This window comes from Triticum dicoccoides, chromosome 7B (assembly GCF_002162155.2).
Source record: "Triticum dicoccoides isolate Atlit2015 ecotype Zavitan chromosome 7B, WEW_v2.0, whole genome shotgun sequence".
NCBI lineage: Eukaryota > Viridiplantae > Streptophyta > Magnoliopsida > Poales > Poaceae > Triticum > Triticum dicoccoides.
Window position 1 is genome coordinate 189565347 of NC_041393.1, and position 72089 is coordinate 189637435.

Below are 72089 nucleotides of genomic sequence, written 5' to 3' on the forward strand. Positions count from 1 at the left end.
TATGTTATCCAGAAATTCTATATCATTTCCAATCAACAATATGTCATCCACATATAATATTAGAAATGCTATAGACACTACTGGAATCAGCTTCTTTGTCGTCCGCCATGGCAGACGGCAAAGGCACAGATCCCGGACGGCAAAGTCCTTTGCCATCAGCCAACAAACGGCAACAGGTTCGGCTGAATAAGCTACAGCAAAGGGCACTTTGCCGTCTGCTGGCGGACGACAAAGATGAAATCGTCTTTGCCGTCCGCCAGCGGACAGCAAAGATGTCCTCCCTTTGTCGTCTGCCAAACGCAATCTTTGTTGTCAGCCTCGTAAAATCACGGACGGCAAAGAACTTAGTAAATATTAAAAAAAAATGTTCGGCGAGCAGCCTGTCTGGTGTCCTGTGTTTGGCGTGTCCGGTGCCCGACGAGCAGCACTCCAACAATACAAACCGACAAGGAACAAACGGACGATGATAAACACTACAGTACCATCAACACTTGCTCCAAGAATAGACGGATGAATTTCACAATACATTACCCACAAACACTACAGTATACACGAAAAAATTACAAGAGATTTGATTTAATGAGGAGCTCCAATCCGCCCGCGACTGCGCCGGAGCTCACCCCGCTCATCCGGGCGCTGGATCCAGTCGCGACCCCACCCTTCGATGAGGGCCAGCACCCTTTGTTGCGGGCAGAGCTACCGCAGGCCACCGCTGCTCGAGGTGGGAGGTGGTGCGGCATCGAGGTATCGGGCCGGCGGGGGCAAACGGGGACCGGTCCGGGCACGGCAGCATCGATGGCGAAGAGAGAAGGGGCCGGCGCCAGCGGACAAGGTGGTGGCTGGGGCCGGCGGGGGCAAACGGGGACGGGGCCGGGCACGGCGGCGTCGGGGGCGAAGAGAGAAAGGGTCTGCGCCGGCGGGCGAGGTGGTTGCTGCTATGTCTTGAGCTTGCGTTGGTTTTACTTGAAGAGGAAAGGGTGATGCAGCACAGTAGCGTAAGTATTTGTCTCAGTTTTTTCAACCAAGGTATCAATCCAGTAGGAGGCTCCTCATAAGTCCCACGCACCTACACAAACAAACAAGAACTCGCAACCAACACAATAAAGGGGTTGTCAATCCCTTCACGACCAATTGCGAATGTGAGATCTGATAGATATAATATGATAAGATAAATATATTTTTGGTATTTTATTATATAGATTGGAAAAGTAAAGATGCAAATAAAAGTAGATTGAAAGCTTATATGATAAGAGATAGACCCGGGGGCCATAGGTTTCACTAGTGGCTTCTCTCAAGATAGCATGAGTATTACGGTGGGTGAACAAATTACTCTCAAGCAATTGATAGAAAAGCGAATAATTATGAGATTATCTTGGCATGATCATGTATATAGGCATCACGTCTGTGACAAGTAGACCGAAACGATTCTGCATCTACTACTATTACTCCACACATCGACCGCTATCCAGCATGCATCTAGAGTATTAAGTTCATAAGAACAGAGTAACACATTAAGAAAGATGACATGATGTAGAGGGATAAACTCATGCAATATGATATAAACCCCATCTTTTTATCCTCGATGGAAACAATACAATACGTGCCTTGCTGCCCCTGCTGTCACTGGGAAAGGACACCGCAAGATTGAACCCAAACCTAAGCACTTCTCCCATTGCAAGAAAGATCAATCTAGTAGGCCAAACCAAACTGATAATTCGAAGAGACTTGCAAAGATAACTTAATCACACATAAAAGAATTCAGAGGAGATTCAAATATTTCTCACAGATAAACTTGATCATAAACCCACAATTCATCGGATCTCGACAAACACACCACAAAAAGAGTTACATCGAATAGATCTCCAAGAAGATCAAGGAGAACTTTGTATTGAGATTCAAAAAGAGAGAAGAAGCCATCTACCTAATAACTATGGACCCGAAGGTCTGTGGTAAACTACTCACAACTCATCAGAGAGGCCTTGGAGATGATGTAGAGGCCCTCCGTGATCGATTCCCCCTCCGGTGGAGCGCCGGTGAAGGCTCCAAGATGGGATCTCGCGGATACAGAAGGTTACGATGGTGGAAATAGTTTTTCATGGTCGCTTCTGATGTTTTCAGGGTTGGGTATATGTAGGAGGAAGAAGTAGGTCGGTGGACGCTTGAGGGGCCCAAGAGGGTGGGGGCGCGGCCACCTGTACGGGGCGGGTCGGGCACACTTGTGGCCGCCTCCTTCGTTTCTTGACTTCCACTCCAAGTCCTCTGGATCACGTTTGTTCCAAAAAGATCGCTCCCGAAGGTTTCATTCCGTTTGGACTCCATTTGATATTCCTTTTCCTCGAAACACTAAAATAGGCAAAAAACAACAGCAATTCGGGTTGGGCCTCCGGTTAGTAGGTTAGTCCCAAAAATGATATAAAAGTGTAAAGTAAAGCCCATAAACATCCAAAACGGGTAATATTATAGCATGGAACAACCAAAAATTATAGATACGTTGGAGACGTATCAGTGGCCGGAAGGGGGCGATGGGGTCGGGGCCGGCGGGGGCAAAAGGGGATGAGGCCGGGCACGGCGTCGTCGGGGGAGAAGAGAGAAGGGGTCGCGCTGGAGGGCGAGGTGGTGGCCGAAAGGGGGCGACGGGGGTCGGGGACGGCAGCCGGCTGGGGCGACGAGAGGCGGGGAGCAAAGGCGTACGAGAGAGAAGGGAGAGAGGTAATGGTGGGGGTGGCTCTCAGGAGGATAAGGGAGATAGAGACTAGGTGTTGGGGCGTGGGATGGGCCGCATCAATTTTGCGTCGTGGAGATGTATGTGTGGAGCAGATCATGCCATGTCATCGATCCGTGTGATCGATCCGCGTGGTGTGCTTTCTCTTTGCCGTCTGCTGGCAGACATCAAAGAATTTTTGCCGTCTGCCAGCAAATAGCAAAGAAACTGGCCATTAGGTTGTCCTCGTAAACCCGCCACCCACCCTATTTGCCGTCAGCTAGTAGACGGCAAAGCTTCTTTGCCGTCCGCTAGCAGACGGCAAAGATATGGCTGATGGCAAAGCCTATCTTTGCCGTCCGTTGCCTCTTTTCCATCCGCTTTCTAGTGGCTGATGGCAAAGCCTTCCTTGGTCGTTTGCTGGCTGACGGTAAAGAGTTGGCAGACGACAAATCTGCTGATTCCAGTAGTGAGAGCTCCCACTCACTTTCTTGTAAATACATGCTTTTCCAAAAGTCTGTATAAAACCATATGCTTTGATCACACTATCAAAGCGTTTATTCCAACTCCGAGAGGCTTGCACCAGTCCATAAATGGATTGCTAGAGCTTGCACACTTTGTTAGCACCCTTTGGATCAACAAAACCTCCTGGTTGCAACATATACAACTCTTCTTCCAGAAATCCATTAAGGAACGCAGTTTTGACATCCATCTACCAAATTTCACAATCATAAAATGCAGCAATTGCTAACATGATTTGGACAGAGTTAAGCATGGCTACGGGTGAGAAAGTCTCATCGTAGTCAACTCCTTGAACTTGTCAAAAACCGCGACAAGTCGAGCTTTGTAGATAGTAATACTACTATCAGCATTCGTCTTCCTCTTGACGATCCATTTATTTTCTATGGCTTGACGATCATCGGAAAAGTCCACCAAAGTCCACACTTTGTTCTCATACATGGATCCCATCTCAGATTTCATGGCCTCAAGCCATTTCACAGAATCTGAGTTGATCATTGCTTCCTTGTAGTTCGTAGGTTCATCATGATCTAGTAACATGACTTCTAGAATAGAATTACCATACCACCCTGGTGCAGACCGTACTTTGGAAGACCTAAGAGGTTCTGTAGTAACTTGATATGAAGTTTCATGATCATCATCATTAGCTTCCTCACTAATTGGTGTAGGAATCACCGGAACTGATTTCTGTGATGAACTACTTCCCAATTCGGGAGAAGGTACAATTACCTCATCAAGTTCTACTTTCCTCCCACTCACTTCTTTCGAGAGAAACTCCTTCTCTAGAAAGGATCCATTTTTAGCAGCGAATATCTTGCCTTCGGATCTGTGATAGAAGGTGTACCCAACAGTTTCCTTTGGGTATCCTATGAAGAAGCACTTCTCCGATTTGGGTTCGAGCTTATCATGTTGAAGCTTTTTCACATAAGCATCGCAGAACCAAACTTTAAGAAACGACAACTTTGGTTTCTTGCCAAACCATAGTTCATAAGGCGTCATCTCAACGGATTTTGACAGTGCCCTGTTTAAAGTAAATGCAGTTGTCTCTAATGCATAACCCCAAAACGATAGTGGTAAATCGGTAAGAGACATCATAGAGCGCACCATAACCAATAAAGTGCGGTTACGACGTTCGGACACACCATTATGTTGTGGTGTTCCAGGTGGCGTGAGCTGTGAAACTATTCCACATTGTTTTAAATGAAGGCCAAACTCATAACTCAAATATTCTCCTCCATGATCAGATCATAGAAACTTTTATTTTCTTGTTACGATGATTCTCTACTTCACTCTGAAATTCTTTGAACTTCCCTAATATTCCATACTTGTGTTTCATTAAGTAGATATACCCATATTTGCTTAAATCGTCTGTGAAGGTCAGAAAATAACGATACCCGCCACGAGCATCAACACTCATTGGACCGCATACATCGGTACATATTATTTCCAATAAGTCACTATCTCGTTCCATTGTTCCAGAGAACGGAGTTTTAGTCATCTTGCCCATAAGGCACCGTTCGCAAGTATCAAATGATTCATAATCAAGTGATTCCAAAAGTCCATCTTTATGGAGTTTCTTCATGCGCTTTACACCGATATGACCCAAATGGCAGTGCCACAAATAAGTTGCACTATCATTATAAACTTTGCATCTTTTGGTGTCAATATTATGAATATGTGTATTACGGTGATCGAGATTCAATAAACCATCAACATTGGGTGTATGACCATAGAAGGTTTTATTCATGTAAACAAAATAACAATTATTCTATGTCTTAAATGAATAATCGTATTGCAATAAACATGATCTAATCATATTCATGCTCAATGCAAACACCAAATAACATTTATTTAGTTTCAACACTAATCCCGTGTGACAGCCTGGTTTTTGCCCTCTCTTCTTTGCCTAATTTTTCAGTTGGTTTGAATTTGGAAATTTGGAGTTTTGAATCTTTTCGTATGTACTTAGCCACTTGGTTACCCCTTGGCTTTCACCCAAGTGCCTCATTTCTCTCTCTAACCATCATTCCCTCTCTGGTTCATCCCAAAATAATATTTGGAATATATTCCTTTAATGAAAAATATTCATTTCCCCCTCTTAAACCCTAGCAAGCTCAATGTGCTCCAAAGCAACCCCAATTTTTCTTGCCCATAAAATTTTGAGAAAAATCCCAATTATTCTTTGCACCCTAGGGCACCTTTCTGAGAAAAAATATTTCATCACTTCTTGGAATATTTTTGCTACAGAAAATATTTGCTGTTCTGGACAGAAATGGTAGTTTCTACAACAACTACCATTTTACTTGCTCTTATGTGGCTGGTTTTCTTTTGCTTCATCACCTTAGTAGATGATTAATAACCTCCAAAGCCCAGCCCCCAACTCCCAGTAGTTTGACCACAGTAAGCTCTCAAAGTTACTGTCCAGAAACTTACCTGGGGTGTGAAATCATTTCTACTGCACCAGAAACCAAACCCAAGCGTGGTAACGTTCAAAATTACCACGAACAACACGCCAGACATGAAGTTTGGGCTTAGGTCGGCCTGAGGTCATAGTTCACGCAGTGATCGCGTTCGTCCAGGCATGCTGGCATGCAACCGACGCGCTTTGAGTGCCGCCGAGTGCTCTGTTGCGCGCGTGCTCGCAGCCGCGCCTGCCTGAGCGTGCCAAACCGCGCCACAATCATCGTCTGAACCCCCTTAACTCCGCCCTGGCATTCACCGACGCCAGAGCTCGCTGCAGTGAGCACGGGCACGGTCCGTTCAATGCAACAGTGTGCGGCGCATTGTGCTCGTCACCTTCCTCTCGCCCCTATGCTCGTCCACATTCGCCAACAGTTCCCGCGTAAGCTGCGTATTCTTCCCCCCTCTAACCGACGTCGTTCGTCGCCGGGCACCGTGTCAAGGTGTCCACCGGTGGAGCCCGAACCCTCCTCGACGCTCGGCTATAAATAGCGCCTTCCCCAGCCTCCTCGAGCACCATCCAACACTCCCAGACACTCCACGATCGCGTAGATAGCCGTAGCCCAGCCGGGCAGGCCACGGGCCGCCGTCCCCGAGCTTGAGCTCACCAGCGATCCCCTCGGGTCGTCTCCGCGGTTCCAGCCTCTCTCAGGCCAAGGCAACCCTTCCAGGGCCTCCGCCACTCTCCAGTGGTGTCGTTCCGCCTGGTTGGAGCCCCCGGAGTCGCCTCCGTTCACCGTTGTCTTCGTCTCCGGCGACATCTGCCCTTTTCTTCCGCTTGAGAGGTTGAATCCGACGCTGTCCGACCACCCCTAGCTACTCTACGGGTACGGGCAGGTGTGCCTCTGTCTCCTGTCTCGATCCCTCCCTCTCGTTTTGGCCAAGGAGCCGTCGTCGCTAGCATGCGCTCCAGCGAAGCCACGCCATCCTCTGTTTCCCTCGCTCTCTCCCCCTCACCTGACTAGTGGGGCCCGCTAGTCAACCACTTAGTATGCGCGCGAAGCGGTACGAGTGGTGGTGCCCCGAGGCTTTATGCCTTCGACATCACCCCCCCAGTCTGTTTTATTTAAATTCAAAATTTAGTTTATCCAGAGAGCTTCAAACAGACAAAACTCTTTAACCATAAGTCCAAATGAATTGATCCTTTTTGCATTGTGTTCTTTGTTCAGAAATCTAGCAGCTCACCAGAGATGGGATTTTTCCCTACTGTCTAGATTTTCTGGTGAATTTCAGAAGGTATCTTGATATTTTCTTTTTGTGTTTTTAATTATTTTCAGAGGGTTAGGCTTGTCTTGAGGATCACCAGGAGGCTTGTGAACCCCATCTACACTAAGGCAAGCCACAACAACATTTTCATGGTGCCATTACAATATTTGTGATTTTCTTACTTGAACAAATGATTTAATCCATCCATTTAAATCATTATTATGTTATTTATATTTTGTTAATTTCTTGTTATAGTTAATATGCTTGGGTCACAGGAAGTTTGAAGTGAACTTAGTTGGTAAAGAAACTAGGATTTATTTTTGGTGATGAAAGCATAATAGGGTTATGTATATAAATAATTAGTGGAGTTATTTTCTTGCATGAGTAAAAATGGTAAAATTTGCTAGAAAAGATTCTGTTAAAGTGAGGTTTAATCTTAACCAGAGAAGTGTCATGAGTTGTTGATGTTTATGCTTAGTGTGGATATAGTTGACTCAGTAATTTCCGTTGGTATGTGACGCATATGTTAGTGTTTCATGTCATGGCATTATGACACCGGTTATGTTCATGTTAAGTTGAACCTGATAATAACTCAACTTGAATATATTGTTGACCAGGTCATGGTGCCGCTGAATCGAGTTTTTCCCAGTGCAACCACATTTTCCTGTATGGGAAGGCCTTTATTCGGTCCGTTGTCATGCCTATGGTCGATGCATCCAACTAGGGAAGGTTATGGGCGTGCATTACCCTGGCTCGGTAAGCAGACATAACCTTGTGTGTCCGTTGTTGAGTTTATGGTACCGGGTCCCCGAGTGGGATCGTTTATGTTTTGGCCACGACGGTGGTCGTTGTGTCTTTGGTAGACACGGGACCACCCAGGACTAGCCTAGTGGGGAGTGAGTCGGAGTGGCCGGGAGAGTGTCATGGCAATGGAGGGGTTTCATCGGAATGCCGTTGGTCCACCCGAATGGGAGTGCGAGGCCATGGGTTCCGTGGTGTGGGTACAGTGGCGCTACCTCTGCAGAGTGTATTAATCTATCGATAGCCGAGTCCATGGTTATGGACACGCTCGAAAGTAGGTCACACCATGGGTCAACATTTAATAAATTTTGCACACTAAGTTATGAACTTTGCACTGTTGATGATGATGGAAAGGTCGTCATGTTGTTTTAGACCAAGTGTTGGTCGTGGTTGTGATCGCCGGAAGGATCACTGTTTAAGAACAAATATTGGTCATGGTTGTGATCGCCAGAAAGATCATGAGATATATCTAGTCAAGATCACGAGGGTGGTACATTTGTGATCCAAGAGTGATCACAGTTGGTAAGCTAGTCCAAGGGACTTTTATCACAAGAGCATGATCACAGCATGTTGGATCTATTGTTGCATTATTGGTTGATTATTATGATATTGTTTGTCATTATGTTTATTCTTGTTGTGAGCTTGCAAGTACATTCAATATACTGACCTGGCGTGTCATGCCAGATTTCAGGAAAGTCTCGTTGGAAAGGAGTGATGTCCGTATCTAGATCGTGTCCACATCGGTGTCCCTGTGCTATGGAGTTTCCACTATGACGTTGTTCCGCTGCCGCGTAGTTGTTATGATCGAGGCCCTTTATGTTCACTAAATAATGTACATATTGTTCAGCCGCGCCGCGTGTGCCGCTTGGCCTTGCCACCTATTGTAATGTAAACTTGGATCCGCTAGCATCAATAAAGCGGTTGTTTTTCTGTACCAAGTTGTTGTGTGTTGTCAGAAGACATGGTCTCTGGGCTGGCAATGCATGGTAAACCGGTTGCTCTGAGCCGGGGTGCCACAATGCTTGGTATCAGAGTCGCGCTGACTGTAGGCCACGCTAGACTACGACGTGTTAACTGGACATTAGATACGAGTTAAGTTGAGTGCCGGCAACATTTGTAGCTGGTTGATGCATTGCATGCACTTGTTTTATTTTTATGCTAACCTGCTAATGGTTGTGAGTGTAGATGGCTCCGGTGTCGTATCCATGCCAGTTGCAGCTGATGCCGTACACGTCGTCACATCTCCTTCGTAATGTGTGGCGTCGGCTGTACCCCCTCGGTGACAACCCAACCTATCATGTGTACCGGGAGCGTCTAGCTGACTCAGTGTATGAGTATCACGCGGTAGTTACTCTTCCCACCAAATCTGATTCCAGCACTTACACTTGTACCTCTCGGAGCGGTTACGCTTCTACCGCTTCTCAGGTTGTCCAGTTTGCTGCATTCGAGGTCCTTATCAAGGTTCGTTACAACAAGGTCTGGATGCAGAACCACCCATGTTTCTACTACTATCCTTCTCTGCACGATAAAGGCGTGTCCGTTTCCCTATCATTGATCCGGAGTCTGATAGTGTTGGTAGCCACCTTTCTCGTTATATCACTGCTAGCTATCTTATGATCCTTGAGTTGGCTCGAGAGCTGACTCGTGCTTGTACTGCTTTAGCCTCTACTAGATTTGTCACTGCTCTAGCATCTGTGGGATTTACTCCTTATATTCCGGCTAGTTCTAGTTCCCCTGTTTCACCAGTTACTCCTCCGAGTAGATCGGGCACCTCGACCGTGACCCCTATCAGTGCTCCTGCTGAGTGGGTTTCACTTCTCACTACCCCTGCAGCCCCGATGCTTCAGCCTACACCTGCCCTGGAGGGAGAGCCCTCGAGGCAGCATCGTCGTGTTACCTTTAACCCGGAGGTCTCAGTTAACCATGTCAGTTCAGGATCCGAGTCTGCTTCAGGAGACGACCCCGCAGCACCAGCAGAGCAGTAGAGCTTCTGAGTATTCGCAGTCGTCAAGATGGTGTACGAGTGTAGTCATACGAGTCATAAGGTTTTGTTTCATGTATGAGAGTAGTTGAACCTGGCATGTTGTCTATCTTTCATGTATGAGTCTATGTATAATTATGTTGGAACTCTATTTTATTCGCCATATTTCCTTCGTCTTTTCGGTTTTCTCGGGATTTTGTTGCTGGCTTTCCCCAATTTATTTTGAATCTTTCTCATATCGGTTGCATTGTATTGGGAAAAATCACAATAGGATGACGCGGGGAGGCAGCAGTAGCAATGTTCGTGAGGGTTCTCCTGTTTGTCGTTCTGCATGATAGGCAGGACACTCGCCCGAGCCGTACGTTCCACCATCGCCTCCTCCGCCAAATCCTCCCTCCACTAAGCAAATTCTGTGTATGTTTGAGGAAAGACGGAATAATGATCTGATTGAAATATTAAGAAGTGTTCAAGTTGTGGTTGGACAGAATGGAAATCAGAACAATCATCATTCTAAGAAGTCAGATTTTCAAAGGACCAAGCCTCCCAGTTTCAGTCAGATTATTGACCCCTTGGATGCATACGATTGGTTGCAAACTATTGAGAAGAAACTTGAGATTGCTTGTAATGTAGAAGGTGATAAGGTTTCATTTGCAACTCATTATCTTGAAGGCGCTGCTGCCATATGGTGGGAAAATGCAAAAGCCATGTGGCCTGCTGATGACGAAATCACCTGGTCAAAATTCAAGGAACAATTCCAGAAATATCACATCCCTACTGGAATTATGAAGACTAAGCAGCATGAATTTCTCGCGCTCCTCCAAGGAAATCAATCTGTGGGTGAATATTTGCAAAAATTCAATCATCTATCAGGTTACTCCCTATATGACGTGGCCACTCAAGAAAGAAAGATTGACAGATTTCTTGGTGGATTAAACCCGCAACTCCAGTGTAACCTCAGTATGTTTGATTTTCTAGATTTCCAAACTCTGGTGAACAAGGCTTTCATTGCTGAAAGGGAGCACAAGCTTATATCGGAAAATAAGCCTACTAATAACAATCATAAGCGCAAGTGTGAGCCAAGAAAGGAAGGGAAACCAGTGCAAAAGGCTCGTACCTGGCAACAGACTCGGGTGGAATACAAGCCCAATTGGCAACAGAATGTTAACAAGACCACCACTCAAGTCAAGAATGTCGTGACCAACCCAGTGCACAAGGAGCGTCAGCGCAACAATTCTTGCTTTAGTTGTGGGCAAACCAGACATTATGCCAGACAGTGTCCCAAGAATAGCAAGGCGAATGCTCTATTGAGGCCACAAGTCAATTTTATGGAGTCATGCCCGAACCAATAAACCATCATGGGGCACGTACATCACCTCTCCGCCGATGAAGCCCAAGAGAACCCCGAAGTTGTAATTGGTATGTTTTCTGTTAATAACATACCTGCAGTGATTTTATTTGATTCTGGGGCTTCCCACTCTTTTATTTCTCGGAGTTTTGTTGCCCAAAACAAATTTCCTTGTTCGCTTTTGGGCAAGAATATGCTGGTACAAACCCCGAGATCCTTAATCAGAAGCAATCTGGTCTGCCGTAATCTGGAGGTCAATATCAACGGGGTCTATTTTCCAACTTCTTTGATAATCATTGAGTCTGCTAAGTTGGATGTTATCTTGGGTATGAATTGGCTGACTCAATATAAAGTATGCATAAATTGTGCAACCCGAGAAGTTACTTTGACTAGTTAGAAGGGGCAGACTTCAAATTCTATGCTCGTAGAAGCATACCCAAGAAAGAGTTGGTCTTCACCACTGTGGCTGAATTGGAATTAATTCCTGTGGTCAGTGAGTTTCCTGACGTATTTCCAGAAGAACTGCCAGGCATGCCACCCGATTGAGAGCTTGAGTTTGCAATAGATCTTGTGCCCGGAACCACACCATTACACAAGAAGTATTATCGGACGCCCTCATCAAAATTGGTGGAGCTAAAGTAACAGCTTGATGAAATGCTCCAGAAAGGATATTTCCGTCCCACCTCTTCACCATGGGGATCACCTGCTATCTTCGTGGACAAAAAGGATGGCAGCCTCCGCATGTGTGTGGATTACCGTCAGCTGAATGATGTCACCATCAAAAACAAATATCCACTGCCAAGGATTGATGACTTGTTTGATCAACTCAGTGGGGCCAAGGTATTCTCCAGGATTGATTTACGGACTGGATACCATTAGCTCAAGATTAAAAAGGAAGATATTCCTTAGACCGCATTCACCACTCGATACGGTCTTTATGAATATAAAGTTATGTCCTTTGGTCTCACCAACGCCCCTGCCTTCTTCATGCATATGATGAACAAAGTATTAATGGACTTCCTTGATAAGTTCATGGTAGTCTTCATAGATGACATACTTATTTACTCAAGAAGTGAAGAAGAGCACAAAGAACACCTTCGAGCAGTGTTACAACGACTCCGTGAACATCAGCTATACGTCAAGTTCAGTAAATGTGAGTTTTGGCTCAATCAAGTTGGATTTCTTGGACATGTGTTATCTGCTGAAGGTATAGCCGTGGACCCGAGCAAAGTGAAGGATGTGCTCAATTGGTTGCCACCCACAACCGTATCACAGATCCGGAGTTTTCTTGGATTAGCCGGATACTACCGTCGTTTCATTGAAGGCTTTTCCAAGATGGCTAAACCCATGACGGAGCTGCTAAAAAGGATAACAAGTTTGAATGGACTGAAGACTGCGAGAAGAGTTTCAATGAGCTAAAGATACGGCTGACGACCGCACCTGTGTTGACTCTTCCAGATATCTACCACAATTTTGATGTGTACTGTGACGCTTCCAGACAAGGACTTGGATGCGTACGTATGCAAGACGGCAAGGTAGTAGCCTATGCCTCACGACAGCTACGACCCCACGAGGGAAATTATCCTACTCATGATTTGGAATTGGCCGCGGTGGTTCATGCTCTGAAAATTTGGAGACACTATCTCATCGGGAAGAGGTGCCAAATTTTTACCGATCACAAAAGTCTCAAGTATATATTTACTCAGCCAGATTTAAATCTCCGTCAATGAAGATGGCTTGAGTTAGTCAAGATTCTGACCTTGGAATAAATTACCACCCGCGTAAGGCCAACGTGGTTGCCGATGCACTCAGTGAAAGCCTGTCAGCCTAAATATCATATTAGAATCCTTGCATCCTGAACTTCAAGAGGAGATTGCTCAGCTCAACCTGGTCATAGTGGATGCGGGCCTTGCTAATATTTTGGAAGTTAGCCACACACTTGGGCAAGAGATCCGCAAGGCCCAGCCAGATGACACCGTTCTGCAGAAATGTGCCAAGAATGTGGTAGCAGGACAGACTCCATATTTCTCAAAGGACCAATTCTGTACCCTCCAATTCCACGGAAGGATTTGTGTACCCGATCAAGCAGATTTGAAACAGAAAATCCTGTCAGAAGCACATGAATCCTCATATTCTATTCACCCTGGAGGTACGAAAATGTATGAAGACCTTAGACAAATATTCTGGTGGGATGGAATGAAAAAAGACATTGCCTATTTTGTGGCCTGTTGCGACATATGGAACAAAGTGAAGGCAAAGCATCAGAAGCCAGCCGGACTTCTCCAACCGCTACCGATTTCACAATGGGAATGGGATGATGTCTATATGGATTTCATCACAAGACTACCTAAGACTCGGCGAGGCAATGATGCAATCTGGGTCATAGTGGACACCTTAACCAAGGTAGATCACTTTATCCCGATCATAACCACATACCGAGTAGATGAACTTGCACAACAGTATGTATCCAGAATAGTCAGTCTGCATGGAGTACCCCGAACCATCACTTCTGAACGAGGTTCACTTTTTACCTCTGCTTTTTGGTCACGTCTCCATCAAGCCTTGGGAACAACACTGAAATATAGTACCTCTTATCATCCTCAGACTGATGGACAGAAAGAACGGGTAAACCAAATACTTGAAGATATGCTACGAGCCTGTGCTTTGGCCCAAGGCCCTAAATGGGAAGACTACTTGCCATATGCCGAGTTCTCTTATAACAACAGCTTCTAGACTAGCCTAAATATGTCATCATATGAGGCTTTGTATGTCCGTAAGTGCCGCACTCCTTTAAATTGGTCGCAAACGGGAGATAGCCATATTTTCGAAACGGATCTCATGATGGAAGCCGAGAAGCAAGTCAAGGAAATCAGAGACAGATTGAAGTTGGCCAAATCTCGACAAAAGAGTTATTATGATGCAAAGCACCGACAGATCAGTTTTCAACCCGGAGAAAACGTATACCTCCAAGTCACGCCTATGAAAGGAATCAACAGATTCCAGACTCGTGGAAAGTTGGCACCCAGATTTATTGGTCCATTTCCCGTTATGTCACGAGTGGGTACTGTTGCATATCAGTTGGAACTACCCCTTGAATTGTCGGACGTGCACACCGTGTTTCATGTTTCACAGTTGACGCGATGCATATCTCCGCCTGAGAAAAACACTGCTATGACTCAAATAGAGTTGGCAAAGGATTTAGCATACAAAGAAAGGCCGGTTAAAATTTTGGATCAGATGGAAAGTGAGGGAGTCCTGGACTAGGGGGTGTCCGGATAGCCGAACTATCATCATCGGCCGGACTCCAAGACTATGAAGATACAAGATTGAAGACTTCGTCCCGTGTCCGGATGGGACTTTCCTTGGCGTAGAAGGCAAGCTTGGCGATACGGATATGTAGATCTCCTACCATTGTAACCGACTCTGTGTAACCCTAGCCCTCTCCGGTGTCTATATAAACCGGATGGCTTTAGTCCGTAGGACGAACAACAATCATACCATAGGCTAGCTTCTAGGGTTTAGCCTCCTTGATCTTGTGGTAGATCTACTCTTGTAATACCCACATCATCAATATCAATCAAGCAGGACGTAGGGTTTTACCTCCATCAAGAGGGCCCGAACCTGGGTAAAACATCGTGTCCCTTGTCTCCTGTTACCATCTGCCTAGACGCACAGTTCGGGACCCCCTACCGAGATCCGCCGGTTTTGACACCGACATTGGTGCTTTCATTGAGATTTCCTCTGTGTCGTCACCGATAGGCTCGATGGCTTGTTCGATCATCAACAAAATCGCAGTCCAGGGTGAGACCTTCCTCCCTGGACAGATCTTCGTATTCGGCGGCTTTGCACTGCGGGCCAATTTGCTTGGCCATCGAGAGCAGATCGAAAGCTACGCCCCTGGCCGTCAGGTCAGATTTGGAAGTTTGAACTTCACGGCTGACATCCGCGGGGACTTGATCTTCGATGGATTCGAGCCACAGCCGAGCACGCCGCACTGTCACGACGGGCATGACTTAGCTCTGCAGCCGGACAGTAACCTGGAGGCTGCACACGAGTCCGCTCTGATCTTCAATTCGGAGCCGGCTGCGTAGATCGAGGACGGGTGGCTAGACACCGCCTCGGGGGCTGCAACCTCTACGGCGATAGAGTCGAACACTGACCTTGTCCCTCATGAAGCTCATGACTCCGAGGTGCCGGACTCCTCGCCGAACTCCGAACCTCCCGCGCCCCCTCCAATCGAATTCGATTGGGCGCCGGTCATGGAGTTCACCGCCGCAGACATCTTTCAACACTCACCTTTCGGCGACATCTTGAGTTCGCTAAAGTATCTCTCGTTATCAGGAGAGCCCTAGCCGGACTGCGGTCAGGACGGTTGGGATGCGGACGACGAAGAAATTCAAAGCCCACCCACCACCCACTTAGTAGCCACTGTCGACGATCTAACCGACATGCTAGACTTCGACTCCGAAGACATCGACGGTATGGACGACGATGCCGGAGACGACCAAGAACCAGCGCCTACTGGGCACTGGAAAGCCACCTCATCATATGACATATACATGGTGGATATCCCAAAGGATGGGAATGGCGAAGGAACAGCGGAGGATGACCCCTCCAAGAAACAGCCCAAGCGTCGGCGTCAGCGGCGCCGCTCTAAATCCCGCCACAGCAAGAATGGAGATTCCGGCACCGGAGATAATAACACCCCAGACAGTGCCGAAGACAACCCCCTCCAGCAAGATTCAGCGCAGGAGGACGGAGACGCCAGCCCTCATGAGAAAGCAGCAGACAAAGAAGTAGAGGATTACATGCCTCCCTCCGGAGACGAGGCAAGCCTCGACGACGACGAATTCGTCGTGCCTGAGGATCCCGTCGAACAAGAGCGTTTTAAACGCAGGCTTATGGCCATGGCAAACAACCTCAAGAAAAAGCAGCAGCAGCTTAGAGCTGATCAAGATCTGCTAGCCGATAGATGGACTGAAGTCCTTACGGCCGAAGAGCATGAGCTCGACCGCCCCTCCAAAAGCTACCCTAAACGCAAGCTGCTCCCCCGATTAGAGGAGGAGGCATATGAACCTGCATCACCAGCAGACAATACGGCTGACCGACCACCCCGTGGCCGCGACAGAGAGGCCTCTAGGCCCTCCACCAGAACCGTACCCCGGCATCGCTCGAAAAGCACAAGGCCACAGGGGAATGCTCCGGACTTGCAAGATATATTGGAGGATAAGGCAAGACAATCAAGATAGATCTATGGATCGCGTGGGCGCCCCATGATACGCGACAACAACCGTCGCGCCGGACACAGTAAGTCCGGCTGGGCCGAACAAAATATAGAAAGCTCTTTTGAACTCCGTCGTGATATCACCCAATACAGAGGCGCCGCACACCCGCTATGCTTCACAGATGAAGTAATGGATCATCAAATCCCCGAAGGGTTTAAACCCATGAACATTGAATCTTATGATGGCACAACAGACCCCGCGGTTTGGATCGAGGACTATCTCCTTCATATCCACATGGCCCGCGGTGATGATCTCCACACCATCAAATATCTCCCACTCAAGCTTAAAGGACCAGCCCGGCATTGGCTTAACAGCTTGCCAACAGAGTCAATTGGGAGTTGGGAAGACCTGGAAGCCGCATTCCTCGATAACTTCCAAGGCACGTATGTGCGACCACCAGACGCTGACGACCTAAGCCATATAATTCAGTAGCCAGACGAATCGGCCAGACAATTCTGGACACGGTTCTTAACCAAGAAAAATCAAATCGTCGATTGCCCGGATGCGGAGGCCCTCGCAGCTTTCAAACATAACATCCGCGACGAGTGGCTTGCCCGGCACCTGGGACAGGAAAAGCCGAAATCCATGGCAGCCCTCACAACACTCATGACCCGCTTCTGCGCGGGTGAGGACAGCTGGCTAGCACGCAGCAACAACCTCAGTAAAAATTATGGCAGTCCGGATATCAAGGACCGCAATGGCAGGCCGCGTCGCAACAAAAACAAATGCCACATTAACGGCGACAATAGTGAGGATACGACAGTCAATGACGGATTCAGAGGCTCTAAACCCGGTCAACGGAAAAAGCCATTCAAAAGAACTACTCCGGGTCCGTCCAATTTGGACCGAATACTCGACCGCTCGTGCCAGATACACGACACCCCCAAAAAGCCAGCTAACTACACCAACAGGGACTGTTGGGTATTCAAGCAGGCAGGCAAGTTAATTGCCGAAAATAATGACAAGGGGCTGCATAGCGATGACGAGGAAGAGACCCGACCGCCGAACAATAGAGGACAGAAGGGTTTCCCCCCACAAGTGCGGACGGTGAACATGATATACGCAACCCACATACCCAAAAGGGAGCGGAAGCGTGCACTCAGGGATGTATACGCGATGGAGCCAGTTGCCCCGAAGTTCAATCCATGGTCCTCCTGCCCAATCACTTTTGACCGAAGGGACGACCCCACCAGCATCCGCCACGGCGGATTTGCCGCATTGGTTTTAGACCCAATCGTTGATGGATTTCACCTCACCAGAGTCCTGATGGACGGTGGCAGTAGCCTGAACCTGCTTTATCAGGATACAGTGCGCAAAATGGGCATAGACCCCTCAAGGATTAAACCTACAAAGACAACCTTTAAAGGCGTCATACCAGGTGTAGAGGCCAATTGTACAGGCTCAGTTACACTGGAAGTGGTATTTGGATCCCCGGATAACTTCCGAAGCGAAGAGTTAATCTTTGACATAGTTCCGTTCCGCAGCGGCTATCATGCTCTGCTCGGACGCATCGCGTTTGCAAAGTTCAACGCGGTACCGCACTATGCATACCTTAAGCTCAAGATGCCAGGCCCTCGAGGAGTCATCACGGTCAACGGAAACACTGAACGCTCTCTCCAAACGGAGGAACATACAGCGGCCCTCGCTGTACAGTGCAGCCTCTTAAGGCAATTCTCGAGTCCGGCCGCCAAGCGACCGGACACGGCTAAACGCGCCCGGAGTAACCTACAACAAGACCACCTGGCACGTTCTGAGCACGCATAGCAATGCGGCCCCAACCCCAGCCCCTACAAAATTTCAAGACGGGTCCTTCACGTACATCATTTCGCTCTGAAGATACCATGGGCATAGGGGGAGGGGCACGACCACGATAGGCCCAGAATGCGGCTTAACCACACCAGGGGCTCTCAAGTGTGTCGTTCTTTTTTCTTTTCTTTTTCTACCCACAGGACCCTGGTCATCAGAGGCCCTGTCCGGCAGTAGACCCGCTGAACTCACGATGCAACAGCCAGGGAAGGAGAAAGGCGACGACGAATATCCAGGTGGTCTCCATTATGAGCATTAAATCTGTTTTATACACCATTCCACAGCCTACCCCTGGAGGGGGACATGTTTAATAGTCCCATCCTTGCTTATCGCACCATTTGTATCGTTCTGCATTCGCAGCAGTATTTCTTGAATAAACAATGCACCTTTTTGCTTACAATTGCATTCCTTTCTTATACATATGTTCATTTATGACATGTTGCATCCGTACACTTTGGTATGGCTAAATACACTAGGGGCTTATGTTTCCCGCATCATGGTGCGATAAGTCCGAACACTTTCACAAGTGCGGCACCCCGAACTTATAGCATTATATGCATCGGCTCCGAATCATGTCTTGGGTCAATAGTTGGGTTTGCCCGGCTCCGATGTTTTGGTACCTTATGTTCTGTTGTATCGGCTAAGGTAGCACTGGGAGAACCACTACGATTGCGCCCTAGTTGAGCTGGGCGAGCACCTCAGTGGAGAAAGCTAAAACTGACCGTCATGATGAGGCGAGAGCCGGTCGCTGTTCGAGAGGTTTTTTCAAGTCCCTAAAGACTTATGCTGCTTAGAGCGAGGAACCGGCTTTGTCCGGCCCAGGCGTGGATAGCGCCCCAAATTCGGCCTTCCGAACACTAGGGGCTTCACCGAAATTTAAAATTATAGAATTCTATGGCTAAGTGAGAGTTTTCAAGCATTATAAGTCTGGTTGCCTTGTTCGTTGTGTTGAGCGCCTCCCTAGATGGACCCAAAAATGGGAACAAGAGTGCTCAAATTTATCCCGAACACCCCAGCACTCATGGCATGGGGGCCGAAGCCGACGACTTGCCATCTCTCAGATTTGATAAACGACCGCACAGAAGGTAATATTTTAAATTAACAAGCGTTGCTTAGCGCATATGAACAAAGTTTTCAGCGCACAGGATAACAAAATGCGAGTCTACTCAAATATTACATCTTTGGAGCACTCACCCGCAATAGTGCGGGCACCCTTCAGAACAGTCTTATAATACATCTCGGGAGTACGATACTCCTTGCCCCAGTGCGTCCGTCACAAGCTTCTCAGCATCCATCTTGCCCCAGTGCACCTTTGCGCGAGCAAGGGCCCGACGGGCACCTTCAATACAGGCGGAGGGCTTGATGACTTCAACCCATGGACACGCATCCACCAGCCGCCGCACCAGGCCGAAGTAGCTCCCAGGCACGGCCTCCTTAGGCCACAGCCGAACTATGAGGCCCCTCATGGCCTGTTCGGCCACCTTGTGGAGCTCGACCGGCTGCTTCAGCTGGTCGCTAAGGGGCACCGGATGTCCGGCCTCAGCATACTGAGACCAGAAGACCTTCTCCGTCGAGCTCCCCTCCTCGGTCGGGTAGAAAGCGGCAACATCGGACACGCTGCCAGGAAGATCTGCGAATGCTCCTGGAGAGCTCCGAATTCAGGTAAGTGATAGGTAATTCACACTCACATGCTTAATTTGCATGAAAAATGCCTTACCCGCTGCTATTTTCTTCAACGCCTCGATTTCTTGGAGGGCCTTGTAGGCTTCGGCCTTAGCGGCTTTGGCACTCTCAAGAGCCGATGCAAGCTCAGACTCTTGAGTCTTCGAGTCACGCTCCAGGCTCTCATGTTTTTCCACGAGATCCTGGAGCTCTTGCTGTACCTCCGCCACCCGCGCCTCCTGCTTCTTTCGCTCGGTGCGCTCCGCGGCCGCATTACGTTCGGCCGCGGACACCGCCTCCTTTAGGGTCGCCACCTCGGTTGTGGCACCTGCAATACCCATGTTATCCTTGTCAATTTTCTCGCAACCAAATCCTTTTCTATAAGGTACAATCTTAATACGGTGTTATTCACCTTCCTTGTCCTCGAGCTGTTTCTTGGCACGGCCGAGCTCGTTCTCGGACCGCTCGAGGCTTTGCTTCAAAGTATTGACCTCCGCAGTCAGTGTGGCAGAGGTCAGCAGCACAGCCTGCAACCCCATATTGACATATTCCATGACTCCTGCGTATATCTTTTTAGATCCTCAGTCTGGCTTTTCTTTCCGAATACCGAACCGAGCATCAGGGGCTACTGTCTATGCGGTACTATTCTACATATATCAAAATTCTTACCTCAAAGCCTGTTAGAAGGCTGCTACATGCTTCGGTCAGCCCGCTCTTGGTGAGCTAAACCTTCTGAATCACCGCACTCATGAAGGTGCGGTGTTCCTCTTTGATGGAGGCGCCGTTGAGCGCCTCCAGCAAGCTATCCGGTGCCTCCGGTTGGACGGAGGCCGCTGGTGTCGCGGTCTTGCCCTTCTTATGAAGGGGCCGCCCGTCGGACTCCGGAGCCACTTCAGGTTCCGGTGCGGAGTCCGGCGCAAAGTCCGGGAGGTTGCCCTGCGGCACCTCCGGGGCCTCCCCCTCCTGGCGGGTCCCTTCCCGGGATCCCACCTCGGCATCGTCCGCATCACGGGGGGTGGAAGCGGTCGAAAGGGAATCCATATCCGACGCACCCAAGGGCCCGCTCGACGAAGCGGGAAAATCATCCTTGGGCGGACTGCAGGATTGTATGCGGCATTAGAAAGACACTATGTGGCGAAAAGAAAAACCATGAAGTTATTCGGGAGTCCGGATACTTACGATCTCGCCAGGGGCTTGGCCCTTGGAGGCCAATCCTCGTCGTCATCACTGGCGTTGGCGGAGCAGTCTGGGGGAAGAGTCTTTCCCTTCTTGGACCCTTCGGCCTTCCTCGTTGGGGAAGCCTTCCTTTTCTTCCTTCTCCCCACTGGGGGAGAGGCCTTCTTCTTCTCCTCCTCGCCTTTGTGGGAGGAGTCTGCCTCGGAGTCATCGTCCGATGACACCTGAAAACGGGAACTCTTCCGAGTGCCCGTGGCCTTCTTCTTGGCCTTCTTCTCCGGCACCATGTGGGGTGCCGGAGCCAGCAGCCCCGTTAAGCGGGCGTCCGCTGGGTCCTCTAGCAATGGGGCCGGACAGATAGTCTGTTCAGCCTTCTTCAGCCAGTCCTGTCAAAGGAGAGGGAGTTTAGATCCCTATGGAAAACAAGTGTCCCGTAAAGGGCAAAATCGCTTACCTCGCTAGCCGGACGCTGCGAGTTGAATCTGCGATCTTCGGTAGCGGATGCGGGGGCCTCGGCACCTTTAAACAACACCCTCCAGACATCTTCGTATGTAGTGTCGAAGAGCCCGCTCAAAGTCTGGTGCTGCGCCGAATCGAACTCCCACATACTGAAGCCCCGTCGTTGGCACGGGAGAATCCGGCGGATAAGCATGACCTAGACTATGTTGACAAGCTTGAGCTTCTTGTTCACTAGCTTTTTGATGCAGGCTTGGAGTCCAGTCAGCTCCTCCGAATCACCCCATGCCCGTCCGCTCTCTTTCCAGGAGGTGAGCCGTATGGGGATGCCGGATCTGAATTCGGGGGCCGCTGCCCATTCAGGGTCACGCGGCTCGGTGATGTAGAACCACCCCGATTGCCACCCCTTAATGGTTTCCATGAAAGTGCCCTCAAGCCAAGTAACGTTGGGCATCTTGCCCACCATGGCGCCTCCGCACTCCGCTCGGCTGCCCTTTACCACCTTCGGCTTGATACTGAAGGTCTTGAGCCACAAGCCGAAGTGGGGATGGATGCAGAGGAAGGCCTCACACACGACGATAAACACTGAGATATTGAGGATAAAATTCGGGGCCAGATCATGGAAATCCAGGACGTAGTAGAACATGAGCCCCCGGACAAAGGGATGGAGTGGGAAGCCCAGTCCGCGGAGGAAATGGGGAAGAAATACTACCCTCTCGTGGGGCCTGGGGGTGGGGATGAGCTCTCCCTCGTCGGGGAGTCGGTGCGCGATGTCGCTGGGCAGATATCCGGCGTTGCGCAGCTTCTGGATGTGCCCCTTCGTAACGAAAGAGGCCATCCACTTGCCTCCCGCTCCGGACATAGTTGGAGAAGGTTGAGGTGAGATGTGCGGACTTGGGCACTAGAGCTCGAGTTCGCGGAGATGGATAAGCCAAGGAGGAAGAAGGTGCAGGTAAAAGGGTTGGATCTTTATCCCCTTATATGGGCGGACGGAAACATGCGTCCCCACTGGCCTGATAAAACTCGCTTATCTCCCAAGCGCCGCAATCAATGGCGCGGTTGGGTTACCCACGTCCGTATTGATGGGAATCCTGGAATAAGGGGAACACGATCTCTGCTTCGACAAGACGTGTCAAGGAAACCGCTTCGCTAAAACACGCTGAGGTGGTACAATAAAAACGATTCGCTTAAAGGCTTGGTAGTGGTGTGACGTCACGCCACCAAATACGTCAGCAAGTTGAACTTGTGTAAATATTATTCTCTCTACGGTGGTATGTGGAATTTATTTTGCAGAGCCGGACACTATCCTGGTGTTCACAATTTTCTATAAATTATTCGGAGAAGGAACCCGCCTTGCAATGCCGAAGACAACATGCGCGCCGGACTCATCGTCATTGAAGCCTGGTTCAGGGGCTACTGAGGGAGTCCTGGACTAGGGGGTGTCCGGATAGCCGAACTATCATCATCGGCCGGACTCCAAGACTATGAAGATACAAGATTGAAGACTTCGTCCCGTGTCCGGATGGGACTTTCCTTGGCGTAGAAGGCAAGCTTGGCGATACGGATATGTAGATCTCCTACCATTGTAACCGACTCTGTGTAACCCTAGCCCTCTCCGGTGTCTATATAAACCGGATGGCTTTAGTCCGTAGGACGAACAACAATCATACCATAGGCTAGCTTCTAGGGTTTAGCCTCCTTGATCTCATGGTAGATCTACTCTTGTAATACCCACATCATCAATATCAATCAAGCAGGACATAGGGTTTTACCTCCATCAAGAGGGCCCGAACCTGGGTAAAACATCATGTCCCTTGTCTCCTGTTACCATCTGCCTAGACGCACAGTTCGGGACCCCCTACCCGAGATCCGTCGGTTTTGACACCGACAGAAAGGATCACTCGTAGTAAGGCAAGGAAGTTCTACAAAGTCTAGTGGGAGCATCACACAGAGTTAGAATCAACTTGTGAACGGGAAGAATTTCTAAAGGCACATTACCCAGAATGGTTTTCCCAAGCAACCGAATCTCGAGGATGAGATTTGTCGGGGATATACCCCGCGGTATGACCTGGCTGGGACTTGGTAAACCGGATGATGGTAAATCGGCAGACAGTTAAGACAGGTGTTAAGACATACAGTAAAGCGGCGAGTAGTAAACCGGCAGGTGTTAAGACAGACGATAAACCGGCGAGTGGTAAACCGGCAGGTGTTAAGACAGATGGTAACACCGGCAGGAGTTAAGTCAGATGATAACCCAGCAGGTGTTAAGTCAATCATAAACCGGCAGACCATGTTAAACTGGCAGACCATGTTAAACTGGCAGACGTTAGGAAGCCCACGAAGGGAAGTCAAAATAGTTTAAGTCTTAGTCCGAGATGGACTCTACATGTAACCCGCCCCTTCAACTTATATAAGGAGGGGCAGGGCTCCGCAAAGAGGGACAAGCAACAAGAAACAATTTCTAGGGCTAGACACAACTAGAGGAGAGCCGGTTTACGGTGACTCCCTCGTGGGGATAAAGAGATCTAGCCTCAAACATCATGTAGGGTTGTTATCGGCTGATGTTTCCCGGGGCCCGAAACTGTCTAAACCCTTGTCTTGTGTTGCGCTTCTCGATTCCGCTCAACCCCTCTCAAGCTACCACATAGATGCGTTGGCCTCACGACTAAGTCCTCATACTAAGGACATCTGACATGTTAATTCCACGATAGTTGGCGCCCACCGTGGGGCCCGCGCACAGTGGTGTTGAGTTCTTGAAGGGATCTCTCCTAGGGATCGTGGAACTCGTAATCATCCGGTGAAGAAGAGTCATCATACAAATTTAAATTTGAGAGGTTAGGGTTTCGTACGTGCAGCCGCACACGACCCGGAAGGCAGATATGTTTTCTTTTTGGTGCACCGCCGTCAAAGTCAGGTCATTGGTTTTCGGCGATCTACCAATTGCAAGTTGCATCGAAACGGACAGGAAATTTACATCGCAGTTGTTCTGTCTAAAGTCAAGTGGTGCTAGCCGCTTCACGCCTCCACGCATATTCGATTGATGGATCAAGTGCCGAAGAAAACAATGGTGCTGCTACTAGTACTTGCACGGTTAAAAAAATCATCAATCACGATCCGGAAGCAGATATAACAATGACCTGGAGGTGGATACAACGTTGGCCCGGCCTCATTGCGCTGCTGACCCTGGCCGATATTGCTTCTGAACCGCCACCGTCTCTTGGCCCTGCCTACATGTTACTCGCCTTGCTTCATGGGTGCTCCTTTGCAACACAGTCAGCCGCCAATCTGGTCACTCGTCTTCAACCTGCCGCTATGAGCCGCCTTGCCGGGTTACCATGACCAGCCACTGCTGCTCGAAATCGTTCCGGGTACCCGTGCTGATGCGTCTTTGAGTCGTGCTAAACCACCTCCGGGCTGCTCCTCGATGGGTGTCGCCGTTGCCGTATTGAAGGGATCACACACGGACTCGCCCCGCTGCTTGCCAAATCGCCATCGCCCCCGCTGTTGTGGTTAAACCGTCCCCGCTTCTACTTCAGTGGCCAACGCCATCGCGGATACGCCTTAAAGATGGCCTCGCCTCATCTACGGCAAGCTTTCAATTAGTACAAATCATTGCACGTGCATGGATTGCAAAGTATAATGAGCTTGTACATGGAGCCGAAGATCTGTTAGAAGATTGGAAAACAGGGCCTATGATGATCTATTTTGTTACAATGATCGGTTTCCTCTGCTAAAGACGATGGTGGTAAACCGGTTGCTTCCACTACTGCGGTCATCACAACACATTGGAACCGCCCTCACTGCTATGCTTCTTAGCTAGAGCCATGAGTCGCCGCCGTCTCCGACACTTACGCCTCACCGGCTGTCCGCCTATGCCACACGGCCTTGCAGCCGTTGCTCACCTCCACAGGAGCGGTCCCAAAATGTCGTCGCCGGGTCACCATCACAGCCGAATTGAACTGGCCACGACTGCACCTTCCAACCTGCCGCGAGTCGCCGTGTCTCAACGTGCTTCTGCCTATTTCCAAACCGCCTCCGGGGTCGTGAGCCGCCGACTTTGACTCTGCTGAGCTGACTCGCTGCAGCTACTCCTACCGCCTCCGCCGAGGTCTTGCCTGCACGCGGACGCCTAGGCCCCGGCATCCATCGAGCCGACTTGCTACTGCCGCGCCCCGCGTGCCCATCTCGCCTTCCCGGTCTCGCCCCGTCGGCCGCTTGGCCGCGCGTGGTCTCACTCGCCGTCGCTGCCTCGCCCTTGCTCCGGGTTGCCGGGAGACCCATAGCGGTCACCATCATCATGATTTTCCCCGCCGTGTTGGGCCGCCGTGGCCGATGTTGAACCGTCTGGCCTTGCGGCCACCTCAGCTATGGCCTCGCATGGTTGCAACCCGCCTCCTAGGGAGTCTTGCCATTTCCACGACCTTGCAAAGTTGCAGTTGCGGCCTCCTGCTTCCAAGCCACCCCGCAGACTCACCTTGGTGACGCTACAGCACCATGCTGTTCTGAGTTAAATCACCGGCGCCAATGCTTCCCGTTTTCCTCCAACTCACCAAGAGGGCCTCTATAGTTGCAGCACCTGTCGCTTGCAAACCGCCTCTGTGGTCAAACCTTTGTTGTGTTTCAGCCGCCTCCAATTCCGGCGCGAGCTGCTGTCGCCGCCTGTTTTTGCTGCCGTTGTGCCGAGTATAGCAGGTGTGCTGTTCTCTGGAGTAAAAGGTACAGTGGCACTGTGTATACATGTACCCGGTTCAACATAGCAGAACCAACGCAAGGCAATGGATGCATCGTTTGGCCCAACCAAAATTTTCTACAACATGGACGACATATTGTGCGATTAATCAGACGATCTAGCCAGCCGGCTCATACTGACCACAGCTATGACTTCTGGAGAAGGCCTCGCGGAGAAGACTGTTCATATGATGGACAAGTGCTTGGGTTATCATCAACCAAATATGTCATGCGAAATCAAGCGCAATATAGTTTTTGGCAGTGACAGATCTTTCCCTCTGACAATTATTATGGGAGCAAGAACAACGATTCAAGTTATAACAATACTAGACAAAAGAAACAGCACAAGGAGGGTCACATCAGCACTTGTGGTTCTGGAAAACCACTCAACATGTCTACTAGCACAATTACTACTAGTTTTACATTTGGCGCAGTTTCCAAGAAGGACCATCATCCATCACATGAAGGATTCGGCATCAGGTGGAAACAGATAGAAGTGAAACTGCAGGTACAGGATTGCACCTGTACCCGGTTCACTGTATTTTAAGGGACGAAGCTGTTGCAGGAAGACATGCAAAGGGGGCTTCAGAAAATGGAGAGTGATGATATTGAAACTCTTACAAAATTTTAAGTTGATGCTGAATTGGCGCATATGGTTGATGTCTACTACACAACCTTCTTCTTGTAGACGTTGTTGGGCCTGCAAGTGCACAGGTTTGTAGGACAGTAGGAAATTTCCCTCAAGTGGATGACCTAAGGTTTATCAATCTGTAGGAGGCGTAGGATGAAGATGGTCTCTCTCAAACAACCCTGCAACCAAATAACAAAGAGTCTCGTGTGTCCCCAACACAACCAATACAATGGTAAATTGTATAGGTGCACTAGTTCGGCGAAGAGATGGTGATACAAGTGCAATATGGATAGTAGATAATGGTTTTTGTAATCTGAATTTTAAAAAATAGCAAAGTAACTAATGATAAAAGTGAGCGTAAACGGTATTGCAATGATAGGAAATAAGGCCTAGGGTTCATACTTTCACTAGTGCAAGTTCTCTCAACAATAATAACTAGATCATATAACAATCCCTCAACATGCAACAAAGAGTCACTCCAAAGCCACTAATAGCGGAGAACAAACGAAGAAATTATGGTAGGGTACAAAACCACCTCAAAGTTATCCTTTCTGTTCTATCTATTCAAGAGTTCATAGTAAAATAACATAAAGCTATTCTTTCCGCTCAATCCATCATAGAGTTCATACTAGAATAACACCTTAAGACCCAAATCAACCAAAACCCTAATGTCACCTAGATACTCCATTGTCACCTCAAGTATCCGTGGGTATGATTATATGATATGCATCACACAATCTCAGATTCATCTATTCAACCAACATAAAGTACTTCAAAGAGTGCCACAAAGTTTCTACCGGAGAGTCAAGAACGTGTGCCAACCCCTATGCATAGGTTCATGGGCGGAACCCGCAAGTTGGTCACCAAAACATACATCAAGTGGCACATGATATCCCATTGTCACCACAGATAAGCACGGCATGACATACATCAAGTGTTCTCATAAAAGACTCAATCCGATAAGATAACTTCAAGAGGGAAACTCAATTCATCACAAGAGAGCAGAGGGGGAGAAACATCATAAGATCCAACTATAATAGCAAAGCTCGCGATACATCAAGATCGTCCCATAGAGAGAACACGAGAGAGAGAGAGATCAAACACATAGCTACTGGTACATACCCTCAGCCCCGAGGGTGAACTACTCCCTCCTCGTCATGGAGAGCGTCGGGATGATGAAAATGTCCACCGGTGATGGACTCCCACTCCGGCAGGGTGCCGGAACGGGCTCCCGAGAGGTTTTTGGTGGCTACAAAGGCTTGCGGCGGTGGAACTCCCGATCTATCTTGATATTCGATGGTTTTAGGGTACGTAGGCTTATATAGGCAAAAGAAGTCGGTCGGGAGGTGCTCGAGGGGCCCACGAGATAGGGGGGCGCCTAGTAGGGGGGCGCGCCCTCCTATCTCGTGGCCTCCTCGAGGCTCTTCTGACGTGAACTCCAAGTCTACTAGGTGATATTCTTCCAAAAATCACGATGCCGAAGGTTTCATTCCGTTTGGACTCCGTTTGATATTCCTTTTCTTCGAAATACTGAAACAGGCAATAAAACAGCAATATGGGTTGGGCCTCCGATTAATAGGTTAGTCCCAAAATTAATATAAAAGTGTATAATAAAGCCCATAATCATTCAAAACAGATAATAAAATAGCATGAATGCTTCATAAATTATAGATACATTGGAGACGTATCAGCATCTCCAAGCTTAATTCCTACTCGTCCTCGAGTAGGTAAACGATAAAAGAAATAATTTATGAAGTGTGAATGCTAGAAGGTGCACAAGTTTGATCAATGATAAATTCAATCACCTTTTCTAGCATGATTATATGTCATAACAGTAGTTCATCTCATAAAACTTTTCATAATCAAGTAACAAGCAATTCATATGTCAAAGCATAGACCATAAACTTTCTTGAAAACTAGCAAACTTCATTCTTAGTGATCAAACAATTGCAATTCATCTTACTTTCAGGAAGAGTCTATGTTAGAGCTTTGGTTTAGCAAACTTCACATACTCAACTATCATATAGTATTCTACAATTGCTAACGCTCACGCAATACTTGTGGTTATGAAGTTTTAATCAGACGCAGAGAAAGATTGGGGCTTATAATGTTGCCTCCAAACGTATTCACCTTTGGGTGATGTCAACAATAATAGTTCATGCTAATTTACATTCAATTGGATATATATATCAGGATCACCCCAACACAAAGTGCTTGCCAAAGGATAAAATGAAAAAGGGAAAGGTGAAGATCACCTTGACTCTTGCATAAAGTAAAAGACATAAAGTAAAAGATAGGCCCTTCGCAGAGGGAAGCATAGGTTGTCATGCGCTTTTAGGGTTGGATACACAAAATCTTAATGCGAAAGAACGTCACTTTATATTGCCCCTTATATATGGACCTTTATTATGCAGTCCGTCGCTTTTATTGCTTCCATAACAAGTTCGTACATAGCTTATTTTCTCCGCACTAATAAGTCATGCATATTTAGAGAGCATTTTTTATTGCTTGCACCGATGACAACTTACTTGAAGGATCTTACTCAATCCATAGGTAGGTATGGTGGACTCTCATGGCAAAACTGGGTTTAAGGATATTTGGAAGCACAAGTAGTATCTCTACTTGGTGCTAGGAATTTTGGCTAGCATGAGGGGGAAAGGCAAGCTCAACATGTTTGAATGATCCATGACAATATACATTAACTGAGATGTGAGAAAACATAACCCATTACGTTGTCTTCCTTGTCCAACATCAACTCTTTAGCATGTCATACTCAATGAGTGCTCACAATTATAAAAGATGTCTAGGATAGTATATTTATATGTGAAATCTCTCTTCCTTCAATATTCTTTCATGAATTGTTCAAATGACCAATACAATGCTTGCTAACCTTCAATAAATTTACAACCTCTACTTCTTAGATGTGAAGTCACTACTCCCCATGGGATAAGCAAATGAAACATATATAATTTCATATTTATGACATTCAACTCATTCAACCATTTACTCATAGGATATAAGTGAAGCACACGAGTAAATGACAAACTACTCCAAAAAGATATAAGTGAAGAATGAGTAGCTAAATAATTATACAACTATGTGAAGACTCTCTCTCAAATAAGAATTCAGATCTTGGTATCTTATTCAAACAGCAAGCAAAACAAAATAAAATGGCATTGCAAGGATAGTACAACTCATGTGAAGAAGCAAAAACTTAGGCTCAACTGATACTAACCGATGATTGTTGAAGAATAAAGGTGGGATGCCTACCGGGGCATCCCCAAGCTTGAACTTTTGTGTCTCCTTAATTCCTCTCATATCATGGTTTCTCTTTTTATCAAAAGCTTCATTCACAACAAACTCAACAAGAACTCGTGAGATAGGTTAGTATAAACCAATGCAAAACCTTATCATTTTCTACTGTAACAAATCACTTAAATTATTATTCAACATTTCATACTAAATATCTCTGCATATTTAACACTCCTATCCTCAAATAGAATCATTAAACAAGCAAACATATGCAAACAATGCAAACATAACAGCAATCTGCCAAAACAGTACAGTCTATAAAGAATGCAAGAGTATCAATACTTCTCTAACTCCAAAAATTATAAGAAAAATACTACGCTGTATAAGATTTATCAGAGCTCATTATGCAAAAAGATTCAACATTATACCATTCTCTGACTTTTCTAGGGAATTTTTGCAACAGCGGTAAACTTTCTGTTTTCAAACAGCAACATGTATAGTTGCAAAATAAGAATGGTAAAGGCTATCCTTGACTTTTTTATTGAAACTATAGATGCAAAACATTATTTTAAATAACATACAGAAAACACTAATAAAATAAAATGACGCTCCAAGCAAAACACATATCATGTGGTGAATAAAAATATAGCCCCAAGTATAGTTACTGATGAACGAAGACGAAAGAGGGGATGCCTTCCGGGCATCCCCAAGCTTAGGCTATTGGTTGTCCTTGAATATTACCTTGGGGTGCCTTGCGCATCCCCAAGCTTAGGCTCTTTCCACTCCTTATTCCATAGTCCATCGAATCTTTACCCAAAACTTGAAAACTTCAACCACACAAAACTCAAAACAAAACTCGTAAGCTCTGTTAGTATAAGAAAATAAATCACCACTTAGGTACTGTAATGAACTCATTCTAAATTCATATTTTTGTAATATCTACTGTATTCTAACTTCTCTATGGTTCATACCCTCTGATACTACTCATAGATTCATCAAAATAAGCCAACAACACAATGAAAACAGAATCTGTCAAAAATAGAACAGTCTGTAGTAATCTGTATCAAACGTATACTTATGGAACTCCAAAAATTATGAAATAAATTTCTGGACCTCAGGGATTTGTCTATTAATTATATTCAAAAAGAAACAACCTAAAATCACTCTCCAGTAAACAATGGCAGCTAATCTCGTGAGCGCAAAAGTTTCTGTTTTTTTACAGCAAGATCACATAAACTTCACCCAAGTCTTCCCAAAGGTTCTACTTGGCACTTTATTGAAACAAAAGCTATAAAACATGATTACTATAGTAGCATAATCATGTTAACACACAAAAATAGTAAGGGCAAATATTGGGTTGTCTCCCAACAAGCGCTTTTCTTTAATGCCTTTCTAGCTAGGCATGATGATGACAAAGATGCTCACATAAAAGATAGGAATTGAAACATAACGGGAGCATCATGAAGCATATGACTAGCACATTTAAGCCTAACCCACTTCCTATGCATAGGGATTTTGTGAGCAAACAACTTATGGGAACAATAATCAACTAGCATGGGAAGGTAAAACAAGCATAGCTTCAAGATTTTAAGCACATAGGGAGGAAACTTGACATTATTGCAATTCCTACAAGCATATATTCCTCCCTCATAATAATTTTCAGTAGCATCACGAATGAATTCAACAATATAACCAGCACCTAAAGCATTCTTTTCATGATCTACTAGCATAGAAAATTTACTACTCTCCACATAAGAAAATCACTTCTCATTCGGCATAGTAAGAGTATCATAAAAGACTTGAACACTAAAAATTGTTTCCACATTAAAAGAGTAATGTTCAGAAAAAGGGTAATAAAAATCATGACAAGTTTTATAATATAATCATCACTACTTTTTATAGCATAAGTTTCATCACAATAATCATCATAAGTAGCAACTTCGTTCTCATCATAATCGATTGAAACCTCTTCCAAGATAGTGGAATCATCACTAAATAAAGTTGACACTCTTCTAAATCCACTTCCGTATTCATCACAATAAAATTCAACATCCTCCAAAATAGTGGGATCACTACTTCCTAAAGTTGACACTCTTCCAAACCCACTTTCATCAATATAATCATCATAGGTACAAGGCATGCTATCATCATAACAACTTTGCATATCAAAACTTGGGATGCTAAAAATATCATCTTCATTAAACGTAGCATCCCCAAGCTTGGGAAAAACATTAGTTTCAGCAAATATATTCTCAAATATTTCATTCTCTTCAAACATAGCTTCCCCAAGCTTGGGCATTTTCATATCATAAGCATAATCACTCTCATGATTAAAAATATGGATAGCACCAATAGTAAAGCAATTATCATCATCACAATGAGTAGTAGGAGCAACATCATTTGGGAGGGATACCTTTCTACCTTTGTTTCTCCTTATTTTCTGTTTCTTCTTCACATTATGTGTGGGTTCAACCTTCCTCTTTGAGCTCCTTATTGATGAGATTGGTTGAATAGAAAGCTCCTCCTCGTTACCCGATTCATCATAAGAAATAATAGGAGGATATTGGGAAGTCTCTTCCCTTTCATTAGTATTCTCATCATCTTCTATTTTCTTTCTTTTCCTTAGGTAATTGGCAATATAAGGATTTTCAATGCAATTCTCCACACAAAACATATAAATCTTCTCTAGATCAAAATCAAGAAATCTATCAAGATTAAATTTTGGAATACCTTCAGTTATACGTTTCATTTCTTCATACCCCAAAAGCAAACAAAGTTCATTATGATGCGCAAGGGAAATCAATTCATCACCATTTTTGGACATGATTCGAGCATGAAACAATTTGCATTGGAGATTTAAATGACCATGTTCATTGCAAAGTTCACAAGGGGCACGAAAAATATTAAATCTTTCAGCACAATCATCAAGGCTTTCTTGCAAACCTGTAGTTTCTAAATACTTATGCCTCTTGCAATATCTATTTTCTCTATTTGGTGTGTCCATGCAAACCCATTCTACTCCACAAAAATCAACATTCTTATAAAAGACATTTTCATCATAACTAGTGCAATCATCATTAGTACTATGGATATTCAAAGAGTTCATACTAACAACATTGCAATCATGCTCATCATTCAAAGATTTAGTACCAAGCATTTTAATGCATTCTTCTTCTAGCACTTGAGCACAATTTTCCTTTCCATCATACTCACGAAAGATATTAAAAAGACGAAGCGTATGAGACAAACTCAACTCCATTTTTTTGTAGTTTTCTTTTATAAACTAAACTAGTGATAAAACAAGAAACAAAAAGATTCGATTGCAAGATCTAAAGATATACCTTCAAGCACTCACCTCCCCGGCAACGGCGCCAGAAAAGAGCTTGATGTCTACTACACAACCTTCTTCATGTAGACGTTGTTGGGCCTGCAAGTGCACATGTTTGTAGGACAGTAGCAAATTTCCCTCAAGTGGATGACCTAAGGTTTATCAATCCATAGGAGGCGTAGGATGAAGATGGTCTCCCTCAAACAACCCTGCAAACAAATAACAAAGAGTCTCTTGTGTCCCCAACACACCCAATACAATGGTAAATTGTATAGGTGCACTAGTTCGGCGAAGAGATGGTGATACAAGTGCAATATGGATAGTAGATAAAGGTTTTTGTAATATGTATTTATAAAAACATCAAAGTAACTAATGATAAAAGTGAGCGTAAACGGTATTGCAATGATAGGAAACAAGGCCTAGGGTTCATACTTTCACTAGTGCAAGTTCTCTCAACAATAATAACATAGATAGATCATATAACAATCCCTCAACATGCAACAAAGAGTCACTCCAAAGCCACTAATAGCGGAGAACAAACAAAGAGATTATGGTAGGGTATGAAACCACCTCAAAGTTATCCTTTCTATTCTATCTATTCAAGAGTTCGTAGTAAAATAACATAAAGCTAATCTTTCCGCTCAATCCATCATAGAGTTCATACTAGAATAACACCTTAAGACACAAATCAACCAAAACCCTAATGTCACCTAGATACTCCATTGTCACCTCAAGTATCCATGGGGATGATTATACGATATGCATCACACAATCTCAGATTCATCTATTCAACCAACACAAAGTACTTCAAAGAGTGCCCCAAAGTTTCTACTGGAGAGTCAAGAATGTGTGCCAACCCCTATTGAAAGTGCAATCATGCCCTTAATCATATTTTGATGTTGATGACAACACATATGCTCGGGACTAATCATGTTTATCAAGTATATCTCAGGATTATGTTCCAAAGACCGTGTGCATGGATCATGACTAGGGACAAAAGCATATAACTCAAGAATGGAGATACAAGATGTTGACTTCATTTATGGTTTGTTCTTGAGTATAGGGATCCCGCACTATTAAGAGGGGATCGATGGATCTAGTGAAAAACTTGCTCAAAAGTTACTATCTCTATACCTTGCCTTCGGACGTCCGGTGTTCTACGGACGTCCGGTCCTTCCTGATTGCCCGGACGTCCGGACACTTCCGGACATCCGACACTTCCACAACAGAAACATTTCTACGGATGTCCAGAACCCTCCAGACGTCCGACACTTTCACAACAGAAGCATTCTTACGGATGTCCGGCCACGCTCGGACATCCGTATCCTGTACACTGGATTGTGGGTCACACTTTTCACAGCGGCCGGTCGTCCGATGGCTGTCGGACGTCCGGACCCATTTGGGCCTCCGGACGTCCGACGTTCTCCGGACGTCCGGCCATCCTGTACCCCAAACGGTCACTTCTTCCCACCACCTATATATATACCCTTCCCTTCCACGGGATAGGGTTGACCATTCACTTTGAGCCTCACAAGAACACTCCTCACTCTCTCTCTCTCATTCATCCGCACCAAATCCTAGATTCCCAAGTGTTCTAGGAGCATTTGAGAGAAGTTCTCCAATCAAGTGATAGATCCACTTCTTCCCCTTCTTTGCACCAAAGGAATTCGTGACTTGAGCAAGTTTTGAGCATTTCCCCATCGTTCTTGTTACTCTTGGAGGTTGGAGACTCCTAGGTGGTAGGAGTCATTCGGAGAGGAATCGAACTTTGTGATTACCCTCGGAAAAGTTTGTGCGGGTTTGGAGACCACCCCAAGGTCTACCACTAGTGGTTGAGAAACGCCTCCGTGGTGTTGTCTCAAAGGGAGAATAGGGTGAGCCTTCGTGGCGTTGGTGTTCCTTCGTGATAACATCCACCCCTCTAACGGTGACTAGCTTCCCTCCAAGGAAGTGAACATCGGCTTACATCCTCGTCTCCCGGAGTTGCGGTTATTCCTAACCTTAACTCTCTACTTGTGGTTACTTGTCTCTTTACACTTATGTACATTATATTGTGCTTGCCTACTTACGTGTTTGTGTTATTTGCTTAGTACTTTGTGCTCACGTGCAATTGTTAGGCTCATCTTCATATTCCGCATTATTGCCTAAAAATTGCCAAGTAATAATTAAAATTTGTAATTGTACCTATTCACCCCCCCTCTAGGTCCATATCGATCCTTTCAATTGGTATCAGAGCCTCATGCTCTATTCTTGTGGCTTAACCGCCCTAGAGCGAGATGAACCCAGATGGGACTCCCCTGGTTGTAGATCCTAAGGATAAAGGCGAGGCTTCTTCTGAAGTCAAGTCCTTTACGTCTCAGCATCTAGAACGGGCCCTTGCTAAGCAAAAAGAGGAGCATGATGCTTCTCTTGAGGCCTTGGTCCAACTAAGATTAGCCACGTTGTCCGCGGTGCTTGCACCACACTCAAGTGGTGTGGGTCCGAGGCCAACCGTGCCTACATCATCACTTGGTCAACAACCTCCTAGCAATGAACACGCCAGTGTTCCTTGGCTTTATGCAAGACCTCTGGTTGAGAAACCAAGATATAATCCTCAAGGCAAACCTCCTTTACTTACTGCTACTGCCGATTTTGCCTTGTGGAAAGTTGCTATGCAGGATCATCCTCGACATGGAAACGATGAGATGCTGGAGATTATAGAGTATGGCTATCATGTGGTTGATCCAAAGAACCCCACACCAAGAGAAATATATGACAAGAACCTCAATGACACGGCAATCATGTGTATAAGGAGAGGTATGGATGAAAAGCAAAGGAGACCGCTCATACACATCAAAAGTGCCAAGGAACTATGGGAAAGTATTATACGATCCAGGACTGGCACTTCTACCCTCCGGAGTGCTCAATATGAAATTGCCAAGGGGCAATTGCAAAATTTTTGGATGAAAAAAGGTGAAACCCCCAATCAACTCCTTGAGCGTCTCATGACTCTCACTGCGGATATTGAGTCATGTGAGTGTGACAAGACACAAGATGGATTCAATATGACTAAGAGGTTTCTTGTGGATAAGTTGCTTCATGCTCTTGCACCATATCATCATCAAATGGTGTGGGACATAAGACAACACCATACCTTCAAGGAAATGACTACAGATGACATCATATCCACCTTCCAACTATTTGAAGAGTCAAAGGCCAATGCCACAAAACATCTTGCCATGCATGGTTCCCCATCATCAAAAATCAATCTTGCATTGAAGGCCAAGCAAGTATGTGAAGATGAGCAAAGTGAAGAAGAAGAAGAAGAAGATGATGATGATGAAGATGGTAATGAGGTTGACTCCGATGAGGGCCCTTCGTATGAAGACATGGCTCTTTTTGTCAAGAAGTTTAGCACCGGAAAATTCAAGGGAAGAATTCAAAAGAAGAAAGTGATAAAATGCTACAACTGTGAAGAAACCAGTCACTTCTCCAACGAGTGCCCTTATGAGAAGAGAGAAGATAAACCAAGGTTTCCCAAGACCTTTCCCAAGAAGAAGTTGCCAAATCCTTTGAACTCCAAGCTCAAGAAGAGAGATGGAATGGCAATGGTTGCTCAAGAAGAATCTGATCCAGATGATGTTAGTGGTGTTGCCGGAGTTGATCAAGACTCTCAAAACACGTTGAGGTTAGTAAACAAGAGTGGTGACATGGTCACCTACAACTACATGAAAGATTACAAGGGCAATGCTCACAAGTGCCTAATGGCAAAGGCCATGGTTGAAGAAGGAGAGGACCAAAGCTCTTTTGACAAGGTCAAGGTAACTCCACAATCAAATCCTCCTCTTTTCACACCTTCTACTCCTAGTGATGAGTACCTTGATGCGGAGGATAGCTATGAGGATGATGATCTAGATGATCCTATGATTGCTAAACTTAATAAGTTCATGTGCTCCCTCAAAGGAAAGAAACTCACTATGTTTCGTATGCTTATGGAGATGGTGAGTAAGCACACCATCACCATTAAGGAACTCGAAACCCTCATCACCGAGGAAAAGGAAAAGTGTGAAATCCTTGAGAGGAAAGTCCAATATGAGGAAGCACGAAATGATGAACTATTCTTAAAAATTGGTGCAAACATTGATGTTCACACTAATGATCTTGCCTCCTTGAAAAAGGCTATTGACTCTTGTGAAGAGTTAATGAATGATAAAAGCAAGCTTGTGAAGTCTCATGCTTCTCTATCTAAGGATTGTGAGCTTCTATCCATGTCTCTCAAGACTAAGGAAGGAGAGATCACCGTTCTTAGAAAGAGTTTTGAGACGCTCAAACTTACTTATCTTGAAACTTTAGCCAAGGCTTACTCTTCCCCTATTATAAATGTTGATGCTTGTGCTACTAACTCTAGTAGTGATCTAGCATCTATTCTTGAGGAAAATCGTTTTCTCAAGGCTCAAATTGAGAAAGGTCTCATGACATGTGCACAAGGGCAAAAGAATCTTGATGAGATTTTGAGCCAACACAATGAGGTGTTTGCCAAAGAGGGACTTGGGTTTGACCCTAGCACAAGCAAGAAGAAGACGTCCTCCCAAAAGTGCACAACTCCTCTAAACGAAACTTTTGTAAGAGAAGGGCACAAGGAGAAAGGTAAGGTTGTGAGTGGGAAGGCCACAAGGGGCATGCCCACTCTCAACAAGCCTAAAGAGTTCATGCCTCCTTCCTATGTACTTCGTAAGACTAAGGATGGAGAAGTCTTTGCAAAATTTGTTGGTCCTCGAAATGCATTCCGGTTCTATGATATTTGGGTCCCTAAGACCCTTGTAACTAACTTGAGAGGTCCCATTGCAAAATGGGTGCCTCTAACCAAGTCCTAATTGTGTGTAGGTAAGCTTCTCCGGTGGAGTGAAATGGGTGATTGATAGTGGATGTACAAATCATATGACCGGAGATAGCAAATTGCTCTACGATTTCATGGAAGCTATTCAACCATTCATGAGCATTATGTTTGGTGGAGGTTCAAAAGGACAGGTACTCGGGTTGGGCAAGGTGGCTATCACCAACGACATGTCTCTTGCAAATGTTATGCTTGTCCAATCCCTTAAATACCACTTGCTTTCTGTTCGCCAATTGGCTTCTGTTGGTTATGATACACTCTTTGGACTAACGGATGTGAAAGTCTTTCAGAGAGATACTCTCGAAGTGGCCTTTGTTGGAGAGTTGGATGGCAACCTTTACACGGTTGATTTCTCGAAAGAGAGCACATTCCATGCAACTTTTCTAATGGCCAAGGATGACAAGGGGTGGCTATGGCATCGCCGGCTAGCCCATGTCGGCATGAGAAATCTTCAAGATCTCTTAAAGGGGAATCACATCCTTGGACTAACCAATGTCTCTTTTGAGAAAGATCGTGTGTGTAGTGCATGCATAGCCGGGAAGCAACATCAATCAAAGCACCCACCCAAGAACATAGTATCTACTTCAAGGCCCCTGGAGCTCCTTCATGTGGATCTTTTTGGGCCTCCTTCATGGGATAGTCTTGGTGGGAAAAAGTATGGGCTTGTCATTGTTGATGATTACTCAAGATATACATGGGTGTTCTTCCTCAAGTCCAAGGACGAAACGAAGATCACCTTCATTGATTTTGCCAAGCAAGCCCAACGCAAGTTTGACAAAGAAATCCGAGCAATAAGGAGTGACAATGGCTCTGAGTTCAAGAACTATACTTTGGAAGAATTTCTTAGTGATGAAGGGATTGAGCATCAATATTCAGCTCCATACACTCCTCAGCAAAATGGTGTAGCCGAACGGAAGAACCGTACACTTGTAGAGTTGGCAAGGTCCATGTTGGATGAATACAAGTCACCACATAGTTTTTGGGCTGAAGCTGTCAATACCGCATGCCATGCATCAAACCGACTCTTCCTCCGCACTATATTGGAAAAGACTCCATATGAGCTTCTAACTGGAAATAAGCCAAATGTCAAGTACTTTCGTGTATTTGGGTGCAAATGTTTCATTCTCAACAAAAGAGAATGGAAATTTCAATCCAAAACAATTGAGGGTATATTTGTTGGTTATGGATCAAACTCTCACGCCTATAGAGTCTACAACAAATCCAATGGATGTGTTGTAGAAACTTGTGATGTGGTGTTTGATGAATTTAATGGCTCCCATGGGGAGCAAGTTGATCTAAGTGATGTAGGTGACGAAGATTCTTCTCAAGACATTTTGAACATGGGTGTTGGTGCATTTCTTCCTATGGAACAAGAACCTCATGATGATGAAGAAGAAGATGGAGGTCTCACGCATCATCAAACTACTTCAACATCCATACCAACACAAGTTCCTAGTGTTCAACCTATACCCTTAGCCCAAGTTGATGAGGTTGATCAAGTCTCTCTTAATGATAATCATCAACAACAAGATCATCATCAAGAGCAAGAACAAGAAAGTCCAATCATGGATGACGAACCTCAACAAATGCAACATGAACAAGAAGATCTTCCTCCACACGTGAATGATCCATATGTTGAAGATGTGGATGATGGACATGAAGTTGAACCTCGTGAAACCCTCACCTCCATCATGCCTCGAGTGGCCGGTCGTGTTGATGTTGACAAAATCCTCACCGGCATCTCGGAAGGTAGAGTCACTCGTAAACATTTGACAAACTTTTGTGCTCACTTCTCGTTTGTGTCTAGTATTGAGCCACTCAAGGTACAAGAGGCATTGATGGACAACGATTGGTTTGTTGCTATGCAAGAAGAGTTGAATAGTTTTGAACGCAACCAAGTGTGGTCACTAGTCAAGAGGCCATCCACCGAGCACAACGTCATTGGAACAAAATGGATTTTCAAGAACAATCAAGATGAAAATGGTGTAATCATCCGCAACAAGGCAAGGTTAGTGGCACAAGGGTACTCACAAGTTGAAGGTTTGGACTTTGGTGAGACCTTTGCCCCCGTTGCCCGTCTTGAATCCATTCGCATTTTACTTGCTTATGCCACTTTCAATGGTTTTACATTACATCAAATGGATGTGAAGAGTGCTTTCCTTAACGGTCCTCTACAAGAAGAAGTATATGTGTCACAACCACCCGGGTTCGTTGATCCCTTTCACAAAGACTATGTGTATAAACTTCATAAGGCTTTGTATGGCCTCAAACAAGCACCTCGTGCTTGGTATGATCATTTGAAGAAGTTTTTACTCGATGATGGTTTTGTGAGAGGGGTGATCGATCCCACTCTTTTTACTAAGAGGGACAAGGGTGATTTGATTCTATGCCAAATCTATGTAGATGACATCATTTTTGGTTCTCCTAACATTCATTTGTGCAAGAAGTTTGCGGATTCAATGACCAAGAATTTTGAAATGTCACTCAATATGGATTTGAAGTTCTTTCTCGGATTTCAAATTCAACAATTTCAAGAAGGAATTTTCTTATATCAAGCAAAGTACCTCAAGGATATTCTAGAAAAGTTTGGTATGTCTGACGCTAGTCCATGCAAGACACCCATGCCAACCAAAATTACTCTCACTGAAGACACAAATGGTACTCCTTTCGACCCATCTACTTACCGCTCTATGATTGGTTCATTGCTTTATCTTTGTGCATCTAGACCAGACATCATGTTCAGTGTATACATGTGTGCTAGATTTCAAGCTTTCCCTAAGGAAAGTCATCATAAGGCGGTTAAGCATATTCTTAGATACCTTGTTCACACCCCAAAGTTGGGCCTCTAGTACCCCAAGGATGCTAAGTTTGATATCATTGGGTACACGGATGCGGATTGGGATGGAGACAAAGTGGATCGTAAGTCCACATCCGGTGCATGTCAGTTTCTTGGACGATCCTTGGTGAGTTGGTCCTCGAAGAAACAAAATTGTATTGCTCTCTCTACCGCAGAAGCTGAATACATTGCTGCCTCTAGTTGTGCAACTCAGTTGTTATGGATGAGGTAAACTTTGAAGGATTACGGTATCACCTATAGAAATGTGCCTCTTCTGTGTGATAATGAAAGTGCCATCAATACTGCTGAGAACCCCAAAGATCATCTCCGCACCAAACACATTGATATTAGGTATCATTTATTGAGAGATCATGTTGAAAAGGGTGATATTCACATTGATCACATTGGTACATATTTTCAACTAGCAGATATCTTCACCAAACCTCTAGAGGAAGCAAGGTTCTGTCGACTTAGGCGTGAACTTGGTATCTCGGAGCTTGACAACATTATGTGAAATCTAGTACCCAGTCATGCATGAATCTAATGTCTTGTCATGATGTAGGCATATACTTAGGGGGAGACATTCAATTCATGAATGTTCTCGCCCTACTCAATGCATAAAAAGAACCAACACTCTCAAAGTATCCATGGGTCTAGACCTATGGTGCTTTAACATGATGGAGTAGTGACTATGCACTCAAAGTTCAAGTCTTTCCGTGTCATGTCATGTCTACTCAGACATTGTGGCATTAGCCACCACTTGTAGTATATGGCTATGATTGAGTAAGGTAGGGTATGAGTTACTACATAAATAAGTTTTACTGTGGAAAAAAAATTTGCCTTTCTCCTCATCATGATCAGCACTTGCATTCTTGCCTCCTGTCAAAACTTCTGGCGTCGGACGTCCGTGTGGTATTTCACTGCCGGACGTCCGTAAGCACCCGGACGTCCGTATATTCTTCTCTGATAACCTTCGACCGGTCGTCCGGCCTCTCCGGACGTCCGTAAAATACACTCTGGTTCCCTTAAGTTGGCCGTAGCACCGAAAATCCGGACGTCCATAAGACTCCAGACGTCCGTCAAAAACTTTCTGTTACAATCTGTCCGGTCGTCCGAAGCCGTCGGTCGTCCGTAGAATCATCTCTGTCATCCTCTACCTTCTGTTGGTCCTGACTCCGGTCGTCCGTACTCTCCCGGACGTCCGGACCCATATTCAACTCCGGTCGTCCGTAGGCTCCGGACGTCCGGATGTTTTTACTGGCCACTATATAAACTGCGTCGTAGGGTTTCTAAACTAACCACATCCTATCCACTACTTTCCCCACCGCCGCCGCCGTTCCTGACGAGCGACCACTCCCCGCAGCCGCCCGCCGCCGTGCCCCTCGCCGGGGTTTCTCTCCGCCGCGAATCTGCGGCTCGCCGTTCGGACCATCCAGCCCATTCAGCCCGGAGCTTCTCTCCCCGGCCAGCCCGTCGACCCTCTGCTCCAGCATGCCGCTCGGCTCCTCCGTGTTCTTCCTCTCAAGGTAGGGCACAACCTTCCCCCCCCCCTCATGTTCACCCTGATCTATAGAGGGGTGTTGACATGTGCCTTCCTTCTCCCCTAGGTCAGGATGCCTCGGTCCAAGCACTCCGCTCGCAAGCAGGTCGCCGGAGGGCCGGCTCGTCCGTCTCGTCGTGGTGGCTCCGACGACTCCCAGGAGGAAGATCGCCCTCGGAAACGTGCCGCTCGTCCTCCCAGCTCGTCCAGTGATTCCTCTTCGGAGGGGTCAGATTTTGAGGATGAGCTTGAAGAGGTGGATCCGTCCCCGATGGTTGGCGTCCGCGTCGCTGCCCCAAGCCCGGCACTCGTCGTCCAACCTTTCAACCTCCTCCTCCTCCGGTGCAACCCCACGGTGATGCCTGTCACATCTCCATTGAGCCTCCACTGTCACTAGGCCGTCATGTTAAGCGTTTCAACGAGGTCCCCAAAGCTTCATATCTTAAATTGCGTCGTGATGTAGATCAACTTACTGTTGTTAGGGATTCTCAAGATAGTCGCTTTCGCACAAATGTCCAAGCCGACATCTTCACCACGATTGTCATCCCTAAAGGCTTGTCACTTCATGTTTGCATTGATCTTGAGCACATTCGCACTCATCCGGAGAAATATCCGGGAGCCATTGGGCTCATTGAGTCGTCAAATCTAGCTGCTCCATTCGCTTTTCAACACGATTTTAACCACGCTGCCTTCCATCAGTTTTATGCCACATGTTACTTTGCTCCTGATAACACTGTCACATGGATGACCTCCGACACTGCACTCACAGCATCTTATGCTCAGTTTGTCACTGCACTTGGATTTCCCGACACTGGGTTCAAAATCCACAAGGATGACCCCAACCATAAGCCCAAAGGCATTGCGGTCTGTGCGGATCTCCTTAGACCCATATCATCTTTGTCTAGCACTGACAAACACAAGGGTCTAAATCAAGTCTCCATTTGGCGTTTTTCCATTCAACATCATTTATCAGTGTGTCATACGCACCATTTATCCCAAGATGGGTGACAAGGGCTCCTGCAGCAGCTACTGCATTGATCTCATGCATCGCCTCTTCACATCTCCTAAAGGGAAGATAAATGTTCCACACTTTCTATGGCATGAGATCCGCCTTGCTAGCTTCCAGCACAAGTAGGCTTTTCCTCATGCACCTTTTATTTAGGCATTTATCAAGAGTGTAGCTCCCTTTCCCATTGCACGCACTCATCTACATGAGAGATGGGTCATTCCAGCTCACATGGCGGCTAACCATGTTTCTCCTCCTACCGCTACTACTAGTCGCACCGCCGCTAGTTTTCCTTCTCACGCTACTCATCCTCCTTCCAGTGCTACCCCCTTTGGGCGCATTGCTCGTTTTCTTGGGAAGGCTCATTCAGCCATGATGAAGATGTTCACATACCATTGCTCCCAACACCATGATGTGGTCACTCACATGGTCACTTCCAAGAACGCTCTGAAGGCTCGTCTGAGAGACTCGGGCGTATATGATGTGAGTGACGATGAGCATCTTCCTGCAGACCCCCCTTCTGATTTTGGTTTTGCCTCCAGTCCTGAGTGGGCTGATTTCTTCGACGAGGCTGGTGGCAGTGGTGTTCATGATGATGATGATAAGGATGATCTCTAATGTTGTTCTGTCATTCTGCCCTAGTTCTTTTCTTTGGATACTTGATGCCAATGGGGGAGTAGGCTCCATATGCATGTTACTCTAGCTCATTATGTAATCGAACCTATGTTATGAGTAGTTTGTTGAACTATGTTATGAGTTTGTTGAACTATGTTATGAGTTTGTTGAATCTGAGATTTGGTGAATCTATATGAAGTGTAACTCTTGATTATCGTACGTTATACTTGAGGCATCAGTTTGAGGGGGAGCCCTCATCATTTTTGTTTTAGTAGTATCTGTGGTATCACTTTGAGGGGGAGCTCGCTCGCTACTCATTCTTATTATGGTTATTGAGCTCCACAACAAATACTTCCGATTACTATTATGAGTATGCATATGAGTTGTCATCAAATACCAAAAAGGGGGAGATTGAAAGTGCAATCATGCCCTTAATCGTATTTTGATGTTGATGACAACACATATGCTCGGGATTAATCATGTTTATCAAGTATATCTCAGGAATATGTTCCAAAGACCGTGTGCATGGATCATGACTAGGGACAAAAGCATATAACTCAAGAATGGAGATACAAGATGTTGACTTCATTTATGGTTTGTTCTTGAGTATAGGGATCCCACACTATTAAGAGGGGATCGATGGATCTAGTGAAAAACTTGCTCAAAAGTTACTATCTCTATACCTTGCCTTCGGACGTCCGGTGTTCTACGGACGTCCGGTCCTTCCTGATTTCCCGGACGTCCGGACACTTCCGGACGTCTGACACTTCCACAACAGAAACATTTCTACGGATGTCTGGAACCCTCCGGACATCCGACACTTTCACAACAGAAGCATTCTTACGGATGTCCGGCCACGCTCGGACGTCCGTATCCTGTACACTGGATTGTGGGTCACACTTTTCACAGCGGCCGGTCGTCCGATGGCAGTCGGACGTCCGGACCCATTTGGGCCTCCGGACGTCCGACGTTCTCCGGACGTCCGGCCATCCTATACCCCAAACGGTCACTTCTTCCCACCACCTATATATATACCATTCCCTTCCACGGGATAGGGTTGACCATTCACAATGATCCTCACAAGAACACTCCTCACTCTCTCTCTCATTCATCCACACTAAATCGTAGATTCCCAAGTATTCTAGGAGAATTTAAGAGAAGTTCTCCAATCAAGTGATAGATCCACTTCTTCCCCTTCTTTGCACCAAAGGAATTCGTGACTTGAGCAAGTTTTGAACATTTCCCCATCGTTCTTGTTACTCTTGGAGGTTGGAGACTCCTAGGCGGTAGGGGTCATTCGGAGAGGAATCGAACTTTGTGATTACCCTCAGAAAAGTTTGTGAGGGTTTGGAGACCACCCCAAGGTCTACCACTAGTGGTTGAGAAACGCCTCTGTGGTGTTGTCTCAAAGGGAGAATAGGGTGAGCCTTCGTGGCGTTGGTGTGCCTTCGTGGTAACATCCACCCCTCTAACGGTGACTAGCTTCCCTCCAACGAAGTGAACATCGGCTTACATCCTCGTCTCCCGTAGTTGCGGTTATTCCTAACCTTAACTCTCTACTTGTGGTTACTTGTCTCTTTACACTTATGTACATTATATTGTGCTTGCCTACTTACGTGTTTGTGTTATTTTCTTAGTACTTTGTGCTCACGTGCAATTGTTAGGCTCATCTTCATATTCCGCATTATTGCCTAAAAATTGCCAAGTAATAATTAAAATTTGTAATTGTACCTATTCACCCCCCCTCTAGCTCCATCTCGATCCTTTCACCTATGCATAGGTTCATGGGCGGAACCCGCAAGTTGGTCACCAAAACATACATCAAGTGGCACATGATATCCCATTGTCACCATAGATAAGCACGGCAACACATACATCAAGTGTTCTCATAAAAGACTCAATCCGATAAGATAACTTCAAGAGGGAAACTCAATTCATCACAAGAGAGTAGAGGGGAGAAACATCATAAGATCCAACTATAATAGCAAAGCTCGCGATACATCAAGATCGTGCCATAGAGAGAACACGAGAGAGAGAGAGAGATCAAACACATAGCTACTGGTACATACCCTCAGCCCCGAGGGTGAACTACTCCCTCCTTGTCATGGAGAGCGCCGAGATGATGAAGATGGCCACCGGTGATGGATTCCCCCTCCGGCAGGGTGCCGGAACGGGCTCCCGAGAGATTTTTTGTGGCTACAGAGGCTTGCGGCGGCGGAACTCCCGATCTATCTTGATATTCGATGGTTTTAGGGTATGTAGGCTTATATGGGCGAAAGAAGTCGGTCAGGAGGTGCTCGAGGGGCCCATGAGACAGGGGGTACGCCCAGTAGGGGGGCGCCCTCCTATCTTGTGGCCTCCTCGAGGCTCTTCTGACGTGAACTCCAAGTCACCTGGGTGATATTCTTCCAAAAAATCACAATGCCAAAGGTTTCATTCCGTTTGGACTCCGTTTGATATTCCTTTTCTTTGAAATACTGAAATAGGCAATAAAACAGCAATATGGGCTGGGCCTCCAGTTAATAGGTTAGTCCCAAAAGTAATATAAAAGTGTATAATAAAGCCCATAATCATTCAAAACAGATAATAAAATAGCATGAATGCTTCATAAATTATAGATACCTTGGAGACGTATCAATGGTTCGGTCAAAGTTACCGAGCAGTCTTTTCATCCCAAAAATACATCAGGACAAAATCCACTACAAAGTGGTATTATGCCACAGAGATGGAGGCATGCCGTCATCATTTCAGCACAGTTGGTCGTCGTTACTCAACGGATTCCCGCACCGGTTTATAACGTCGTGGCCATCTCTCGCGACCGCGCCGGTCTACAACACCGTGGCCGTCTGCCGCGGCCGACCCGCCCATGATTGATTTCCGCTTCACCATGGTGATCATCAACTCCATGGTGGATAACCCCTGGCATGATATATTAGGTGAAATCCATCCAATATATTTTATATTACATATTGCCTTCTTTAAAAGAGCAATTACTCCGGCTTGCAAAGTTGTCCAATGCAGGACCCTAAACCACCATATTGGTGTAAATTTAAAGGCTGTCAGAAAATTTCCGGCTTAAAAAGAAGGATTTCGGTTTAATATCAGGTTTAAGGAAAAGTTATCTCCCACAAAGCTTTGAAGCTCCCGATAGCCGGTTCAAAATACTGGTTCAAGAAGAATTTATCTCTTGCAAAAAGTTAAAGGTTGCCGAAGAGGACCTGCTGCCCTGACGCGCGGTTCAAACATGGGTATCCTCCCTTATGGGCTCATCTTCATATGATCACTTGAGGGCTTCCTGTTCAAACATAGGTGTATTCACCAAAGAGAACATTGTGTTACTACCCTCTTGATGCGGCTATCAAGACAATATTATCATAAGGGGCTAAAGAGAGTTTGTTGCACAACACAACTCAAACATAGGCACCCGGCGAGCACACCTTAGAAATATATCACATGGGGGCTTCTACTTGCAAAGCATAGTCATGTCCATTAATCCGGCTATCACGCCACAACAAAGCTTGGGAGCTTCACAACCAAGGGGCCAAAGAGAGTCTTGTTGCTACGCACAACTCAAACATAGGCACCCATAGAGCACAGCTCACAAAGTTACTTGGGGACTCTTTGTGCAATGCAACAAAGAGTTTGAAAGGACCCTTGTAATATGCTATCAAGCACGGCTTGGAAGCCTGGTGTATTCACCTAAAACCCCGGGTTAACCTGCCTTCATCAAGTAAGCCACTCCTTTCCAGGTAATCCTAGCATGACCCGCCGAATGTTTGACAAGTCAATCTTACACAGACCATGAACTTGTCAATGTTAAAATGATGATTGGTTAGTTGGAGGCCCATCTTGAAAGGCTTTGCAGAAATGGTTTAACTCAGCAGCATGGCAGCCCATGAAAAGCCTCGAATTTGGGCCTGGCAGCCCTTGAAAAGCCTCGACTACACGGTTTTATTTGCCTTTGTCAAGATTTTTCTCTTTTGATAAATTTTATGTTGAACCGGCGTCTATTGACCCGGCATGACTATCAGTCATCAAATTAACCCGGTGTCCATTAACCCGGCTCGACTTTCAACTACAAGTTGTCAGTACATAATCACTTATACCTGGCTTTGGACTATAAGTCGCCAGTATATATTTGGATTGTGCTATTGGAATCATGCGCTTATAAATCATTGGGTATATTATTCAAATCTTTAATAGCCAACATTGCTGGATTTTTATTATGGTTATCAATAGCCAGTATTATGATTAAGGTTTTCAAAGTCGCTTTAGCGCAATGGCTATCATATTATCAATGGGTATGATTTATTATACAATTGAAGGAATAGTCCCGAGTTGCTGCAGGCTTACGACCCGGCACTTGGGGGCTACATTATTTCAGTTGAGATTACATCAAATACACAAGTCTCATGTCACTGTAAGCATGCAACATGACACTTGGGGGCTAATGCAAAGTCATTGTTTGCTCACGTTATTGAAGACCCGACTCATCACATCGTAATGAGCCGGCCCTTGGGGGCTACCAATTGCTCCTGTCAACTATTCAAGGTACAAAGCTTTTTATCCATTATATTGAAGGGTCCATTGCTCAGTTGATAAAGCACAAGGCTTTTAACCCTGTGGACGTGGATTCAAGCCCCATGATGGGGGTTACATCATATGATGTTATTTTCATTGAAGTATATATAAAGTCCCAGCTCAATATTATCTTACTGAGCCGGCCCTTGGGGGCTACACATTGCTGTTAAAGTCTACATGATCATATTTTCAAAGTCCCTGCTCATTATTTGCATAATAACCCTGCCCTTGGGGGCTACACTGGTTGAAGTTTTTATGAGCATCAGGAAATTACAAGTCCCAGGTTGCTGCAAGCATGACAACCCGGAACTTGGGGGCTACATAATATGGAGTATTCAGTTTTTACTAGTGACTGAGATGAACAACATGGATTTCTTCAAAGTGGCAGTAATTATATGGAAACAAGTCTCAAATCATCACTTTGTTCTGTTCAAGACTTGGGGGCTACAGGTAATATGGATATAAGAGAGAAATATCTTCCAATTTTCAGTTTTTGAGCTAACCAGGTTGACCCGGCGTCACCAACAAATGTTGACCCGGCGTCACCAATCATGATGGCCTGGTGTCTGCAACAATCATGACAGGAATTATCAGTTTTTATAAACCGGCAAGTTCTACATCCTTAAACCGGCTGACGATCAGATGAGTATTACAAGGACCAATATTTTTGTTAAGCATTGGGAGCTGAGTCAAATGAATTATTCTTTACAATGTTTCTCTATGACAAACCAATGTTAGCAAATTGATTATGAAGCTGGCCTATTGACCCGGATTTTCTAGAAGAAGGAAATGACAAGGACTTAAGGATGCTCAGGATCAGTTTAACATGGATAAATCTAAATTAAACTAGGGGCTAATGTCGGGGATATACCCCGCGGTATGACCCGGCCGGAGTCATAACCCGGCTGGGACTTGGTAAACCGGCTGATGGTAAACCGGCAGACAGTTAAGACAGGTGTTAAGATAGACGATAAACCGGCGAGTGGTAAACCAGCAGGTGTTAAGATAGACCGGCAGGTGTTAAGACAGATGGTAACACCAGCAGGAGTTAAGTCAGATGATAACCCGGCAGGTGTTAAGTCAATCATAACCCGGCAGACCATGTTAAACCGGCAGACCATGTTAAATCGGCAGACATTAAGAAGCCCACGAAGGGAAGTCAAAATAGTTTAAGTCTTAGTCCGAGATGGACTCTAAATGTAACCCACCCCTTCAACTTATATAAGGAGGGACAGGGCTCCCCAAAGAGGGACAAGCAACTAGAAACAATTTCTAGGGCTAGACACAACTAGAGGAGAGCCGGTTTACGGTGACTCCCTCATGATGATAATGAGATCTAGACTCAAACATCATGTACGGTTGTTACCGAATGATGTTTCCCGGGGCCCGAAGCTGTCTAAACCCATGTCTTGTGTTGCGCTTCTCGATTCTGCTCAACCCCTCTCAAGCTACCACATAGATGCGTTGGCCTCACGACTAAGTCCTCACACTAAGGTGGGGGAGGTTTGTGACAGCCTGGTTTTTGCCCTCTCTTCTTTGCCTGATTTTTCAGTTGGTTTGAATTTGGAAATTTGGAGTTTTGAATCTTTTCATATGGACTTAGCCACTTGGGTACCCCTTGGCTTTCACCCAAGTGCCTCATTTCTCTCTCTAGCCATCATTCCCTCTCTGGTTCATCCCAAAATAATATTTGGAATATTTTTCTTTAATGAAAAATATTAATTTTCCCCTCTTAAACCCTAGCAAGCTCAATGTGCTCCAAAGTAACCCCAATTTTTCTTGCCCATAAAATTCGGAGAAAAAAATCCCAATTATTCTTTGAACCCTAGGGCACCTTTTGAGAAAAATATTTCATCACTTTTTGGAATATTTTTGCTACAAAAAATATTTTTTGTTCTGGACAAAAATGGTAGTCTCTACAGCAACTACCATTTTACTTGCTCTTCTGTGGCTGGTTTTTCTTGTGCTTCATCACCTTAGTAGATGATTGCGAACCTCCAAAGCCCAGCCCCCAACTCCCAATAGTTTGACCACAGTAAGCTCTCAAAGTTACTGTCCAGAAACTTACCTCGCATGTGAAATCATTTCTACTGCACCTCAAACGAAACCCAAGCGTGGTAACATTCAAAACCACCACGAACAACATGCCAGACATGAAGTTTGGGCTTAGGTCGGCCTGAGGTCATAGTTCACGCGGTGACCGCATTCGTCCAGGCGTGCTGGTATGCAACCGACACGCTCTGAGTGCCGCCGAGCGCTCTGTTGCGCGCATGCTCGCTGCCCCGTCTCCCTGAGCGTGCCAAACCACGCAACAATCATCGTCTGAACCCCCTTAACTCCGCCCTGGCACCCGCCGACACTGGAGCTCGTCGCAGCGAGCACGGGCACAGTCCAGCCAATGCAATAGTGCATCGCGCACTATGCTCATCGCGTTCCTCTCGCCCATGTGCTCCTCCCCGTTCGCCAACAGTTCCCGCGTGAGCTGCATCTTCTTCCTCCCCTCTCACGGACGTTGTTCGTCGCCGGGCGCCATGTCCAAGTGTCCACCGACAGAGCCCGAACCCTCCTCGACGCTCGGCTATAAATAGCGCCTTCCCCAGCCTCCTCGAGGACCATCCAGCACTCCCACACACTCCACGATCGCATAGATAGTGGTAGCCCAGCCGGGCAGGCCGCGGCCCGCCGTCCCCGAGCTCGAGCTCGCCAGCGATCCCCTCGGGTTGTCTCCATGGTTCCAGCCCCTCCCAGGACAGGGCAACCATTCCAGGACCTCCGCCACTCTCCGGTGGTGCCGTTCCGCCTGGTTGGAGCCCCTGGAGTCGCCTCCGTTCACCGTCGTCTTCGTCTCCGGTGACCTCCGCCCTCTGCCTCTGCTTGAGAGGTTGAATCCTACACCGTCCGACCACCCCTAGCTACTCTACGGGTACGAGCAGGTGCGCCTCCGTCTCCTTTCTCGATCCCTCCCTCTCGTTTTGGCCAAGGAGCCCTCGTCGCCGGCGTGCACTCCTGCGAAGCCGCGCCGTCCTCTGTTTCCCTCACTCTCTCCCCCTCACCTGACTAGCAGGGCCCGCTAGTCATCCACTTAGTACGCGCGTGAAGCGGTACGAGTGGTGGTGCCCCGAGGCTTTACGCCTTCGACGTCACCCCCAGTCTCTTTTATTTAAATTCAAATTTTAATTTATCCATAGAGCTTCAAACAACCAAAACTCTTTAACCATAAGTCCAAATTAATTGATTCTTTTTGCATTGTGTTCTTTGTTCAAAAATCTAGCAGCTCAGCAAAGATGGGACTATTCCCTGCTGTCTAGATTTTCTGGTGAATTTCAGAAGGTTTCTTGATATTTTCTTTTTGTGTTTTTAATTATTTTCAGAGGGTTAGGCTTGTCTTGAGGATCACCAGGAGGCTTGTGAACCTCATCTGCACTAAGGCAAGCCACAGCAACATTTTTGTGGTGCCATTACAATATTTGTGATTTTCTTACTTGAACAAATGATTTAATCCATGCATTTAAATCATTATTATGTTATTTATATTCTGTTAATTGCTTGTCATAGTTAATATGCTTGGGTCACAGAAAGTTTGAAGTGAACTTAGTTGGTAAAGAAACTAGGATTTATTTTTGGTGATGAAAGCATAATAGGGTTATGGATATAAATAATTAGTGGAGTTATTTTCTTGCATGAGTAAAAATGGTAAAATTTGCTAGAAAAGATTCTGTTAAAGTGAGGTTTAATCTTAACCAGAGAAGTGTCATGAGTTGTTGATGTTTATGCTTAGTGTGGATGTAGTTGACTCAGTCATTTCCGTTGGTATGTGATGCATATGTTAGTGTTGCATGTCATGGCATTATGACACCGGTTATGTTCACGTTAAGTTGAACCTGATAATAACTCAACTTGAATATATTGTTGACCGGGTCATGGTGCCGCTGAATCGAGTTTTTCCCAGTGCAACCACATTTGCCGGTATGGGAAGGCCTTTATTCGGTCCGTTGTCATGCCTATGGTCGGTGCCTCCAACTAGGGAAGGTTATGGGCGTGCGTTACCCTGGCCCGGTAAGCAAACATAACCTTGTGTGCCCGTTGTTGAGTTTATGGTACCGGGTCCCCGAGTGGGATCATTTATGTTTTGGCCACGATGGTGGTTGTTGTGTCTTTGGTAGACACGGGGCCACCCAGGACTAGCCTAGTGGGGAGTGAGTGCCGGGAGAGTGTCATGGCAATGGAGGGGTTTCATCGGAATGTCGTTGGTCCACCCGAATGGGAGTGCGAGGCCATGGGTTCCGTGGTGTGGGTATAGTGCGCTACCTCTGCAGAGTGTATTAATCTATCGATACCAAGTCCATGGTTATGGACACGCTCGAAAGTAGGTCACACCATGGGTCAACATTTAATAGATTTTGCACACTAAGTTATGAACTTTGCATTGTTGATGATGGCGAAAAAGTCGTCATGTTGTTTTAGACCAAGTGTTAGTTGTGGTTGTGATCGCTGGAAGGATCACTGTTTAAGAACAAATATTGGTCATGGTTGTGATGCTGGAACGATCACGAGATATCTCTAGTCAAGACCACGAGGGTGGTACGTTTGTGATCCAAGAGTGATCACAGATGGTAAGCCAGTCCGAGGGACTTTTATCACAAGAGCATGATCATAGCATGTTGGATCTATTGTTGCATTATTATGAATTGGTTAATTATCATGATATTATTTGTCATTATGTTTATGCTTGTTGTGAGCTTGCAAGTACATTCAATGTACTGACCTGGCGTGTCATGCCAGATTTCAGGAAAGCCTCGTTGGAAAGGAGTGATGTCTGAGTCTAGATCGTGTCCACATTGGTGTACCTATGCTATGGAGTTTCCGCTACGATGTTGTTCCGCTGTCACGTAGTTGTTATGATCGAGGCCCTTTATGTTCACAAAATAATGTACATATTGTTCAACCGCACTAAGGGAGTCCTGGATTAGGGGGTGTCCTGATTGCCGTACTATGACCTTTGGCCGGACTCCCGGACTATGAAGATACAAGATTGAAGACTTCGTCCCGTGTCCGGATGGGACTTTCCTTGGCGTGGAAGGCAAGCTTGGCAATACGGATATGTAGATCTCCTCCCATTGTAACCGACTATGTGTAACCCTAGCCCTCTCCGGTGTCTATATAAACCGGAGGGTTTTAGTCCGTAGGACGAACAACAATCATACCATAGGCTAGCTTCTAGGGTTTAGCCTCTCTGATCTCGTGGTAGATCAACTCTTGTACTACCCATACCATCAATATTAATCAAGCAGGAGTAGGGTTTTACCTCCATCGAGAGGGCCCGAACCTGGGTAAAAACATCGTGTCCCTTGTCTCCTGTTACCATCCGCCTAGACGCATAGTTCCGGACCCCCTACCCGAGATCCGCCGGTTTTGACACCGACATTGGTTCTTTCATTGAGAGTTCCACTGTGTCATCATCATCAGGAAGGATGCCGCATCCCGTCTTTAAAGACGGCGCGGTCACCGAAGGAGCTTTGGCTATCGGCCAAACTCTCCGGCTAGGCGGTTTTCTTATGACCGCCTGTTCAGCCGCCGCGCTGACGATGACTTCTCGGGTCATCGAAAGCAATCTCCACATCAACTCGGGACTCACCGAGCAGTTAGATCCGATGGGGCTCTCACACTTAAAAATGAGCTCTTGGATCGCATCGCCGCCCTGGGAGTCGCCACAGACTACGATCAGATTGGGCTTAAACCCGATCCGAGAGAGATTGACTCTCCCCAGGTCACCCACCACGTCGAAGTGGTGGAAGAACAATGCGGCGAATCTTCACCCATCCTAAGGACCAGATATGTCCGGATTCCCGATCCCTCCAAGCCGGATACCTACGGAGGGGGGGACGTCACCCAAATCCTGAACCTAAAGTTAGGCAGCGGGTTAGATTCATTGGACCACATCCAAGAATCCAAGCTTCCGAGTTCGGAAACTTCTTGGCCCCTGAGTCTCAGATTGGGCGAGGTTCCGGATTTAACTCCACCCGCCCACCCAAATATAAGGGATCTATCCCAAATTCGGCAAGAGCCCACAGAAATAGTACGCCTTTACTGGGCCAGATTCCTCCTGCTTATGAACAGGATAGAGGACTGTCGTGAGGAGGATGCAATTTCATTCTTCTGCAATAATTGCACGGACATCGGGATCCTCAACGCCATAAGTCGCCGTGAAATTACCCGCTTCGCAGACTTGACATCCATAGTACAAAAATACTGTGCGATGGAAAGCGTTCGGAAATCCGAAATAAAATTCTGGGATAATCCGGCCCTGAATACAATCCCAGTCCGAAATAAAAGGGCGCATTACTGCCGGGTGCCTGGGCCAAACAACAAAAAGCAAAAACCCTTTATAGGGCATGGAACCGTACTAGAGGGATGGCTCAATGGACCCTGTAAAATTCATAGTACAGAGGGCGCCACACCAACTCACAGCCTTAGAGCATGTTGGATACTCCGGCAGGTGGCCAGAAGTGGCGAGGACCTTCTAACTCCAGAATCCACCGAGCGCCAGCCCATGAAAACCAGTACGGTATCAACAGTCTTCGAGACTTTCGCATCAAACAATATGCGGAAACAAACACTCCGCGGCCTTACAGAAGTCTACCAGGTAGCAACAATAAACCCATGGAGTGACACAGCTATTACCTTTAATGCCAGTGATGAACCTAAATTTCGAAGAGCCCGAGCACCAGCCACACTGGTCCTCAGCACGATACTGGACGGCTTTCGACTTACCAAGGTACTCATGGACGGTGGCAGTGGATTGAACCTCATTTATGAAGAAACCCTTCGAAAAATGGAAATAGACTGGAGCCGCATTGAGCAAAGCAACACAACCTTTAGAGGAATAATCTCCAGTCGGGAAGCATGCTGTACAGGAAAAATCACACTGGATGTGGTGTTCGGCACGCCGGATAATTACAGGTCCGAGGAGGTCACATTCCTAGTGGCCCCGTTCAATAGCAAATACCACACTTTGTTAGGGCGAGAGGCATTCACAATTTTTCAAGCTATACCCCATTACGGGTACATGAAGCTCAAAATGCCCGGACCCAGCGGAATCATCACTCTTGCTAGTGACCCGGACATAGCACTCTGCGCCGAAAACAAGACAGCCGCACTGGCCCTTGAGGCATTATCTGAAGCCCTAGTGGCCGAGGAACTGACTGCGCTGCGCTCCATGGTGGATAGGGACAACGTGATACTCGACAAAAGATCCAAGTCCACCTCCTTTAAACCGGCAGACGAAATAGTCAAATTCCAAGTCCATCCAACGGACCCTACAAAAACGGCCTCCATCGGGGCACAATTAAACCCTGATGTAGACGCCGCACTACGAGAATTCCTACGCAAAAATTGGGACGTTTTTGCCTGGCACCCATCAGATATGCCAGGAATCCCACGCAGGCTGGCCGAGCACAGCCTAAACATCCTGAAAGGATTCAAGCCTGTTAAGCAGGCTCTTCGGTGTTTCTCTGAACCTAAGAGACAAGCCATGGGAGAGGAGCTAGCCAAACTACTGGAAGACGGATTCATCAGAGATATAAAACATCCGGACTGGCTAGCAAACCTGGTGATGGTACCAAAGAAGGACAAATCCTAGCGCCTATGCGTCGATTTCAAGGACCTCAACAAGGCTTGCCCGAAGGATCCCTTCCCCCTCCCCCGCATTGATCAAATCATTGACGCTAATGCAGGACACGATTCATTGTGTTTCCTCGACGCATACTCTGGCTACCATCAAATTAAGATGGTAGTGCCAGACCAAGCCGCAACGGCATTTATCACCCCATACGGCCCATTCTGCTTCAACACAATGCCCTTCGGGCTCAAAAACGCCGGCGCAACATATCAGCGCATGATTCAAACATGTCCGGCCAACCAGATCGGAAAAACAGTTGAAGCATACGTGGATGACGTGGTCGTCAAAACCAAGCATGTCGAAACTCTAGTAGACGACTTGAGGCTCATGTTCGATAACCTCCGAACATATGACATCAAGCTTAACCCGGAAAAATGTGTTTTCGGCGTACCAGCCGGAAAGCTCTTGGGCTTCATTGTATCTGGTAGAGGAATTGAAGCAAACCCAGCCAAGATCCGAGCTCTGTCACAATTGGATATTCCAAAGGACCTCAAACAAATAAAAAAAATTGACTGGATGCATGGCGGCTCTAAGCCGCTTCATCTCCCGCCCCGGAGAAAAGGCATTACCCCTTTATCGCCTCCTCCGGCGCACCGAACACTTCGAGTGGACGGATGCTGCAACAGTCGGACTCGAAGAAATAAAAGCCATATTGGCAACAAACCCGGTCCTGGCCGCGCCTAATATCGGCGAACCAATACTATTATACATTGCGGCAACTCATCAAGTTGTAAGCACGATGCTCGTCGTCGAACGAGAAACGGACGGACACAAATTCCCCCTTCAAAAAACAGTTTACTATGTGTCCACTGTCCTCACTCCATGCAAGTCACGGTACCCGCATTATCAAAAGATAGCATACGCGGTGTTCATGGCATCCCGGAAGCTACGACACTACTTTCAAGAGTGTTCAATAACAGTAGCCTCCGAAGTACCTCTTAATGATATTATAAACAACTGCGACATGACGAGGCCTGATTGCCAAATGGGCCATTGAGCTCCTCCCGTTCGACATAACCTATAAGCCACGGCAAGCTATCGAGTCACAAGTTTTGGCCGACTTTGTCGCCGAATGGACTGAAGCCGAACTCCCTAAAGAGTACGACACATATTCCAACTGGATTATGCACTTCGACGGCTCCAAAATGCTAGCGGGTCTGGGGGCTGGCGTCGTTCTGACGTCCCCAACAGGAGATACAGTTCAATATGTACTCTAGATAATGTATACGGACTCTAACAATGCAGTCGAATACGAGGCCCTTCTGCATGGTCTCCGGATGGCAGTCTCCATGGGCATCCAACGCCTTGAGGTGCGTGGGGATTCGAACCTCGCGATATCCCAAATAAATGGAGATTTTGACGTCAAGGATCTGAAAATGGCAGCTTATCGCAATGCCGTCCTAAAAATATCAGCTCGGTTCGAAGGGCTCGAATTTCACCATATAGCCCGGGAAAACAATCAGGCAGCAGACGTCTTGGCACACATCGGCGCAAAACGCGATGCAGTCCCCCCCAACATTTTCTTGGAGCGGCTATTCAAGCCATCCGTACAAAGGGAAGGGGAATCCGGAAATAACAACCCGAATCCAGCCGCACCACCTGACACCGAACATTCTGACACAATGGGAGGCTCTGCCAACGAAGTAACATCCTCAGCCCACGTAATAATGGCAGTCATTGCCCCGTGGACAGAACCATTCTTAGCCTACTTAACTAGGCAGGAACTTCCCGAGGACCAAAACAAGGCACGCTGCATAGTGCGGCGGTCTAAAGCCTATAAAGTCCACGAAGGAGAGCTTTATAAGAAAAGCACCACCGGAGTTCTTCAAAGGTGTATCTTCGAAGAGGAAGTGCGGAACCTTTTGGCTGAAATTCATGCCGGACTCGGCGGGTACCATGCCGCAGCCCGGGCCCTTGTAAGCAAGGCCTTCCGTACTGGATTTTATTGTCCTACGGCCCGGGCAGATGCTCAGGACTTAGTCCAACAATGCGTCGGCTGCCAATTATTCGCTAACCAAAGTCATATGCCACCCACCGCCCTTCGAACTATACCCATCACCTGGCCCTTCACGGTCTGGGGGCTTGACATGGTTGGACCCCTTAAAGGGGGAACCTGCAAGCAAAAATACGTATTGGTCATGGTTGACAAATTCACCAAATGGATAGAGGCCAAGCCTGTCAAGACGGTCGAATCCGGACCAGTGATAGACTTCATATCAGGGGTCGTACACCGTTACGGCATCCCCCACAGCATCATCACTGATAATGGCACGAACTTTACGGTCGACGAGGTAAAACTCTGGTGCAAAAACATGGGCATCAAGCTCGACTACGCTTCAGTCTATCACCCACAAACTAACGGTCAAGTCGAGCGGGCAAATGGTCTAATCATGAGCGGCATCAAACCCAGACTAGTGCGGTCCCTCAAGGAATCTAACATGCACTTGGTGGAGGAGCTCGACTCCGTACTCTGGGGGCTGCGGACCACACCGAACCGCACTACCGGATTCACACCATTTTTTATGGTATACGGCGCAGAGGCAGTCCTGCCCTGCGACATAATTCATGACTCACCTTGCGTGCGCATGTACGAAGAAAGAGAAGCCGAACTTGATCGGCAGGATAGTTTGGATGCATTGGAGGAGGAGCGCGACGTGGCAAAAGCCCGTTCCGCATTCTATCAATAGCACGCTCGAAGATATCAAAGCAGAGAAGTACGGGCCAAAACTTACAATGTTGGCGAATTAGTTCTACGCCTGCCGAACAAGAAAAAGGACAAACTCAAGCCCAAATGCGAAGGTCCCTTCATAATCGACCAAGTCCTGACTGGTGGAGCGTACCGTCTGTGAAATGCATCGGATAACCGACTCGAGCCGAACCCATGGAACGCCGCACGCCTACGAAGATTCTACGCCTAGCGTCGGACTTTGTGTTCATCTCCTTCCTCTTTCTATTTTTTACACATTAGCTGTCTTATATTTCTCTCCTTCTCCCTCCTTTTCTCTTACAGCCTTTTAAGGGCTCATTTGCGCCTCGTTCGCACACAATTGACGCGCTATCCGCGCTCGTTATACCTGGGGGCTTCTTTAACAGAAGCTTATTTATACGCGCCTCGTGCCCAAGACGTGCATCACACTTCCGCATGTACCTTTTATTCACCATTATATGCATCTATATGACTTAAGTTTTTGCCAAGCTGGGTTGCCTGGCTCCTGTGCTTACCCCTACGTTCCCGATTGTTCGGCTAGGTGGTAAAGGGAGCACCTCTGCGATTGTTACTGCCGGGTCAGCCGGATGTGTACCTCAGACTGGGTGAAGCCGAAAGCTAGCGTTCTTAAGGGAATATTCAGTTGGTGAACTAAAAGATGTTTTTTACCTTGTTTATTTATCCGCCCCTGGATGCTTTCCTGCTTTTTTCGCAGTTCGGACATGCACTTTAGGGCATGCCTCCCAGGGAAAGGAACCCATAACGGAACTATTCTCCCTGGAAGATGTTTCTTACTAACCATGTAATATAACATAACTAGTTGGGCACTTGTCTGATAAAGCACTAATGACCCCTACGCCTGGTCTCCACGCATGCCCCAATTCTTACATAACCGAGAGGGTATTCGGACACACTCCAGACTATCGGGTCCCGAGGTTGAAGCAAAAAGGTCCCCTATGACAAACGATCTACAATCTGGCTAGAAGGCATTTTACATGTCATTTTCAATTACATAGTCAATTTGACTGGGTATATTCCACTTCAATACCATCCAACAGGTTGTCTAGTTTACAGTCCTGTTGGGAATATTTTGCGGCAAACTCTACCTGGCCATACACTAAGCTGTCAGGGATCTCCTTCCCGTCGGGCCCCATAGGTCCGACCTCGGCCATATGGTTTGGGGCAGCCTTCGTGTACCGCGTCTTCACCATCGCCCAGGCTTCCCTGGCGCCTTGACGAGAGGCTGATATCTTCCATAATCGGAACCGCCGCCGCGCTCCCTTCAGCTTCTCTGCAAGCTCTCCAAGGCCTTCGGGCACGGAGACGGACGGCCACAAGGCCTGGGCGACGCCTTGCATCACCTGCCGAACTCTTTCATGCAGTTGTGAGAGCTCGGGAAGAAGGTCACCCATAGAACCGGGCGTTTCCTCCGCAGGTCGACCTGTCAGCATACCTACAGACATAACTCTATCAATTTGACTTCTTCGCCGAACTCTTCTTTTCATAGTTCGTTCAAGCACTTACTGAAAATGCCGCGTCGAAGCCGCCGATTCTCCTTCACGGAGTCCGACAGCTGAGCACGAACATCCTTTAGTTCCTCGCCCAGCTGGGTGTTGGCATCTTGAAGCTTGTTCTTCTCTTGCCTCACCCTCATAAGCACGCTCTCACCAGCCTTTAACTGGCGCAAGAGTTGCTGCTTGTCCGGATCCACTCCGGCGCCATCTGCACTGTTATTGTCAGAATTGCACACATGCCGCACTTCACAACATACTTATCTTTCGAAGCATATATTACTAGAGGGGGTCTCGGTGGCCTTCCCTGTTGCGGCTAGTGTGGCCTCAAGTTGGGCTTTGCACTCTTCCAGCTCCTGGGACAGTTGGGTATTCTTTTCTGTAAGATCCTGCATAACAAATGATCCTTAAATTAGTTGTTCTAACTGTTTCAAGTCTCGGGGGCTACTGACATATATAACCATCAAATTTTCTCACCCGTATGTCTTTTACATACTGCTCTGTGGCTCTGGCTAGACCATTTTGAGCGGCACGGAGGTACGCATCTCCCGTATTGAAGGCGTCCAACACCTCTTGGGAAAAACAAGCATCACGAAGAACAGTCCGGTGATGCCTGTGGTTCATGGCACTCTCCACCTCAGAATTGGTGGCAGATAGCCCGTCCGCGTCCTCTGTCAGAGGAGCATCCGGCGCGTGCCCCGTGTTCGCCTCCGCTTCCGGACCCGGCCTTGAAGCCTGGCCGGTGGATATAGTCCGGCGGGCGCTCTTCTTCCTAAAGAGAGCATGAGCGTTAGTATGCCTTGAGGGCATAAACCCTGTGCATTAAAGTTACACGCTGTACCGTTGCATCGGCGTCTCGATCCATTCCGCACTTCTTTTTAGCCCACTGGGCCTCAATGGCCCTTGTTGGCTAGCCACCGCGGGCTCGGCCCTCTGCCTCAAGGATTTCACCTACGAAAAACGCCATTGGTATATGGCGATTAAAAATAAGCACGGATGGATCCTCTTGAAAGTACTAGGACTTTGATCTCAGTTACCTTTGAGGCTGGAAGTAGTCCAGGATAATCGGCCGTAATGGCCACCAAGGTGTTGTCCTAGCTCAATTGATGAAACACCCCATCAATCAGCTCCACACATAAGTCCGGGTCCTCTTGGGAGTCCGGATCGAGGGATCGTCCCGGGTCCTCGGGTTGTGGAGGAGGGTTGTTTATCTCCTTTACAGTCTGGCGTAGCTCCTGCATTGAAATTGCTAGACTAAGAATTTAACTATGGGAATGTAAAAACGGATAGGCAAGTGAAATTGTTCGCTTACCCAGCTTGGAGGATTGTGCATTGAAAATCCGCCCCGTGGGTTGACGCGGAGGAATTCCTCCTCTTCTCCCTTGTACAAAGCGGACAAGATCTTCGTTAGAGTGGCAGCTGAATCCGGCCCCTTGCGGCCACACCGGGTGGCGTCGTCCTCCCCGTTGAAATCCCACATGGGGTGGCCTCTGTACTGAAGCGGCTGCACCCCCCGCATAATGCATGTGGCCATGACCTCAATCATGGTCAGTCTGGAGTGAGCTAACAACCTTATCCGGCTCATCAGGTAAAGGACGTCCCTGTCATTTTCCTTCTGAGGGCTCCGTGGACGCCAGCTCAGGCGCTTCTTCAAGGGAGCATTATCAAAGTCAGGGAGGCCGATCCGTACAGGGTTCGGCAGGGGGACGTCTTCTAGGTAAAACCATTCTGAAGGCCAGTCTTCGGACGCCTTCTTTGGGGTCCCGGATAGATATCCGGTCCCGGCGATGTGCCATAGTTAGGCTCCGCCCACTTGATATATCGACCCCTTCTGAGAACGGGGCACGAGGCAGAACAACTTCTTCCACAGTGCGAAATGGGCCTCGATGCCCAAAAACAGCTCGCAAAGGGCTACAAAGCCCGCAATACGCAATATGGAGGCAGGCGTAAGGTTGTGTAACTGGAGGCCATAGAACTCCAGAAGCCCCCGGAGAAACGGATGAATTGGGAATCCGAGCCCTCTTATTAAGTAAGGGACAAGGCATACCCGCTCTCGTTTGGAGGGATTGGGGACGCTCTCCGCTTGCTCTCCGCCATTGTAGGTGGCAACCCCGGCTCGAACTGGGACCATGTAAGCTGGGGGAGAAGCCCCTTGGTTTGGAGCGCTACTAGCTCGCTGTGCGGGATGGAACACCTCTCCCAATCTCCAGGCTGAAGGCTGGGGGTGCGAGAGGAGGAGCTGCGTTAACCAGCCATGATGGAATGGATCTCTGTCAAATGCACCCCGATGAATGCTCGCGGAGGGAAGATGGTGTGATTCGGATCTAAAATCCCCGCCTCTTTATAGGCGGCCCCTTGGCGCAGCTAGGGAGGTAAATGAAAAAACATCCTGTCTTTTCGCATTCTTTTGACACGTGGAAGATGGCCATTATTGGGCGTAGAAGCCAAGGAGCGGAACATTCATCAGAAGCCAGACACTGTTCAACGGGTATATGGGATTTGGAGAGGAACCCGCCTTGCAATGCCAAAGACAATTTGCACGCCGGACTCATCGTCATTGAAGCCTGGTTCAGGGGCTACTAAGGGAGTCCTGGATTAGGGGGTGTACGGATTGCCGGACTATGACCTTTGGCCGGACTCTCGGACTATGAAAATACAAGATTGAAGACTTCGTCCCGTGTCCGGATGGGACTTTCCTTGGCGTGGAAGGCAAGCTTGGCAATACGGATATGTAGATCTCCTCCCATTGTAACTGACTATGTGTAACCCTAGCCCTCTCCGATGTCTATATAAACTGGAGGGTTTTAGGCTAGCTTCTAGGGTTTAGCCTCTCTGATCTCGTGGTAGATCAACTCTTGTACTACCCATACCATCAATATTAATCAAGCAGGAGTAGGGTTTTACCTCCATCGAGAGGGCCCGAACCTGGGTAAAAACATCGTGTCCCTTGTCTCCTGTTACCATCCGCCTAGACGCACAGTTCGGGACCCCCTACCCGAGATCCGCCGGTTTTGACACCGACACGCACCGAGTGTGCCGCTTGGCCTCGCCACCTGTTGTAATGTAAACTTTGATCCGCTAGCATCAATAAAGCGGTTGTTTTTCTGTACCAAGTTGTTGTGTGTTGCCAAAAGACATGGTCTCTGGGCTGGCAATGCATGGTAAACCGGTTGCTCTGAGCCGGGGTGCCACATCCCAAAATTATAGGGAGTGTACGATGATGATCATATCAATCTTGGGACCACTTCCAACATACATCATCACTTTATCCTTAACTAGTCTCTATTTATTCTGTAACTCCTGTTTCGAGTTACTAATCTTAGCAATTGAACAAGTATCGAATTCCCAGGGGCTACTATGAACACTAGCAAGGTACACATCAATAACCTGTATATCAAATATACCTTTGTTCACTTTGCCATCCCTATTTTCCACCAAATATTTGGGGTAGTTCCGCTTCCAGTGAACATTTCCTTTGCAAGAGAAGCACTCAGTTTTAGGCTTAGGTTCAGATTTGGGCTTCTTCATGGGAGTGACAACTTGCTTGCCATTCTTCTTGAAGTTCCCTTTCTTTCCCTTTGCCCTTTTCTTGAAACTAGTAGTCTTATTTAATCATCAATACTTGATGCTCTTTCTTGATTTCTTACTTCGTCGATTTCAGCATCACGAAGAGCTCGGGAATCGTTTTCGTCATCCCTTGCATACTATAGTTCATCAGGAAGTTCCAGTAACTTGGTCATGGTGACTAGAGAACTCTGTCAATCACTATGTAATCTGGAAGATTAACTCCCACTTGATTCAACTGATTGTAATACCCAGACATTCTGAGCACATGCTCACTGGTTGAGCAATTCTCCTCCATCTTTTAGGCAAATTACTTGTCAGAGGTCTCATACCTCTTGACACGGGCATGAGTCTGAAATACCAATTTCAGCTCTTGGAACATCTTATATGCTCCTTGACATTTCAAAAATGATTTTGAAGTCCCGGTTCTAAGTCGTAAAGCATGGTGCACTAAACTATCAAGTAGTCATCATATTGAGCTAGCCAAACGTTCATAACGTCTGCGTCTGCTCCTGCAATAGGTCTGTTACCTAGCGGTGCATCAAGGACATAATTCTTCAGTGTACCAATGAGGATAATCCTCAGATCACGGACCTAGTCCGCATCATTGCTACTATCATCTTTCAACTTATTTTTCTCTAGGAACATATCAAAAAATAAAGGGAAGCTACAACGCGAGCTATTGATCTACAACATAATTTGCAAAATACTATCATGACTAAGTACATGATAAATTAAAGTTCATTTAATCATATTACTTAAGAACTCCCACATGGATAGACATCCCTCTAGTTATCTAAATGATCACGTTATCCAAATCAACTAAACCATGTCCGATCATCACGTGAGATGGAGTAGTTTTCAATGGTGAGCATCTCTATGTTAATCATATCTACTATATGATTCACGCTCGACCTTTCGGTCTCCGGTGTTCCGAGGCCATATCTGCATATGTTAGGCTCGTCAAGTTTAACCCGAGTATTCTGCATGTGCAAAACTGGCTTTCACCCGTTCTATGTGCACGTAGAGCTTATCACACCCGATCATCACGTGGTGTCTCGGCACGACTAACTGTAGCAACGGTGCATACTTAGGGAGAACACTTATACCTTGAAATTTAGTAAGGGATCACCTTATAATGCTACCGTCGTACTAGGCAAAATAAGTTGCATAAAGGATAAACATCACATGCAATCAAAATATGTGACATGATATGGCCATCATCATCTTCTGCTCATGATCTCCATCACCGAAGCATCATCATGATCTCCAATGTCACCGGCACGACACCTTGATCTCCATCGTAGCATCGTTGTCGTCTTGCAAACTATTGTTACTACGACTATTGCTACCACTTAGTGATAAAGTAAAACAATTACGTGGCGATTGCATTGCATACAATAAAGCGACAACCATATGGCTCCTGCCAGTTGCTGATAACTTTGTTACAAAACATGATCATCGCATACAACAAATTATATCACATCATGCCTTGACCATATCACATCACAGCAAGCCCCGCAAAAACAAGTTAGACGTCCTCTACTTTGTTGTTGCAAGTTTTACGTGGCTGCTACGGGCTTCTAGCAAGAACCGTTCTTACCTACGCATCAAAACCACAACGATTTTTCGTCAAGTGTCTTGTTTTAACCTTCAACAAGGGCCAGGCGTAGCCACACTCGATTCAACTAAAGTTGGAGAAACAGACACTCACCAGCCACCTATGTGCGAAGCACGTCGGTAGAACCAGTCTCGCGTAAGCGTACAAGTAATGTTGGTCTGAGCCGCTTCATCCAACAATACCGGCGAATCAAAGTATGACATGCTGGTAAGCAGTATGACTATTATCGCCACAACTCTTTGTGTTCTACTCGTGCATATAACATCTACGCATAGACCTGGCTCGGATGCCATGATACGTCTCCAACATATCTATATTTTTTGATTGTTCCATGCTATTATATTAACCGTTTTGGATGTTTATGGGCTTCACTATACACTTTTATATCATTTTTGGGACTAACCTATTAACCGGAGGCCCAGCCCAAATTGCTGTTTTTTTGCCTATTTCAGTGTTTCGAAGAAAAGGAATATCAAATGGAGTCCAAACGGAATGAAACCTTTGGGTGAGATCTTTTTGGAACAAACGCAATCCAGGAGACTTGGAGTGGACGTCAAGAAGCAGCCGAGGCGTCCACAAGGTAGGAGGGCGCGCCCTAGGGGGGTGGGCGCGCCCCCACCCTTGTGGGCCCCTTGTGGCTCCCATGGCCGACCTCCTTCGCCTATATATATCTATGTACCCTGAAAACATCCAGGATCACCACGAAAACCTATTTCCATCGCTGCAACCTTCTATACCCGTGAGATCCCATCTTGGAGCCTTTTTCGGCGCTTCGCCGGAGGGGGAATCGACCATGGAGGGCTTCTACATCATCGCCAAGGCCTCTCCGATGAGTTGTGAGTAGTTTACCATAGACCTTTGGGTCCATAATTATTAGCTAGATGGCTTCTTTTCTCTCTTTGGATCTCAATACAATGTTCTCATCGATCTTCTTGGAGATCTATTCGATGTAACTCTTTTTGCGCTGTGTTTGTCGAGATCCGATGAATTGTGGGTTTACGATCAAGTTTATCTACGAGAAATATTTGAATCTCCTCTGAATTATTTTATGTATGATTGGTTATCTTTGCAAGTCTCTTTGAATTATCAATTTGGTTTGGCCTACTAGATTGATCTTTCTTGCAATGGGAGAAGTGCTTAGCTTTGGGTTCAATCTCGCGGTGTCCTTTCCCAGTGACAGCAGGGGCGGCAAGGAACGTATTGTATTGTTGCCATCGAGGATAAATAGATGGGGTTTATATTATATTGCTTGTGTTTATCCCTCTACATCATGTCATCTTGCCTAATGCGTTACTCTATTCTTATGGCCTTAATACTCTAGATGCATGCTGGATAGCGGTCGATGTGTGGAGTAATAGTAGTAGATGCAGGCAGGAGTCGGTCTACTTGTTGCGGACGTGATGCCTATATACATGATCATGCCTAGATATTCTCATAATTATGCACTTTTCTATCAATTGCTCAACAGTAATTTGTTCACCCATCATAATACTTATGCTATCTTGAGAGAAGCCACTAGTGAAACCTATGGCCCCTGGGTCTATTTTCCATCATATAAGTTTCCGATCTACTTTATTTTGCAATCTTTACTTTCCAATCTATATCATAAAAATACCAAAAATATTTATCTTATCCTATTATGTCTATCAGATCTCACTTTCTCAAGTGGCCGTGAAGGGATTGACAACCCCTCTATCGTGTTGGTTGCGAGGTTCTTGTTTGTTTGTGTAGGTACGAGGGACTTGCGTGGAGCCTCCTACTGGATTTATACCTTGGTTCTCAAAAACTGAGGGAAATACTTATGCTACTTTGCTGCATCACCCTTTCCTCTTCAAGGGAAAACCAACGCAGTGCTCAAGAGGTAGCAATAAGGATTTCTGGCGCCGTTGCCGGGGAGGTCTTCGCTCAAGTGAAGACATACCAAGTACCCATCACAAACTCTCCTCCCTCGCATTACATTATTTGCCATTTTCCTCTCGTTTTCCTCTCGCCCACTTCACCCTTGTCGTTTTATTCACCCTCTCTTTCCCGTCCGCCTCTTTTTCGCTTGCCTCTTGTGTGCTTGTGTGTTGGATTGCTTGTCACGATGGCTCAAGATAATACTAAATTGTTTGACTTTTCCAATACCAACAATAATGATTTCCTTAGCACTCCGATTGCTCCTCTTAACGATGCTGAATCTTGTGAAATCAATGCTACTTTGTTGAATCTTGTTATGAAAGATCAATTCTCTGGCCTTCCTAGTGAAGATGCCGCTACTCATCTAAACAACTTTGTTGATTTGTGTGATATGCAAAAGAAGAAATACATGGATAATGATATTGTTAAATTGAAGTTATTTCCGTTCTCACTTAGAGATCGTGCTAAAACTTGGTTTTCGTCTTTGCCTAAAAATAGTATTGATTCATGGGATAAGTGCAAAGATGCTTTTATCTCTAAGTATTTTCCTCCCGCTAAGATCATCTCTCTTAGAAACGATATTATGAATTTTAAGCAACTTGATCATGAAGATGTTGCACAATCTTGGGAGAGGATGAAATTAATGATTCGCAATTTCCCTACTCATGGATTAAATTTATGGATGATCATCCAAAAAAAATTATGCTGGATTGAATTTTGATTCTAGAAATCTTTTAGATTCGGCCGCGAGAGGTACTTTTATGGAAATCACTTTAGGAGAAGCTACTAAACTCCTAGATAATATTATGGTTAATTATTCTCAATGGCACACCGAAAGATCTACTAGTAAAAAAGTTCATGCGATAGAAGAGATTAATGTTTTGAGTGGAAAGATGGATGAACTTATGAAATTGTTTGCTAATAAAAGTGCTCCTATTGATCCTAATGATATGCCTTTGTCTACTTTGATTGAGAATAATAATGAATCTATGGATGTGAATTTTGTTGGTAGGAATAATTTTGGTAACAACGCGTATAGAGGAAACTTTAATACTAGGCCGTTTCGTAGTAATTCCTCTAATAATTATGGTAATTCCTACAACAACTCTTATGGAAATTTTAATAAGATGTCGTCTGATTTTGAGGATAGTGTTAAAGAATTTATGATCTCTCAAAAGAATTTTATTGCTTTGCTTGAAGAAAAATTGCTTAAAGTTGATGAATTGGCTAGGAACATGGAGAGAATTTCTCTTGATGTTGATTCTTTGAAACTTAGATCTATTCCACCTAAGCATGATATCAATGAGTCTCTCAAAGCCATGAGAATTTCCATTGATGAGTGCAAGGAAAGAATCGCTAGGATGCGTGCTAAGAAAGATTGCTTTGTAAGAGCGTGTTCTTCTAGTTTTCATGAAAATAATGATGAAGATCTAAAAGTTATTGATGTGTCCCCTATTAAATCTTTGTTTGGCAATATGAATCTTGATAATTATGGGATTGGAGATGAGTCAACTTTAGTTAAAAGGCATCCCAATGATTCGGAGTTTTTAGATCTTGATGCTAAAATTGATAAAAGTGGGATTGAAGATATCAAAACTTTACATAGAAATGAACCCACTATTTTGGATTTCAAGGAATTTAATTATGATAATTGTTCTTTAGTAGATTGTATTTCCTTGTTGCAATCTGTGTTGAATTCTCCTCATGCTTATAGTCAAAATAAAGCTTTTACCAAACATATCATTGATGCTTTGATGCAATCTTATGAAGAAAAACTTGAATTGGAAGTTTCTTTGAGTGGTAACCTACTATTAAAATTAAAATTAAAGATCATGAATTCTATGCTTTGTGTGATTTGGGTGCTAGTGTTTCCACGATTCCAAAAACTTTATGTGATGTGCTAGGTTTCCGTGAATTTGATGATTGCTCTTTAAACTTGCACCTTGCGGATTCCACTATTAAGAAACCTATGGGAAGGATTAATGATGTTATTATTGCTGCAAATAGGAATTATGTGCCCGTAGATTTTGTCGTTCTTGACATCGATTGCAATCTTTCATGTCCTATTATTCTTGGTAGACCTTTCCTTAGAACGATTAGTGCAATTATTGATATGAAGGAAGGAAATATTAGATTCCAATTTCCATTAAGGAAAGTCATGGAACACTTTCCTAGAAATAAAATCAAATTACCTTATGAATCTATTATGAGAGCCACTTATGAGTTGAATACCAAAGATGGCAATACTTAGATCTATTCTCGCTTTTATGCCTAGCTAGGGGCGTTAAACGATAGCGCTTGTTGGGAGGCAACCCAATTTTATTTCTGTTCCTTGATTTTTGTTCCTGTTTAGTAATAAATAATTCATCTAGCTTCTGTTTAGATGTGGTTTTATGTTTTAATTAGTGTTTGTGTCAAGTAGAACCTATAGGATAACCTACGGTGATAGTTAATTTGATCTTGCTGAAAAACAGAAACTTTTGTGCACACGAGAATACTTTTAATAATTCACAGAAACGTGATTTTTAGTTGACTCTTTTTTCAGTAGATTAATAGACTAATTTCCTAGGACTTCCTATTTTTGTAGGATTTTTAGAGTTCCAGAAGTATTCGAAAGTTACAGATTATTACAGACTATTCTGTTTTTGACAGATTCTGTTTTTCGTGTGTTGTTTGCTTATTTTGATGAATCTATGGCTAGTATCGGGGGGTATGAACCATAGAGAACTTGGAATACAGTAGGTTTAACACCAATATAAATAAAGAATTAGTTCATTACAGTACCTTAAAGTAGTGGTTTTTCTTTCTTGCACTAACAGAGCTTATGAGATTTCCTGTTGAGTTTTGTGTTGTGAAGTTTTCAAGTTTTGGGTAAAGATTTGATGGACTATGGAATAAGGAGTGGAAAGAGCCTAAGCTTGGGGATTCCCATGGCACCCCAAGGTAATTCAAAGACAACCAAAAGCCTAATCTTGGGGATGCCCCGGAAGGCATCCCCTCTTTCGTCTTCGTCTATCGGTAACTTTACTTGGAGCTATATTTTTATTCACCACATGATATGTGTTTTGCTTGGAGCGTCTTGTATGATATGAGTCTTTGCTTTTTAGTTTAACATAATCATCCTTGATGTACACATCTTTTGGGAGAGACACACATGATTCGGAATTTATTAGAATACACTATGTGCTTCACTTATATATTTTGAGCTAGACAATTTTGCTCTAGTGCTTCACTTATATCTTTTTAGAGCACGGCGGTGGTTTTATGTTGTAAAAATTATTGATCTCTCATGATTCACTTATATTATTTTGAGAGTCTTTTAGAACAGCATGGTATTTTCTATGGTTACAAAATTGGTCCTAATATAATGGGCATCCAAGTTGGGTATAATAAAAACTATCATAGAAAGTGCACTGAATACTATGAGAAGTTTGATTCCTTATGATTGTTTTGAGATATGAAGATGGTAATATTAGAGTCATGCTAGTGGAGTAGTTGTGAATTTGAGGAATACTTGTGTTGAAGTTTGTGATTCCCGTAGCATGCACATATGGTGAACCGTTATGTGATGAAGTTGGAGCATGATTTATTTATTGATTGTCTTCCTTATGAGTGGCGGCCGGGGACGAGCGATGGTCTTTTCCTACTAATCTATCCCCCTAGGAGCATGCGTGTAGTACTTTGTTTCAATAACTTGTAGATTTTTGCAATAAGTATATGAGTTATTTATGACTAATGTTGAGTCCATGGATTATACGCACTCTCACGCTTCCACCATTGCTAGCCTCTCTTGTGCCGCGCAACTTTTGCTGGTACCATACACCCACCATATACCTTCCTCAAAACAGCCACCATACCTACCTATTATGGCATTTCCATAGCCATTGCGAGATATATTGCCATGCAACTTTCCACCGTTCCATTTATTATGACACGCTCCATCATTGTCATATTGCTTTTTGCATGATTATGTAGTTGACATCGTATTTGTGGCAAAGCCACCTTGATAATTCTTTCATACATGTCACTCTTGATTCATTGCATATCCCGATACACCACCGGGGGCATCCACATAGAGTCATATTTTGTTCTAAGTATTGAGTTGTAATTTTTGAGTTGTAAGTAAATAAAAGTGTGATGATCTTCATTATTAGAGCATTGTCCCAAGAGAGGAAAGGATGATGGAGACTATGATTCCCCCACAAGTAGGGATGATACTCCGGACTTTATGAAAAAAAAGAGGCCAAAGAAGCCCAAATAAAAAAAGAGGCCAAAGAAGCCCACCAAAATAAAAAAAATAAAAATGAGAGAAAATGAGAGA